The sequence below is a fragment of the Syzygium oleosum genome, unplaced genomic scaffold (genome assembly GCF_021117445.2).
Source record: "Syzygium oleosum isolate NSW1041296 unplaced genomic scaffold, Sole_v2.1 Sole_v2.30, whole genome shotgun sequence".
Lineage (NCBI taxonomy): Eukaryota > Viridiplantae > Streptophyta > Magnoliopsida > Myrtales > Myrtaceae > Syzygium > Syzygium oleosum.
The window spans coordinates 2,628,365-2,700,453 of NW_026607514.1; the positions used below are offsets into that span (position 1 = coordinate 2,628,365).

At 43.0% G+C, this 72,089-nt stretch overlaps 4 protein-coding genes across 4 annotated transcripts; 1 reads left to right on the forward strand and 3 right to left on the reverse strand.

Moving 5' to 3' along the window:
* Nucleotides 1–26,489: 26,489 nt before the first annotated feature.
* LOC115677530 (NADPH-dependent aldo-keto reductase, chloroplastic-like) lies at nucleotides 26,490–30,399 on the reverse strand. Its single transcript, XM_030600713.2, has 7 exons — nucleotides 29,937–30,399; nucleotides 29,420–29,470; nucleotides 28,327–28,403; nucleotides 28,073–28,160; nucleotides 27,670–27,945; nucleotides 26,977–27,225; nucleotides 26,490–26,793 (listed from the first exon to the last, which is right to left on the reverse strand). The coding sequence occupies exons 1-7, from the start codon at nucleotides 30,054–30,056 to the stop codon at nucleotides 26,707–26,709; spliced, it is 948 nt and encodes a 315-aa protein (XP_030456573.1). The 5' UTR covers nucleotides 30,057–30,399; the 3' UTR covers nucleotides 26,490–26,706.
* A 9,910-nt stretch (nucleotides 30,400–40,309) lies between these two features.
* On the reverse strand, nucleotides 40,310–43,994 carry LOC115677529 (NADPH-dependent aldo-keto reductase, chloroplastic-like). Its single transcript, XM_030600711.2, has 7 exons — nucleotides 43,762–43,994; nucleotides 43,248–43,298; nucleotides 42,156–42,232; nucleotides 41,894–41,981; nucleotides 41,491–41,766; nucleotides 40,821–41,069; nucleotides 40,310–40,642 (listed from the first exon to the last, which is right to left on the reverse strand). The coding sequence occupies exons 1-7, from the start codon at nucleotides 43,879–43,881 to the stop codon at nucleotides 40,556–40,558; spliced, it is 948 nt and encodes a 315-aa protein (XP_030456571.1). The 5' UTR covers nucleotides 43,882–43,994; the 3' UTR covers nucleotides 40,310–40,555.
* An 18,030-nt stretch (nucleotides 43,995–62,024) lies between these two features.
* LOC130135276 (uncharacterized) lies at nucleotides 62,025–62,705 on the reverse strand. Its single transcript, XM_056303983.1, has one exon. The coding sequence runs from the start codon at nucleotides 62,703–62,705 to the stop codon at nucleotides 62,025–62,027; it is 681 nt and encodes a 226-aa protein (XP_056159958.1).
* A 6,310-nt stretch (nucleotides 62,706–69,015) lies between these two features.
* LOC130135277 (uncharacterized) lies at nucleotides 69,016–70,275 on the forward strand. Its single transcript, XM_056303984.1, has one exon. The coding sequence runs from the start codon at nucleotides 69,016–69,018 to the stop codon at nucleotides 70,273–70,275; it is 1,260 nt and encodes a 419-aa protein (XP_056159959.1).
* Nucleotides 70,276–72,089: the final 1,814 nt, after the last annotated feature.

Consider the following 72,089-nt stretch of genomic DNA (forward strand, 5'->3'; position numbering starts at 1 on the left):
CGGCCCTCGCCCGACTCAGCGAGGTCGACCCTTGCCCGACGCCGGCGAGGGTCGACCTCGCTTGAGTCGGGCGAGGCCGCCCTCGCTCGCCCGGGCGAGGGCGAACCCCGCCCGACGCCGGCGAGGGCCGCCCTCGCTCGACGCCGGCAAGGGCCCCCCTCGCCGGATCCGGCGAGGCCGACGCCGGCGAGGCCCCCCCCTCGTCGGAAAGGAAAAAAAAGAAGAAAAAGCAGAAAAGACGAAAATGCCCATGGACTAAATACATTGGGGTAAATGTGTCACAAAAAGCAAAGTTCGGGGTTTTTGGTGTCACAAAAAAAAGTTCGGGGTAAATGTGTCACAGATGGCAAAATTTGGGGTTTTTGGTGGTTTTTTCCCAAAATAATATAAATAAAACCGAGGGAAAATTCCATATAAATACCGTCATTTTCTCAAATAAGGATATGAAATGGATATTATTTCAAAGAAGGGTTTGGAGTGCTCTCATTTTCTCAAATAAGGGCTTAAAGTGGATCTTATTTCAAATTAGGGCCTAAAGTGACAATGTAGTTTCAAAGAAGGGCATGACTTTCCAAATGGTCAAGGGCATTTTCGTAATTTGTTGAATTTTTTTACTCTTTCCTTTTTTTCTTTGTTTTTTCCTTTTTCTGGTTTTTACCGCCTGGAGAGGGCTGGGCGAGGGACAGCCCCACCTTGGGCCCAGGCCCTCTCCGGGCGATCGCCGGTGGTCACCGGCGAAGAAGAAAGTAAAATCCCGAAAAAAACCACAAAAAGGAAAAAAAGGAAAGAAAAAAAGAAAGGAAAGGAAAAAAATAACAATAATTTAAAATTAAAATTCTTTTGACGTAATTGCCCTTGATCGGCTGGAATATTTAGCTGGCTGGTGATCAACGGGGTTAAGCTCTTATTTGAAACTACCATAGTTACTTTGAACTTTTACTTGAGACTGACATGGCCACTTCAGGGCCTTATTTAAGAAAATGTCCACTTTATGTCTTTATTCGAGAAAATGGCGGCATAAAACTGATGAACCAAGGAGAATATATTTTTAGGGGAAAATTCCCAAAAAAAAAACTGATGTCATTTCCTTTAAAAAAAAAATTCAAAGTGGAACTTGTTTCAAATAAGAGTCTAAAATGATTAAGTCAGTCTCAAATGAAGAACCTCAAGTGGACAATTCAAGTCTCTCGCCGGGCGGCCAACATTGTACTGCTCTAATACCATGAAAAGGGCTACGTTCTGAACAAGAACTTAGCAAATGCAGGTATTCAATCCCATCACGGTGCCTTTCTTAAGCTATACCCTGTCGAGACCTACTTTTAGCATCAGCTAAATTCTTATATATAAGGCTAGATCGGAACAAGGTATTTTTGTCCAAAATATAATATGGATAAAAATTAAAAAGAAAAAAGTACAAGTAAAAGAGCAAAAAAATTCTCCTTACTTGTCTCCACTCCGAGCCGCCTAATCTCCTCCGATAAGGCAACGGCAAGGCTATCAACCGAGGAGCCGAGGAAGCAAAAGAGAGTGTGGGCTTGAAGTCGCCGATCGAGAGGTAGGTGTTGTCACGTCCCGACTCGGAATCACGATCAATACTTAGTGACCGAACATGACCCGAACGGACCCCGTGACTCACGGAAATATATTAGTTCGTCCTGTTTATTTTAAACAATCAAATGCGTACGCGGAAGCAAATAAACGATAAACGAGACAAACAGGAGTGAGATAAACAAACCACGCACGTTATATTTATATGATACATGCTTATTTCATCGAGCCCTTCTTTACGGGCCCTTACAAGCCACGTATATATTTTACATGCCCATTCCAAGGGCGTTTCCGACACAAGCCACTATCAAACAAACAAAACTTGGCTTGGGTTCCTAACTTCGCTATAGCTTCTCGTTCCTGTCGCTCCTCTCGCTCCTCGTCCGGCTGGCCATCTCACGCTCCACCCCCGGTTTGCCCCGGAGCCGACCCGCCCAGTCCTCCAAATGGCCCATTGAACCCGCGAAGGGGCCCAACCCATTCTCCGTTCGCTAGGCGGTACCACGCCTCGTACGGGTGAGGGACTAACTCATCACGGCCTTCGTCGACCATCACATAGGTTGTGATTTGACGGTAAGCGTGGTTCTCCCGAGTGTCGATCACGGTGAGGAGTTCAGCTCGCATTTCCACTGGGTTTCCGAACCAGATTGGAGGGGATGCCATATCACGGACCTGAAAAGAGGAAAAACAACGGGAGTGAGTCGGGGAGACTCAGTAAGTAAAAACTCTAATATCAAGCGAGGACGAGACAATCGTCGTTCACACAAGTTGACTCTTACCGTACCGGCATCGATGGCAATTCAAATAGCAAAGTCATGCTACGAAACCAACAAAAACAAACATCAAACGTGAGTATCACACGTGAACATCGTTAGTCGAGAAAGAACGAACAACCATGAAACCAAGAAAACGGGCCAAGCAACCCATGTTACAACGTATCGCAATTTTCGTTCCCGATATTAGGGAATTCACTTACACAACAACTGACAAAACTAGAGAACGAGCTAGAGACGAGTGAGCTCGGGAAATCTTCGGGCTTCTTCCTTGCTTGGCCGAGCAAAACTAGGCCTATAAAGGCCAAACCGTGGGCTCTTGGGTGGAAACGAGAAGAAACACGGGCCGGTTCGGGATTTGTTTGGACGTGAGCTTCTCGGGCCAAAAGGGTGAGAAAAACAAGAAACAAAAAGGAGAGGAAGATGATGGTGAAGTTGGCGTGAGATGTTGGCGTGAGAAGAAGGAAGGGGGGGATGTCTTGCTATTTAAAGAACTCTTGGAACTTCCTAGAAACCCTAGACTAAGCCAATAAGAGAGAGCTTCTAAGTCAAAATTCATGATGGCTTGCATTAAATGTCATAAATGACTAAGACCAAAGGAAATGATGAAGGGCCAAGCTTATCTTCACCTCATTGGTCCTCTCTCTCTCTCTCTCTCTCTCCCTCTCGGCTACTCTCTCTCTCTCTCCCCCTTGGCCGAAGGGCCTTCTTCGGCTCTTCCTTGGCTTGGCCAATTATTGGCCTTGCCTTGGGCTCTATTATTGGTGACCAATGAGTCACCAAGAGGCCTTAAATGAGCCATAATGGAGGGGGCACAGCTCAGCTTGCCTCAATAATGGAGGGGGACACCTCATGGGGGGTCCAATAATGAAGGTTTAATGGCAATAATTGAGGCCTTTGACCAAGTCAACCCTTTTTGCCTCTTTTCTTCAACCAAAATCTGAACCGTGGAAGCCTACAAACTAGTTGGTTCCACTCAAAAGCCTCTCGGGCCAATCGATTTACCCAAAATTGGCTAAACGGTGCAATAGTCGCAACCCTGCATCATATTAATTCTCATAATTTTCGAGGATTTTTTCGCGATAAATAATTCTAATAATCTTATTTAAAATGAGATTTAATGTGGAAAAGCCCTCACAAGTGACCAAACATAGCCCTACAAAAATCTAAGCCAAACTAGGTCAATTTGGGCTTCTCGGGTGGCCTGGGCGCGTGGCCGGGTCATCGGGCAAATGGCTGGGCCTGACCGGCAAATGACCGGGTACGTCGCTGGGCCACATGGGCACATGGTTGGGCGCGAGACCGGGCCGCATGGGCGCCGCGCCGGGCCGCACGGGCAACGTGCCGAGCGGCTTGCCTGGCCGCACGGGCGACGTGCCTAGTGCCTTGCCGGTCGTATGGGCAACGTGCCGAGCACCACATCGGGTCATACGAGCGAGAGGTCGGTTCATGGCTAAACACGCGCAACGGCTCATGAATGGCACGATGCACGGCTCATGGCCATATTTCTTGGGCACGGGACAAGACCGGAACCGGATCTTATGGGCACAACGCCTGGCACAAGGGTCGGGCACAATGCCCGGCACATGACCAGGCACGTAGCCGGTCCGTGGCCTGGCTGACGGGCACGATGGCCTTAGCCGGCGCGACTGGCAATTTTGCCCGGGCCGCGACCAAGGCGCTAGGCACATGGTCTGGCACATGTCTCGTCCATGGCCTACCCGACTCAACGCAACGATCCGTGGCTAATTCGTGATCGAGCCACGTTCGAGTATCAACGACCCATGGTCGGTTGTCATGTAGCCTCGTGGAATCTAGCACCCCGGAATTAATCGTGGTCATCCGAGACCAATGCATGGCTGTGCGGTATCACCCGCGACCGACACATGCCAATACCGGACTGATTCACAGTTATCTCGGACCGTTCTACTAACGGCCCTTATGGTTGAAGGGTCACTCCACGGTCATATTACTCTAATCATTTGCGTAGTCAGGGGGTCATTCCACTGTCGATCCCTAGGCCAATTCATGGACAATCTTTCGATCGAATCATGACCAACCCTCAGTACACTCGTTCCGATCATACTGTCCATTCCATTACCGACCCTCGACTCGAATTACTCGCTCATCCATTTATTACCAGCCCTCAGCTTCCTAGGCCCGAAATCGGGGATGTCACAGGTGCGCTCGAAGGAGGTCAGCCAGGGAGCGGAGAAGAAGAGGAACACGCCCTCCCTCACCGACTTTGTCTTCTCTTTATAGAATTGCTGGTAGTGGCTGAGGACTTGTTCGATTAAGGCTTCGTGCCCTTCGCCATCACTACGGTGGGTTCTACTGTTTAGAGAGAGAAGGTGCTCTAGCTCGAGTTATTAGTCCTACGAGTCTGTGGCGTGCTTTTGAACGAGTTGTGCTGCGTGATGATTAGGGGTGAGCAAAAGGAATCGCCTGGATTGAATCGAACCGGCCGGTTCTGGGTGGTTCCCGAGGGTTTCTATCGCGACCCACGGTCGTTGGGGGTTATTGTTGTTGCGACGTCCCAAGCTCGTCACCATCCCATTCCTTTTATCTTGTTAACATGCACATGTAGAAATGTATACAAACAAACTCCGAGATAAATAACAACTGGAAATCAGGGAAGAACTACAAACATAACATGCTTCTTTATATGCATCAGTTCATTTACAAGCTATTCTTTCGGCTACAACAAAAGACTGGGGTATCCCCAGCTCCGCTACGGGCTGTACTAACCAAAATTGGGATCCCCTTCACTATAAGTTGGTACTTAGGGGTTGGCCATCGCCACAGTGGGTGTCGCCCCATCGTTCTGTCCAGGTGGCCCATCGAACCCACGAAGGGGGCCGACAAGATCCCCGTCAAACCAAATGTACCAAGTTATATAACGATGTGGAACCAAGTTGTCCAGCCCTTCCTCGACCCATATCGTTGTAGTGCATCTACGGTAGGCAACATCTTCCTCTACATCGATGATATCTGTGATGGGCATTTCTATATCTACGTGAAACTAAAACGTTCAGGGGGTGGAGTAGCCATACCTACAAGTTTGAAAAATAAAGGAGTGAGTCGGGAAACTCAGTAAGTAAAACTCCTAATGCCCTACTAGGAAGACATCTCATTATCAAATCTAGTGGTATGGCGCTCGTAACATATTATCAATGGCAGATCAATAGAGATATCATCATTAGTACATTCTTACCATCGGCTTGTCAATGAACACATAAACATGCTTATGCACATACCAGAGCACATGATGGATTCATTTACCGTCATCCCGGCTCAACCAGGGCATCTCGGCTCAACCGAGGCATCCAGCTTCAAGCTAGGCATCCCGTCTCAACCAAGGCATCCGGGCTCAACCGAGGCATTCGGGCTCATCTAGGGCATCCTGACGCTAGTTTACCGAGGCATCTGGGCTTAACCCAGGCATCCTAACTCAACTAGGGCATCTCGTTTAATGAACGAGGCATCGCCGCTAACGCTATGTGACGACGGGCGCAACTTTCCTTTAGTGATCACATACAATGCTTCACACAAGCCAATTGCTTATCTTCTTCTTAGCCAATGCATTCTCAATGCCCGTGGGCGTGCTCAAATGAGTGTGTGTGTGTGTCATGACCCTCAATATATAATATGCCGGGAATAATCCTTGATTCATGGCTTGAACCAAACGCTTAGCGTCGATCCCCACACCGAGCAAGACTTGGAACGGGCATGCCTCAATGCCAACCAAGGCCTTGCAGCTTGGTTATTTTGCCTTAATGTTGAATCCAAGCCAGGTGAACCTAGGCCTTGTCCCGTGGCGTGGTCACACTCAATCATGCAAGACATGAGCAATACAAAGCAAAGACCTTCAATCACGTTCATGGCTTTCACGGGTGAACACAATACTAAATTCGACGACGTAGCCTATCACCCTAACCAGGAGTTAGGAATTCTACCTACCTAAGGATGAACTAGATAGCTTGATCAAGAGAGAGGGGGTTGGCGTGCAAGGGAGGGAAGATGGAAATGTGAGCTAAAGGGTGAAAATGAAAGAGGGGGTCCTTCTATTTATAGACTCCATCTTCATTATTGCTTGTCCAAATGGTCCAATAGGTTTTCTTGAAGTAGCAAGCCTACAAGAATGAGTTGACTAGTCTATTGGATGAGTGGTAAGCCTAACAAGAAGAGGTGGCATGCCTAATAGGATAGTGTGGCATGTCTAAGTTCTTAGGGAAATGATGAAGCCAATGTGTGCATTTCTAATTGGTATACTTGGTCATGAGTCACTAACTTCTTCTCTAAGCCAAATCTTGGGCCATCATAACCAAATCTTCCTTAGGCCACATAAGGTGATGATTCATTGATTCATCCTTTGCATTAATGGCCAAGGTTCTAGAGTCTTCTATTATGTCCATTTTCAAGAATATGGCAACCATGAGAATTAGGCCAATGAAAGCGCTAACTTGGTCGTGTATGAGTTTCTAATGTCCATCCACGATCAACCGTGCCAACCAAACCAAGGTTCGTAGCCGAATCACTATCGGATGAGGCAGGTCATGGCCAAACTTGCCTATATTGGCTAAGTCGGTAGCCCACTGCGTAGGCTCCATGGCTGGCACTGGCCATGAGCTAGACCTGGCTGACTGGGCTCATGGCCCGTGCCTGTTTTGGCTCGTGGCCTGAGAGCAGGGTCCACGGGCTGGCCAGGCACATGGCCGGTGCCTGTACTAACTTGTGGCCTTACGGCAGGGTCCAAGTCCGGGCACATGGTTGGCTCATGGCTTGGCACAAGACCTAGCTTACGACTTGGCACATGGCCTAATTGGCAAGGTCGCCAAGCCAATCCGCATCCGATCCACGATCGATTCGTGACTCATCCAAGTGGCTCATGGCCAGTTCAAAACCGGTCCATGGCCAAGCATACTTGGTCCATGGCCGACTCTCGGTTGTCATGTAGTTGTGTGGAATCGATCGTTTTGTGATCGACACACGATCGCATGAATCGATTTGTGGTTGTCCGCGGTCGGTACATGACCGTACGAAATCACTCGCAATCGGAATAGGACCGCGCAAGATCGATCCGCGGTGGTACGTGACCGTCCCACGACCAACCTTTATGGTCGAGCAGCCGGTCCATGGCCAAATAGCGCGGGTCACTTGCATGGTCATTGGATTGGTTCACTACCGATCCCTCGATCATTCCAGGGCCGATCCTTCAATCATGTCATGGCTAATCCCTTTGTTAGCCTTTCGATCGGGTTGATCGGTCCATGACCGTTCCTTGGATTGGTCCATGGCTGATTTCCCAATTTCCCCCCTCTATTGGCACACCAGCTCCATAGCTATTTCTCATGGCCAGAATCGTGGATGTTACAATTTCGGTCCGGTTCCCGATTCTATAAAATAAGGATTGGTGATTTTCGGTCCAGTTCTCGTTCTCGAGTTGGAATCACCCATCCGGACCGGATCGAATTTTTTTTTATTTCTTAAAAATATTTACAGAAACGCTAATCACACTAGGCATCTTTCTCTGTTCGGCTGTTCCTCTCTCATGCTTCCTCTTTCCCTTTGATAACTCTACAAAATAGAGTTATTTTACCTATTTTCGGAAACAAATAATACAATATTTGTAAGAAAAATATTTGGATTTCCTTCTATTAAATTTTCCTTGTTTATGTAGAATAAGATTAATACCACGAAAAACTCCAAACTGGTATACCTGTGACAAATTTACCCCAAACTAATTTTTTGACCACCAAAAATCCTAAACTGGTACATTTGTGACAAATTTACTTTCTGTTAATTTTCGTTAAATTGCATTAATACAAAAAAAAATCACAAACTGGTACACCTGTGACAAACGGAGGGTAAAACCCAAAATTGGTATATTTGTCAACTGCCATATGTGATTTAACAAAGTAATTTGACAGTAAAATTAAAAGGAAACTAACGGAGGGTAAATTTATCACATGTATACCAGTTTGAGGTTTTTAGTGGTTAAAAAATTAGTCCGGGGTAAATTTGTCACAGGTGTACCGATTTGGGGTTTTTCGTGGTATTAACCCTGCAGAATAATGATACATGGAGAAAATAAGGAAATAAATCATAAAAGAGTTATAAGGTGGGTGCCAAATCCGGAATTCTGCGATTTATTCCCTAATTTTATGTGAAAAATAAGCAATTACCTTGTGTTAGGAGTCTTGGATGTTTTCCTATAAATGGGATAACATTAAGAGCATAAGGGATAGCTAGTTTTTTTTTTTTTTATCATTTTCGTTTTCATTGTTTTGGGAGTTTTTCAAGTATTTTGAAAAGAAGACAAAAAGTGGTGACATAATTCTTCTTCTTTGATTCAAGATGTTGGATTTAATTTATATTCTCGTTTTTTCTTCTATTATGTTTTAATTTTCTTTTGTTGGGGCTACAATGTAGTCTAACCATGATGATATAAATTTCATACTTTTTATGTTTTGCAAGTGATTTCATTCATGTGAGTTGTATATTATTGTGCTTAATGCGTTCAATGACCAGCTACCATCTGAATGATCTAATGTGCATGTTTGAGAATGAGAAGTAATAATATGCAATTGTTTCTTATAATATATTGCCATGAATTAAATGTGAATAGAGGTATACCATGTTATTTGTGTGGCTTTTAGTGATAAAGGTGGTCTAAAAGATTAATTGTAAACTGGGAATATTCATAGATTTTAATGCACTTATATTTATTTAAATTCATATAGAGATATAGTGGATTGATAACTGAGTAGGTTTGCTATACCTAGAGATAGGATAATAAATAGACTAGGAAATTTCGCTATCACATGTTTGATATTGTTTTTGTATGCATAATGATATGAAATTTATATCTAGTGATTCCGGTGAAATCGGATGCTTTAACATAATTATTTGATGGATTAACTGCCTTTAGTTCCGAAATTTTCTTTCTAAGATTGTCAATTTTTATTTATTCTCAATTCTATTTTGATCTGTTAGAGAAATTTTAGAATTAGTCCATTTTTAATATTTAATTGGTTTATTAATCATCAAACTCTGTGGGACGATATTTTTCTCACTATTATATTACTTGTGCGACACATTCGTTGACACGTTCATTTGCATTTAGAATTTTACGAACACCGTCTCAGCTCTTGTCACGTCCAGACACGGAATCACGATCGATGCTTAATGACCGAACATGACCCGAACGGACCCATGACTTGCGGAAATGTATTAGTGCGTCCCATTTATTTTAAACAATTAAATGCGCACGCGGAAGCAAATAAAAATAAACGAGACAACAGGAGTGAGATAAGCAAACATCGCACGTTATATTTACATGATACGTGCTTATTTCATTAAGCCCTTCTTTACGGGCCCTTACAAGCCACACATCTATTTTACATGCCTATTTCAAGGGCAATTCCGCAAAAGCCAACTATCGAACAACAAAATCTTGGCTTGGGTTCCTAGCTTCACTACGGCTTCTCGATTTTCTCGCTCCTCTTGCTCCTCCCGCTCCTCGTTCGCCCGGCCATCTCACACCCCACCTTCGGCTTGCCCCTGAGTCGGCCCGCCTGGTCCGCTGAATGGCCCGTTGAACCCGCGAAGGGGTTACCATGCCTCGTATGGGTGAGGAACTAAATCCTCACGGCCTTCGTCAACCATCACATACGTTGTGATGCGACGGTACGCACAACCTTCTCGGGTGTCGATAACCGTAAGCACTTCGGCTCTCATTTCAATGGGGTTTTCGAATCGAGTTGGGAGAGACGCCATGCTATGGACCTGAAAAGAGGAAAAACAACGGGAGTGAGTCAAGGAGACTCAATAAGTGAAATCACTAACATCAAGCGAGGACGAGACAATCGCCGTTCACATAAGTCGGCTCTTACAGTACCGGTATCGATGGCAAATCAATAGCAAAGTTCATGCTACGAAACAACAAAACAAACAGCAAACATGATTGTCACACGTGAGCATTACTTGTCAAAGAAAGAACAAGCTATAATCGACCAAGAAACCAAGAAACGGGCCAAGCAACCCATGATACAACGTATCGCAACTTTCTTTCCGGATATTAGGGGATTCACTTACTCAACAAACCATTGTAACATGAGATACTAAAGTAAGAAAGTGGCTGATGGCTTGGCTTGAGCACGGAAAAAGCTTAAATTCGGGAAAAACGGGGCCTCGGGCGAGTCTCGGGTGTGGCCGAACAAGCAAAGAGGAAGAACAAGGTTGGCTTGTGTGTATTTGGGGGTGAAAAAGGAAGGCAAGAGGAGAAGAGAAGATGATGGCCGGTTCTTGTGGGGGCTTCTCACGTGAGGGGGCTTCTTCCTTTTTAAAGACAAGCAAGCTTGGAAAAGAAGCCAAGCTTTAATATGCATTAATGCACAAGGGCCAAAAGCAATGATGTATAGCAATTAAGGACTTTCAATGTGATCTTATCCCTTGGCCTCTCTCTCTCTCTCGGTTCTTCCTTTTTTTCCCTTGGCCGAATGGCTTTCTCGGCTCCCCACTTGGCTTGGCCGATTGTCCCTTGGTTTGTGCCCATAATTGGTGGCCATTGAGTCATCAAATGGCCTTTAATGCCCTGCACCAGCTCAGCTTGGTCAGCAATAATAGAGATGACACCTCAGGAGGGTCTAATTATGAAGGCATTAAATGGCCTTAAATGAAGCCTTTGACCAAGTCAACAAATTTGTCTTCTTTTCCTCTGCAAATTCTGAATCGTGAGAGCCTCCCAAGCTTGCTGGTTCATTTCCAACTACTTGGGCCAATCGGTTTACACAAAACCGGCTAAACGACACTACAATCATAACCCCGCATCATACTATTCTCTAATTTTCCGAGGGTTGTCCACGCTTAGTATACCCGTTCAACCCGAGGTTCAGTGCGAGAATGTCCTCAAAAATCAACTAACACGACCAAACCAAGGCCCAAGCAAAATGGAATAAGCCCAAGCTAACTGGGTTGCTAGGCGCGTGGCCGGATTTGACTGGGTGTAAGGCCTGGCCCACTACCGGGCCACACGGGCACGCAACTGGGCCATACAGGCACACGGTCGGGTCATAGCTGGGCCACACGGGCGCTGCGCCGGGCTGCACGGGCGACGTGCCGAGCACCTTGCCGGTTGCACGTGCAACGTGCAGAGCACTATGCTGGCCGCATGGGCGACGTGTCGAGCACCACGCCTGGTCACATGAGCGAGGGATCGATTCACGGCCAAACACACGCAACGGCTCATAAATGGCACGATGCACGGCTCAAGGCCATCTGTCTTGGGCACAGGACTAGATCGGAACCGAATCTTACTGGCACAATGCCTGGCACAATGACCGGCACACGACCGGGCACGTAGCCGGTCCGTGGCCTAGCTGACCGGCATGATGGCCGGTCACGTCCGGGCACACGGCCTGGCCGACACGGTTGGCACATGGCCTAGTCCGCGGCCAAGCCATTGGGCTCGTGGCCTGGCACATGGCTCGTCCATGGCCTACTCTACTTGGCGCAATGATTCGTGGTCGATTCGCGACCGGTCCACGTTCGAGTATCAACGACCCATGATCGACCCTCGGTTGTCATGAAGACTCGTGGAATCCGGTAGCCGGAATTAACTCATGGTCATCCATGACCGATGCATGGCCGTGCGGTATCACCCGTGATCGACACATGCCGACACCAGACTGATCCACAACTATCCCGGACCGTTCCACTAACGGCCCTTATGATCGAAGGATCACTCCACAATCATATTACTCTAATCATTTTGCGTAGTCAGGGAGTCATTCCACTGTCGATCCCTAGGCTAATTCATGGACAATTTTTCAATTGAACCATGACCAACCCTTAGTACACTCGTTCCGATTATATTGTCCGTTCCATTACCGATCCTCGGCTTGGACTACTTGCTTATCCATTTATCACTAGCCCTTAGCTTCCTAGACCCGAAATCAAGGATGTCACAGCTCTCATGCCTCTTTCACAATTACAAACCATAATCGCAGAATGGTAGTCCTCAACCCTAATCGTGGTGGTGTAGCGCGATGAGGAGTCGGTGCAAGCAACGCGGTGGCGCTTCGTTCGGTGATGGCTTCGTTTGGCTGGTGGGACTCGTGGATTTGTTGGATGCGGCTGGACAGTAGCTCGAGTATGCGTCGGTATGCTATGCCTACAAATCAGATAAAAAAGTCAAGTTGCTGCAGTTGAGCTTATAGGAGTAGAGTTGGAGGCATTGGTGCAAGGCTCAAGCGACAGAGACGACGTCATCGGGATTACAGATCACGGCGGTGCAGGGAATGGAGTAGCTTGTCGTCCTTGTTGGCCTTGAATGGACTCGTGGCACGGATGCTTGATCGGTGACGGTAAGGGATGGAAGTTAGTTGTGAATTCACCGGTTTTATTGGATCACTTGGAAATTGGATCGGACCGGTCGGATCTCTGGATCAGGTGAGCCGGCAGAAACTGGGAACCAGTCCTCTGTCGCGCCACTCTTTTTTGGGTCTTTCGGGATTTGCGCGCTAAGGAGGTATTTTCGTGTAAGGGTTTCTCCCAGACCATACCTCATGTGACAGCGGATGGTAATTTCCTATTTGATCTAAGTTTTTAATTTTGGAGTCGCCACTAGTCATTATTGATAGGTTGACTAGAAACCTAATCAGGGTATGGGAGAAATACCATGATTCTACGAACCAGAGATTCTGAGTACGGGGACTTGGTTACGCTAATGATCCCGAATGGAGATCCCTAACGCCCTTTCGATACCTAACAACGATACGATGTCTAACGTGTCATGCAAGTTTCCGAGGCTTACCCACTAATTCTATCCATTCTAATCGCGAGAAAATCAATCAAGAATTAAATGCGCAATCAATGTCAATCAAACCAAATAATTCTAAATTGTCTCTAAAAATAAAAATCAATCAAAACATCCAAACCCTAGTGAAGCCCTAAAGGCTTATTCATTTCATGATTTGTGTCTTTTTAGGGTTTTGGGGTTTTTTAGGGGTTATAACCTCTGAATTTGGGATTTTTCTAAAAATGCCACTTGGGCACTTTCAAAAATTCAAATTTCACTTTCGAAGGGTGGCCACAGTGTTTTTAAACTATTCTGTGAATTTTTGAAATTTTTGATTTTTTTTTCGGAAATTGAATTTCTGAGAATTTCATTAATCGAGAATTGGTTTTTATGAATTTTTGAAAAATTTTATGAATTTTCCAATTTTCCAATTTATTTAGATTTTTATGAATTTTTCACATTTTTTATTTGTATTTTCCGAATTTTTTGAATTTTTATTAATTTTTATTTGAAATTTTTTGAATTTTATGAATTTTCTAAATTTTCTATTTTTTTTGAATTTTTTCGATTTTTGTGAAATTTTTTTGTATTTTTCTGATTTTTTTAATTTTGTTAATTGATTTTTCAATTTCTAGATTTTTTTTGATTTTTTTTTATAAATTTCATGCCGAAAAAAACGAACAGGACCGGCCCGGTTCAGCTGAGCCGAACCGGGCGTCGCTGGCGCCGGTCGTCTTCTCCGGCGGGCACGGTGCTAAAAACGGCATCGTTTGGATTCGATTTCTTTGGGGCATTTCCTCGATCACCTGGTGTGCATGAATTTGGTACAAGTGTTTTCGAGGCCGCCGGTTTGGACCCGTCGCCGACGACTTTCCGGCGACTATTTTGCCGCTCCGATTAGTTCATTTGAAAGTCCACGTGTTCTATTTTTAATCTAACCTACTCAGGACACCGGCGATCGTTCGCCGGTCGGTGAAAAACCCGATCAAAAAACCTAACTTGTCACTGACCAAGATTGCATTTCCAGAATCTATGTAACTATCTTACTCACCTTAACCATCTAAATCGGTCAAAATAAATTCCAAATCATCAATCAAAGCCAAGAAACACTAACTTGGGATGGCCTGTGGCCACGGCAATGCTTCGGCGAGGATCTCGGAACTCCGGCGAAGGGTTTCAATGGTGGATTGATTCGGTTTATGCATATTTTTCAATCAAAAATGCAAACAAACAACACAAATGTGATCAGAAACTCTTTACAAGCATTAACAAACTCAGATTCGCAAAGAAATCACATGATCAGCAAAGTTTAGTTCAAAATCACTTTCTGGAATTATGGAAAAATAGTGTTGAAGACTGAACTTTACCTATTTCGGAAGTGAATCAAATGGCTCTCCCGAGCTGATTTGTGGCCGTGGGGATGTTCTACAACACCTGGACTATCGAACTGTGGTCTCCACTTCGCCGGAGAGTCCCTGGATTGATCGACCGAAGCACTGTTTCAAGCCTTCACAGTAAGCTCAGTTGCAGGTTTGCTAGTGAGGAAACTCACCGGCGAGACCTATTTGCCAGTGCTTTCCTGGTCGGAAAAGCGTCGATCGCTAGGCCTCAGGGAGTCTCAACTCACTCTCGCACTAGAAATCGTTCTTTCTCGCTTTATCTTTCCCTCCTCTCTCTCTGGCATTTCACCGAGCACGTTCTCCCCTTTTTGTTCATTGATTTTTCTTGCTTAAAGTTCTTTCTAACGACTTCCAATCGGTTGGATCGAATATCCGGTGCCAGCTAGAGATTCTCCAGCTGGCCAAGTCGATTTTCACATGCTAGATTAACCGGGGAAGATTCACGAAGTCGTGGGTTTGAGTTAGAATTTTCTGGGTTTGGCACGTTCTGGGGCGAGTTGGGTAAGGAAGAAGGGTTCCCGGGTCGGGTCGGGTCGACCCGGCTGACCCGGCATGCCCGATTTTGTTTAAAAATCCAAATTAAGCCCAATTTCAACCGAATTTTCAAAATTAAAACCCCAAATAGAATTCCTCATCATATTTTGAATCCAAATATGTGATCTTCCCCAATTTTGTCATAATCATATCCAAGATTCCCAACTTTTTATATTCGGGTTATTAGGGTTTTATTCAATTCGATGTCTTAATGACCTGATTAGGCAAAATTGATGCCAAAATTGAATTACCCACATATGATTAACCCTAGAAATGATGGTCTCATGGTTCGACAATTTCGTATTGGGCACGATTCCCAATTTGGACTCAAAATTTCTAATTTCTAATTGAATTTTGGGGTTTTCTGATTTCTTTCACAAATTGTGCAATTGGACTGACCATTATATAATTCAAGATCCCAGAATCATTTGTTGTGAAGACACTATGACTTAAAAATAACTAGAAAAGATTTAATTGCATTTTTGGTTCAATTCGAGTTTGATTTTGCCCAATTTTGGGAAAAACAAATACCCGATTGAAATTTTTCAAAATTGATGATGCATTGATGAAATTGGATTTAAAAGAAGACTAATGACTATTTTTATGGAATTTTCTGATTCCATTTGCTATTTTTCTTGATTTTCTCACTTATTTTGACTAAAAGAAATTAAAGGAAAATGCGGGAAAATGCTAAAAATTTTATTTTTGGTTTAGAAGTAGGTTTGTAGGCTTGGCCAAGATTCCTAGTCCTAATTTTGAGATTTTTGAAAATATAAAAAAATAAGCTAAAAATCAGGTGTCAACATCCTCTCGATCTGATTCTCGATTCTAGAATAGTAACCTGACCGCGTGAAAATCAATCACTCCTAGCAATGATGATCGTCCCCACAAGGTAAACATCTTTGTTTATTAGAGAGAGAGAATGATGGAGATGAAAAGGCGAAATTGAAGCAAGTGACGGACTGATGCTCGACTTTTGGGTCAAAAGAACTTTGAAAAGTGTCCTGGCGATGCAAGGTCCCATAAACTGCAGCATTGACATCTCTCTCTCTCTCTCTCTCTCCTATAGAGCACTGAGCAGGCAAAAGGAAGATGAAGTGCAGAGAGAGAGAGAGAAAGTAGGTGACACGGCGCGATTGATGGGTTCCGAGACTCTTCAGTCCGAGAAGATTTTGGGTTGATGGTGGTTGAGATGAGACTCGATTAAGATGTTGAAGAATATGGACACGTGTGAGAGAGATCTTTCACTTTTTTTTTCTTTTTAAAGTACGTTTGTTTCGTGAAAAATGAGTAATTTAAAAAATATTTTTCGAAAAATAATTGTTTATATCGTTTATAAAAATTAGTCAACAAAAAATATTTTCATCATCGATAACAATCTATGCCTAATTATTTTTGTGGGTGATAAAAAATTTTCCATTTATTTATTTTTGTAAGCGATACAAGCAATTATTTTTTAGAAAATAGTTTTCAAATCATTTATTTTCCGTGAAATGAATACACCCTTAATCTTTTATCTAGATTTTGTTTTGGAGAAAAATATCCAGTTTAGGCCACCGGAAAAATCGTGTGCTCTCCGGCCAGTGAAAATTTGGCCAGCCGGCGAACTCATATCCTTATTTGAGACTGACTTTATCACTCATGCCCTAATTTGAAACAAGATTCACTTTGAGCCCTTTCTTGATAAAATGACCTTTTGAACTAGTGCACTAGAAATCCTAAAACTTGTCACAAAAAATACAATTATGTCCTCAAATTTGTCAAATTTGTGTAATCAAATCCTTCCGTTAACTCTATCCAATTTTTACTTATTATTTGCTAGATGTACATGGCGATAACATGGCTAAAACGACATCGTTTTGGTCAAAATCTTATTTCTTAATACAAGATTTATTTAAGTTATGTTAAAAAATAATCAAAATTTAATAAGAATACAAAAAAGAAAAAAAGAAGAAGAAGGAAAAAGCAAGCGATGGCCGTTTGTTTATGTATTTTTTTAAGTTTGTTTTTTATATAATTTAAATAAAATTTTATATTAAAAAATCATATTTTGACCAAAACAACGTTATTTTAGTCTTAAGTATCATGTTTTAGCCACGTCATCGCCATGTAAGAGAGAAAAAACATGTCACCATTTTCTATTAGCCAAGTTGGACAGAGTTAATGGAAAGATTTGATTGCACAAATTTGATAAGTTTTAGAACTCAATTGCAGTTTTGTAACAAGTTTTGAGACTTCCGATGTACTTATCCATATATTTTATGTGATGGAGGTATCACATTTTAGCGTCGCGTGGTTTAGTCAATCAATCAAAAGTGAGAGTAAACTAAACAAAATTAAGTAAGATGAGATTCATAGCGCGCATATTAATTATAATTGGTCGATTACATCATATTTTCAACTTAACAAGGCATACCAAGCCCGTAAATACTTTCTTTGAACGGACATTTTATGAACCGAGTTAAAAAAATAGTGATGAGATGAGTGATTTCTAAATTTTTCATCGTTGTTCAATGTTATTTTTTTATTCAACTAATTTTCAAGCTTTTTGAAATCGACTCAGTGTAATCCTTTTACTTATTGGAGTTCCATGTCATATGTTTTCTATCGGCATGACATGCTAGTTCAGCAAAAGAATATTCGTAGCCGTGTTTGAAAAAAATAGACAAAAGTGTGAGCGCCGCAAGATTTGCAACAAAATGCAAAACGTCAAAAAGTAAGAGTCACTTCAAATAGATAAGATAGATTTTCTGTAACTTTTTCCATTTCACGATCACCAAGCGACATATTGCATTTGATTTGCTATGGCGCGACTTTATAGGAAAAGAAAAACAAGCACATACATTACAAGTAGGTGGATCACATTAAGAAAATTATACGACTACTTTTTCAAAAAAGAGTCTAGAGATAAAGACTCATAGAAAGTTACCGAGTCAATCGAGTACTGACACGTGGCTTCTACGTGTCCAAGCTTCTAAAAAAAGTACATTTTTGGTCTCTTTACTTATTGTAATGCTCAATTTACTCTTTATACTTCGTTTTTGTAACCATTTTAGTCCTCGCAACACTAACCGATGAAATTTTAAGTATGATTTTTCACATTTCCATTACAAGTAAGACTTATATTACGCTGGTTATTGTTTAATATATGATATGTATTTGCATAAGCCTTTTTAATTAATATCAATAACTTTTATTAGTAACATTTGACTAAACTTTCTTGAAATCACTTAATATTCGAGAGTTGAGATTAACACTTGATATTAATAGCTACCATATGAGCAAGTTGACAATCATTAGTATGCACACTTGTTGGTATGGCTATTATCGGAAGAATTTTCACAAACTATCTACAATATTTCGCATATGACTTAGTGAATTAAAATTGCGATTAGGATATTTAAAAGTCACGGACGTTTTCATAGACTATCTATAATATGTTCATGTAGATTCAAGGAGAAAAGTACCAAAAAAGCTCTAAACATATTGCATTTGTTCTAATTGAGTCATAAACCTTTTGACAATTGCCAATATAGTTAATCCAATCAATTTTGGCCGGAAATCGCTGATATGGACGTCGGACGTCTTACATGGCACGGACGACGATAATGTGAACAATTTTTTTAAATTTTTTTTATTACTTTTACTTTTATTTCCTTTCATTTTTTTTCCCTAACAGTGGGTTGACGAGGTCTAGGCGAAGGTCTCCTTCGCTCACCGGCCATGGGAGAGGTTTCGGCGAGGGCCTTCGCCCTCGCCAGCCATGGGCAAGGGCCTCCATGTTCACTTGGCCCTCACGTGTGTCAGCGATCAGAGTTGTAAAAAAAAAAAATAAAGAATAAAAATTTTAAATATTAAAATTTTGTTTGCGTTAACGCTATGGTTGTGATACGTAGGACAGTTGAGGTTCATGTCAGCAATTTTCGATCAAAGTTGGCCGGATGGACTACATAGACAAATTGTCAAAAGATTTATGATTCAATCGGAATAATTGCAAAGTTTAAGATTGAATTGTAAAGAAAAACCCAATTTTTAGGTTCAGTCCAAATTTTCCTCTAACTTTTCTTTGTCTAAAACAAGCCCCATTACTTTGTCGATGTAGAAGTGCCACATCAAGTTGAGACTGGAGCATGGAGGTATATTTTTGAAAATAAATTGAATTTTGGTGGTTTTTTATTACACAAAACTAAATTTGGGACAGATTTGAGACTGGATTTAAAGTCTAGGGTTTTTTTTGACAAAAAAAAAGTTTGGTACAGATTTGGGATTTGACCTAAAGTTTGAGGTTTTTTTTAGACAAAAAAAAGTTCGGGGCAGATTTAGGACTTGACTTAAAGTTGGGATTTTTTTAGGGAATTAGGCTCACAAATATAATAAGTTTAGGACCTTTTTTTGGTACTTTTCCGCATATTCAAGCTTAAAATGAGTTGCCATGTTGCGTACGATGACATTAATCGTAATGATCTATCGATATGATTGGACAAACTTACAAAAGTAGAAATCGATAACTAATATTTTTTTTTTTGGTAACTGAGGTGTCCGGGCCAGCTTGCTCGCATCTCGACTATTTCTCGGAGGAGACTAGCACAGCAACCCACCGCCATGGCCCCCTACTTAAATCACAAGTGCTCAGCTGAGGAATCGAACCTGGGACGATAACTAATAGTTGGTCTTGGTATTTTATAAGATTTCACATAGAAACATAATAAAAATAATTAGATTTTCACTGAAAAATATTATGGAGCCTAGAAAGCAAAGTACATGAACAAAAGTTGATCGTTTTTAAAAGGGGATATGTGCATCGAAAGTCATAAAACTTATCACGGAAGTGTAATTGATTCTAAATCTTGCAAAAGTGTAATCAAGTCTTACAACTTATCAAATTGGTGCAATTGAATCTTTCCATTAACCCAGTCTAACTTGATTGCCAGAAAATGCTGATGTGCATTTTTTTTTATTTCTCTTTCTTATGTGGCAATAATGTGGCTAAAACGATATCGTTTTGATCAAAATCTGATTTTTAAAACAAATTTTATTTAAAAAAAAATAAAAAAACTAGATTAAAAAAAACAAATAGAGAGAGAGAGAGAGAGAGAGAGAGAGAGAGAGAGAGAGAGAGAGAGAGAGAGAGAGAGAGAGAGAGAGAGAGAGAGAGTGACATCACGAATTTGGACTTAGATGACCGAAGGTAAATGATAATAGAATGGACGAGCAGTTCGATCCGAGGGTCGGTAATGAAATGGATAATATGGTCGGAACGAGTGTATTAAGGGTTAGCCATGGTTCGATTGAAAGATTGTCCATGGGATCGACAATGGAATGACTCTCCGATCATGCAAGTCGATTAGAGTGATATGACTGTAGATTGACCCTCCAACCATAAGGGCTGTTAGTGGGAAGGTCCGGAACGACCATGGATCAGTGCCGTGTCGGCATGTGTCAGTCACAGGTGATTCCGCACGGCCATGCTTCGGTCACGGATGACTATGGATTGATTCCGGGGTACTGGATTCCACGCAGCTATATGACAACCGAGGGTCGACCATGAGTTGTTGATACTCGAACATGGACCGGTCACGAATCGGCCATTGATCGTCGCGTTAAGTCGGGTAGGCCATGGACGAGTGATATGCCAGGCCACGAGCCTAGTGGCTTGGTCACGGACTAGGCTTTGTGCTAGCCGCGCCGGCCAAGCCTTGTGCTCGAAATCGATCATTGTGCCTATTAGCTGGGCCACAGACTGGTCCCGTGCCTGGCCGTGTGCCGGTCATTGTGTCTGACCCTTGTGCCAGACATTGTGCCTATCAGATCCGGTTCCAATCTAGTTTCGTGCCTAATGGACTTGACCATGAGCCAATGCATGTGTTTGGTCCATGAACCGGTCCCTCGCTCATGTGGCCCAGCATTGTGCCCAGCGCACCGCTCGTGTAGCCCGGCACCGTGCTCATGCACTCGGCCCTGTAACGGGCCATGTGCCCAACCCCATGCCCGTGTGCCAGGCCCTGCGCCCGGTCAGACCCGATTGCATAAGCCACGCACCTCATCAGTCCGATTGGCATGAACTTGCACAATTGGACTCGGACTTTGGCTTGGTTATATTTGGTCATATTGGGAGGTATTCCTATACCGAACCTCGATTCGAATGGATTGGTTGATCGGATTAAACCTGGGAATTCCCCATTCACTTAGTCATCTTGCTAGGTACCATTGTGAATTTTGGGGATTATCCTTAATGAAGAGGCGGATCAAAAGCCGATTGTCCTTAGTGAATTATTAAGTGTCATTTATGGACAATAACAAGCATGATTCGACCAAGCTTGAGGAGCAAGGAGTCGAAATTTACCAAGTCAACAATGAGCCAATAATTAAAGGATAATCATTAGAGAAATCTTATCCTATACGATCTTCAATAATTGAGTTACTCTTGAGTCTTCTAGAGAGTGTCACACGCCCCCTAGCTTGGAAAACAAGAATGAAGGCCAAGACAAGAACAATTAATGGAAAGACCATTATTAGAGGCATATGTGTCCTCTAGGAAATTAATGCCTTAGGTGACTCATATATCCTAAGTTAGGGTATAATGACCCTAAAAGGACACTTGATAGTCAATTAGACACTCAAATTATTAAGCCTAAGATTGGATAATATTCCCACAAGATTGCCTTTAATAATAGGTGCACTTGAATGAATATGATTGGTTCATTTGGCATAGTCATTATCGAAGTCTTGGCTATAAATAGAAGAGAACCTAAGCCATTTCATTCTTTCCCCAAAACCGAATAGTCCACTCTCTCTCCCTATCTCTCTAGGCCTCCCACTCTCTTGGTTTGCATCTCTCTCTTTCTCGGCCATTGTCTCGGCATCTCCCTCGGCCACACACTTTCACCCGCCACACCATCACCGAACACCCTTGGACACCCGTGTAGTAAGTGAATTTCCTATACTTTGGTTAGGGCGTAGTGTTGCGCGTTTGAGCTCGAGTAATGGCTAAGTTTGTAATGCTTGATGTTTGCTCATGTGCTTGTTATTTTGCTTTATGGTCGAGAATCATGGCATAACCGAGGTGCGAAACGATGCATCGTATGGTCTCGTACTCATGTTGTGGCGTCACGGGATGAGTTCAGCTTGGTGCGGGTTTATATTGAGGCGTGTAGACCCGGGCCAAGTTCGACTCCGAGCTGACGCTCGGCATGATAGATAGAGTCACGAGCCCTCGACCGTGCCCGGCATGTTAGGCAATTTGTCCTATAAAGCAAGGATCATACAAGTACCGCACGATTGCATGGGCTAATGTTAACAAGATAAGAATTGAATTGTTTGTTGCTTGTTGCATGATCCCACGAGGGACTAAGGCTGTCACCGATGAATTTCGAGACGTTGCCGCCGCCGATAGATTTTGGAGCAATGTCGTCATCGATGGATTTTGAAACGATGCCGCCATCGATGGATTTCGAGGCGATGCCCGAGGGAGGCTCGGATGCCCGGTGAAAACCGGAGGAACCAATGGATTTCGGTTGATGAATAATGAATCTCATGTGTTGATCTTTGCATTCAACATTGAAAACTATGCTTGATGTTCTCTTGTTTGTTGAACATGCCATGTTTAGTACATAGGCAAGTTAAGAAGCATTTGCTATTGATCTACCATCAACAAGCTAACGGTAACGACTATTTTTCTTGTTCAATGTGAGACTATTTCTTAGCTGAAGCATAGTGAATTTAACTTACTGAATTGTGTAACTCACTCTTTATGTTTTTGGCTTTGTAGGTATGGCTCTACCACCTCCGTTCACTTTGATCTTCCGATTGAAATGCATGTGCAAGTGATAGATGTTGTCGATGTCGAGACCGAAACCACATATCGTAAATGTAGTACAACTGTTTGGGTCCAAGAGAGTGCGGATGAGCTAGTCTTCCGCTGTTACGAAGCATGGTTTGTGTGGTTTGACGGAGACCTTTTGGGACCCCTTGCCGATTTTGGTGGGCCACCTGGGGCCGCTAGTGATGGCGCGCCCAATAGGAGTGCAAGCGGATCGTAGTTACTTGAAGAAGCTTGAGAAGAAGCTAACTTTTATTTTTTTGTGAAGGGACGGTGGTAGAAAAGCTAGGATAACTCAGCCATGCGGATAATATGTGAGCGGATAGTATGTGAAGAACCGGACGAGATCCGAATGTAAATAACTAACCAAGAAGGCCCGTAAGAAAGAAGGGCTTGTAACATAATCGTCTATCATGTAAATTACGTGTGCTTGTATGATAAGCTTCTTTGCTTATGTCGTGCTCTCGTTATTGTTGCTAGTTGCTTCCGCTTGAGCTTAATTAAGGAAAACAATAACGGGACGTCACGTTACAAATCCCCGAAACAATAAAGGCAATCACGACCGGGCCTAGGACCGAACACTACGGCCTTGGTTCGGGGCGTGACAAAGAGAGGTGAGAACCAAGTGGTGAGGGCTATCGATAGGAAAGGCGGCAAGGCTGATGGGGTCACCAGGCCTCAGCTAGTGGTCAGTGACCCTCGACAACTACAGGCAAGGTTCTGCACCAATTTGTTTTAAATATTAGATTTAGACCAAAACAACATCGTTTTAGCTTTATATTTCATGTTTTAGCCACGTCATTACCATGTAGGTGAGAGAAAATATTAAAAAAGCTAAGTCAGCATATTTGTAACCAAGTTGGACGGAGTTAACGAAAAGACTCAATTGAATCAATTTGACAAGTTTTAAGACTTGATTTCGCTTTTTGTAAATTTTAGAACGCATATGCACTTTGTGATAAATTTTAAGACTTCCGGTGCACATTCATTTTAAAAAGTATAAGGACTAAAAGAGTAATTTGTTTTAGAAGTTTGTACATGGTGTCACATGTCAATATAATTGATGCTAACTTAGCACTTTCGACGGATATTTGACGCTAAGACTTTTGTAGTAGCCGGAGATTAGTATAAGGACTTGTATTGTAAGCAAACAATGTATGATGATCAATTCCCCCAATATACAGGGTTCGAAAATGTAATTTCCCCAAAAATAATTTATTAAAACTAATTTACATTCGAAGAACACCGAGGTGGGCTCTCTTTTAGTATTTTAGAGGGATTAGTATTGTAATCAAACAAAGTATAACATTCAAAAGTGAATTTCCCCAATACTAAATGGTCAAAAATGTAATTTCCCCAAAATTAATCTACACTAAAAGAACATTGTGGTGAATCTCTTTTAGCATTTTGAATATGACCTATTTATTTATTCATCCGCTTGCATTCTACAACGGGGAGGGGCCCTAGCTTTAATCGGTGGGCTTAAATGACCCCACTTAATAATACGTTCTGTTTATTGTACATAAAAATCTTAGTTTTCATATTAAATCGGCTCCATCATATTGGGATTTGACCTTCACTAAGGTTTCATTTGTTTCGTGAAATATTTAGGTCTGCGACTTGATTCAACCTGTCGAACTATTTGAGACTTGATTACATTCAATACATGGATGATGTTTAGAACTCATGATGCAATTCTCACCAATGTCGCCAAGTCGACTCACCACTCTCATGAGATCAAAATTCCACTTGAATAGATAAGAAACATAATAGTAACAACTTCATTTCGGCCAATTTTGACCAAAACACTAACATGGCGGTCTAGTTAGCGTCATATAGGACAACCGATGCTAACGTGGATAAATTTTCAAAAATTTTTCTAAATATTTTTCTCCTTTTTTTCCTTTTTTTTTTCTTCCTTTTATCGCTTTTGCCGAGGCCGGCGGGGGTCCATAAAGAAAAGAAAATGAAAAGAGAAAAATAAATAAAAATTTTAAAAAAATTTCGGAGCTTTTGTAAAAAATAAGTAAAAATTGTTCACAACAGTGCTGATGGTGCCATGTAAAACGCCCAGCGTCCATGTTAGTAATTTCGGGCCAAAACTAGCTAAGGTTTAAGACTATATTGTTCAAATTAAAAGGTTTAAGATCGAATTGGCACAAATGTAATATATTTAAGATTTTTTTTAGTAATTTTTTCAAGCTGCAAGTCAACAGATGACCAAATGCAGAGTAGTGACCTGAACACGTAGAATAGTCAGTAAGTGCAAATTGCTTTCCTTAGCATTATTGATTGTGAAATCCATATCCTGAAGAAACAATAAGACAAAAAAACATTAATAAGCCCTTCACTTTGCTATCAATGCTTTTATGTTGGCGGTTGGTTTAGTTGAAAGACTCAGTCATCCTCCATCAAGCATAGGCAACCGTACGACTAAATAATTAGACCAATCCCCAACGATTTTCTCTTTCTCTTTTTTTTTTTTTACAATTTCATGAAAAAGATATTTCTTTTTTGGGAGAATTATTGCGGAAACATAAAGCTTGATGCACTTGAATTCTAAAACTTTCATTTCGAGAATTTCAATCCTAAAAATTGTTGTGATCATCCATGTTAGTCATTTCGAAAGATCTAATGGATTTTTCTCGATGAAAAAAAGACCCAGTTGAGTTTTTGTGTATTGATTTTCTCATCCATGTGCCTGCTAATAAGCTGACGGGCCTCGCGAAAACCTAAAGTGGTGCCAATTAACACGAAAAGACGTCATTTTATGTTTAAAGATAACTGAAAAAAGAAATAAATAATTTTATTTGTCTTGTGAAAAATGAATAATTTTGAAAAATATTTCTCTTAAAATGATCGCTCATATCACTTAAGATAATTAGTCAATGAAAAATATTTTTTTATTGATAACAATTTATATTTAAATATTTTCGTGAACGATGAAAATATTTTTTTTTTCAAGGGATACAAGCGATCACTTTTAGAAAAAAAATATTTTTTAATTATTTATTTTTCGCGAAATAAACGAAGCTTGAATGCATAAGCAAACTGAAAAGTAAAGATAAAACTGAATGGAGAGAAACAAAAAAAGGGAAATCTTGCAGGATTGAGGGGATAGAACAAGGTGGGGTGTCGCCCCCTCTGCCGCCCCTCGCCCCCTCGGGTCTTACTCTCTATAGAGCCTCACCATCCATCATCTCTCCGATGACCACAATGCACGCCATGACCCTCGGCCGCCCCGTCGCTTGCTCAACCTACGCCCAACGTCTCTCATCCCCTATGACCATAGGGGGCTGGATTCATGTGGTGGTTGAATCCCCTCGCGAATTGGAGGCCACCTGGCCTCAGGGGGACCTTCAATCCAAGTCCGCCTGAGGCCGGTGGCCTCCGTCTTGGAGGCGGCAGATGAGAAAGTAGAGTGCAACGGGGGACGGAGAAACTCACAAAGGTTAATGATACAATCATCCAATGACACATGACTTGATTATTCCATCAGTAAGATTCATCCTGAGGAAGTAACAAACACCAAGAATAGAGAAGAGGGTCGCCTTTGTTTGGTGGGTGTTGCTCGAGCAAATGTGTAAAGGAAAGATAGATAAAAGGCAAAAGGAGAACGGAACAAATAAACATGGACTATCCATACTAGCAGGTGATATGTACAAGACAAGAAAACGCAAGCAGTGACGCCTCCTAAAAAGCTAATAAGATGTTCGAATATTATGTTCAGCAGAATTCATGGGCATACTCAGCTAATACGAAAGTAAATAGTAGCTAAGTGGGTCTACAAAAACCGCAGCCATCATGCTTCAGATGCTTGCTCAAGTCTATTCAAACCTCGCCGTCCCAAAGTTCTTCAACCGTCTTGTACGCACCCAGAGTCTCGTGCACAAAGCCAGTGCCCTTGATAAGTTTCACCTGCACAAACAAAAAAAAAATTCCGTCAGTCTAAGGATTTGTAAATTCTTAGCTCTCACTCCCTTGAAAGTTCTTTAAGTAGTACTTTAGTTTCGCTATGCTTTCGCTCGTGCTTGTTGGATTGCATAGCGCATAGAAAGAGACTGCTAGTGGACGAGGAAACAGCAAACAGAAATTACTTGCCTGAGGTAATTCAGAAAACTTGCAGAACAAGTCATTGGGTATGGACCAGTCGAAGACGTCGGAATTTTCCTTGATTCTTGCTTCGTTTGTGCTCTTGGGAAGCACGCTGTGGCCCATTTGAAGTCCCCAACGAAGTGCCACCTGAGCCGGACTCTTGCCCAGTTTCTCTGCTATGGTAGCAATGACTGGATTCTTAAGGATATCACTCTTGATAGATCCCGTGCCCGGGGAACCCAAGGGCGAATAACCCTATAGTACAGAAAAATCATTTCAATTCAAATTAAATAACTGACTAGTAGTGAATAAGAAGAGAAAGCATGTGCAGAGACCCAAAGGGTATAATAATTTGTTTTAACTATCTGGTAAGGAGGCAGATACAACCGTGACGTATAAACAAAGAAGATGAAAATGGACATGAGTAATATGAGAGCAGAATGCTTCATCTCAACGTCAAGCATGTCATGTTGACACCTTTAAAATTGTCAAGAACTACTTTTGCCAAGAAACTCATAAAATAGGGAGTTTCCAAGGAAAAAGTTCTATCTAAAATTCGAAGGTCCAAGAAAAACATGCAGATTGACAAATATACTGGACGATGATAGAGGGAAAACATTTCTCTGTCTACCACTTTCAATAATCGACGCATTGAAGTCCACGTGCATCGTTATCAAGATATCTCAACAAGTCACTTACCGATAAATGGACGCCCCTGGATTTGCAAAACTCGCGCAGCTTCCCTTGCTGCCAATAAGGGTGGCATTCCACTTGGTTGACAGCAGGAGGAACTTCCACGATGTCCAGCAAATCGCCGAGCTTCTTGGAGGAGAAGTTGCTCACTCCAATAGCTCGAGCCTTGCCTGAATGGTATAGTGCCTCCATCGCTTTCCACGTACTGGGTATGTCTGGCTGGGTAAGGTTTTCAGGCTTGAGGCCGACCGAGCCCTTCCTCAAGCTCACGGGCCAGTGGATCTTCAAACAGTAAACCACACTAAGTTGTATTTTTATGTACATCCTAATGGCACACAGAAATGGACATAAAACAGGAAAAGCATTCTGTCCTTAAATAAGCCAGAAAAGTTCATCGTCGAATCTGTACCAGGTAAATATCCAGATGGTTGAGCTGCAAGTTCTCCAAGGTTCTGTCTAATGCCTTGGGAACATCTTCTGGTGCGTGATCATGACACCTGCATCAAATTGTTTAAGAAATGAGACAAAAAGGAGGGCATGAGTGATCAGGTGATGAATTACCCTGTTTTCTCGTCGCATGGTCCTAGGATTAACATTACTGATTCAAAACTCAGAAAAACTGATCAAAACATGTTTGAAGCATAGGGAAGAACCAAAGCATACCGTAGCTTGGAAGTGATCCACAAATCCTCACGCTTCACCACACCCTCACTGAATAATTTCTGGAGAGCAGAACCAACCTGTTGAAAATTGGAAGACCAAATTAGCAAAAGCAGAGCTTTTTTACCATCCTGCAAAATGACCGCATCTTGATTGTGCCCTCGTAAGAGAAATGTGCGTCAGCAGTAGAAAGGAAAAAGGAATAATTGATCTCCTAACATGAAACTACAAGAAAGCAAATGTTGACTTCTTCCTAATGGGAAAATAAAGTTCCCGATCTATTGAAAGTGACCTTTTGAAACAGGGCAATATCAACCTACTGGTAGAGATCGTTGTTCTCCTGACTTCTTTTGACTATCCCCCAACTAAAACTAAACAACATATAATGCATTTGAGCACATCCCGTGAGCAACTGAGGCACCTTTTTTGTTTTTGTGGGTTGGAATGACTAAAAGTAGATATCCTTTTTAAAGTATAAGCCTCGGGTTCAAATGAGAGCTAGATCGCAGTTTTCACAAAAGCTTTAAGTGTTTAAGAATGAGTGAAGTGCACAAGTTTCTGGAGACTATTTCAGATTAGGAATACTTGCCTTATCCCTTAAACACCAAAGTGAAAGGGAAAAAAAGAACTTTAAGACCTCAAAAAATCATAATAATATGCCTCTCCACCTTTCAATATTTAATAGCTGAAGTATTCACTGTTCAGCAATGAACAACCTATTCTTTTTTTTTTTAAATGATGAAGATACAAAAGGCGCAAAACAGGACAAGAACATATTGATTTCGCAGGGCAACTTTCAAACGTCCATACAATTCATACACGACACAAAGGCAAATGGAATGTCAAGCGTTCAATGCAAAAAAGTACACTCCATATCTCACCCACATGAACTTGTACACGACAGACAATTCAATGGCATCAAATTTAACAACTCTTTCACCGATACATGTTGCAATTATCTTGTTCTTTGGTACATTAGCAGGAGGACAAGATGAGATTATCACGAGAATGACTTTAGGGAAAAATCCACGAGCTGATCAACAACACAACCGGCTTTAGAGATGCGAGAAACTGGCAACCAGGAACAGAATACTACCTCCTTCTCATTGCCATAAGCTTGAGCACAATCAATATGCCTGTACCCAATCTGCACACACAGAGAACTATAATTAACATCCTCCCAAATTATGCCAAGACAGGCAATTTTTGCAGCTTAACACAGAACCAAATAAATCGAACCGAATGAAGAAAAACTAGGAACTGCAAAAGTTAGCCATCAAATTGCGAAAACCAGAGTCACCCACGACGCCTAATCACAGCGTAACCAACCATCAACACAAACCGGTCTCCATTCCTTGCCTCCAAGCAACGAAGGTCAACAAAATGAAAGAAAGTTCACGACTTTTCACGTTAGCGTTGCAACCCATCTTTGAATCTCGAAATCTCCGGCCTCCGATTCGACGTGAAACCACGTTGCACAACATACTTTGCACCACAAATCGACTCGTAACTGGTTCATGCACCCACTAAATCCCATCCAGCAATCTCCGGAGAAAAAAAAAAATCAAGAAAACAGAAGCATACGGAAGCAAAAGAACAGGGATCAAGAGAACCTTGATGGCGGCGGTGACGGCGGCGGATACGGCGCCGGGATCGGACTGCCAAGTGCCCAGCCCGACGGAGGGGATCTTGGCCCCGGTGTTGAGCACGAAGAAACGAACCGCCTTCGCCATTTTTCTCGAAACAACGAGCTTCGACCTCAGTGTCTAGAATCTCCCTATGGGTCTTGCGGTACGGTGCAGAAAAGCGAATGGGAATGTGAACAGGGGAATAGATTCACAGCAAACGGGCCGGCCATGAAAGGCAAAAAACCAAGGAAGTCACGGCACTGCACGGCCGAGGCCCGGATCTTTCCTTGGCCAAATCTTTCGCTGTCGTGTTCTTGGAATCAAAAGGCGACAACTTCACGGCGCAGGGACATACATCGCGCTGAAGCTACACGCTGCCCACGACCCTCGGGATCTCTAGAGATCGTTTTGCGTGGAACATATCTCCAGTAGGGAGTGCCTTTTCTTTTGCGCTCCAACCCCCCTTTATTCGAGAGCTCACATGCAGCGAACTCGCTTTGCATCCGGATCACTAAAAATCTTTTTTCGTATGGAATAAGATACAAATAGCCATTTTGGTTTAATATGTGCAACGTGACTACTGAATTTTAGCCTAATATTTAATACGATCTCTGAACTTTTAACTTATCTAATGTGTCAATGTAGTCCTTGAACTATATGAAATTGTTAATTTAGTCCTCCTGAACTATATGAAAATGTTTATCCATCCATCGGTGGCCGCGTTGGTTTGCGCTCAGTTCCTTTCACGAGAGGTCCTGGGTTCAAACTCGCCCATCGGTGATTTAAGTGGGGGGTCGTGGCGGTGGAATGCTGCGTTAGCCCCCCTCGAGGACTAGTTGGGCATCACCGCTGATTTGAGCCCTAGCTCGCCGGCCGCGCAGACACCTCGATTATAAAAACAAAAACAAAAAAAAACTATATGAAAATATTTAATGTAGTCAGTTCATAGACTAAATTGAACACGTACTAAAAGTTCAGAGTCGGCATTGAAGAAATTACAAGTTCAGGGGCGACATTAAATAAATTAAAAATTCAAGAATTATATTGCAAATTAAAAGGTCATCGAGTGAGCACCCTGCTCGATGACCTTTCAGGTCTCATTTGGTTAACGAAAACGAGATGATAGAAACGAAGTAAAAGTAGAGATAGGTTTGATAAGTAGAGATTGGTTGGACAAGTGACATGTCAAATCATAAGTGGACATTCAACAAATGAATCATATTCTACATCTAACAATAAATTGTCATAACAAATGATGTATCGGTTCAATGACTAAGTCTTTTTCTTTTTCTTTTTCTTTTTGTGATTAAGTCTTTGGGTTAATACCACTGAAAACCCCAAACTGGTACGCCTGTGACAAATTTACCCTAAACTAATTTTTAATCACCAAAAACCCCAAATTGATACATCTATCACAAATTTACTCAAAACTAATTTTTTTACCATCAAAAACCCCCAAACTTGTACATTTGTGACAAATTTACCCTCTATTAAATTGAATTAATGCAAAAAAAAAATCACAAACTAGTACACCTAAGACAAACGGAGGGTAAAACCTCAAACTGGTACATTCGTCAATTGCCATGTGTCATTTAACTAAGCAATTTGATAGTAAAAATTAATAGAAACTAACGGAAGGTAAATTTGTCACAAGTGTACCAGTTTGATATTTTTTATGATCAAAAAATTAATTTTTGGTAAATTTATCACATATGTACTTAAGCTTTTTTTGGGGGGGGGGGGGGGGGTGGGGGAAGTAATTAAGTCTTAGAATACTTAGCTTTTGTCATATAATAAAGAATTAGAAAAATAATAAGAAATCAGAATGGTAATAAATCTTCGAGTAGTCGTGTGTTTTGGTAACTTCTCGGAATAAAATGCAATCTACTTATGATTTGAATATCATCATCGTAAATCATTAATATAGACAAAATCAATAGAGTCATAATAAGGCACCTACCATATGAAGTTTCCTTCTTATAAAAGTTTTCAAATTCAGATATTAGTAACGGTCCAATTCAAAATCACCCTTTAAATTGTTTAATTCCCGTTTACTTCCTCTCATTCACACCTCTTCCCATGTTAATAAAAAAAATAGGAGGAAAGCACTTTTAATTTATGTTGGGTTGTCTTACCCTTTCCAAGTGCTACTCGGCTTTTAAGTGTTTTCTCGAGGAGTGTGGTGCATGTATTAAAATGCATAGGGATCATTGAATATGTCCGACTTGCAATATGGTAGATTTCAATAGGACTGATAGTACATATACTAATTTTATAGATCAATTTTAATAAACCCATTGTTTCCTTTGCAAAATGTCTAATCGTCTTTAAGGATGTAATGGACTGGACCGGTTAGTTTTACTAAGAAATCCATTTGGACTAAGATTGAATCTTATAAACACTCAATAAACCACGGCCTTCTTATTTTACGCCGTAAAAGGAGGAGGAAATATGAAAAATAAAGCCAAAATAACAGGAAATTTAATGTGACATGCCTTTAGGATTGATTGTATCCACAAATTAAATTATATATTTTTAAAAATAATAAAATGACCTTGATTTGATGTCCAAGGCTATCGTTTCATGTGCGGAATAGATTAAAGGTTTTTCTTGTCAAATAGATAAATGGTTCCAAAGCCAGTTTTTTTTTTTTTAATTTCAAGATCAGTCATATAAAAGTAATTTGCCAGAGTCGTAATGGAATGACAACCAAAGAAAAAATATAAAATAAAAAAAGAGAACGACCGGCTAGATTTCAACTATAAAAAGATATTTAAATTTTTTGCTTTAGTAAAAATGCTCTTAAATTTGCACATGTAATTTTTAAAAATTCAAGGAATTTAATCCTAAATAATACGCATCATATTCTAAAAGGAAAAAGAAAAAGTTTTAAAGATATGTACTCAAGTTTACTTAGTCTAATGGTTAAGAAAGGGGAAAATGACACAAATAGTGCTTGAATTTTAACTTAATGTGCAATATGATCTCTGAACTTTTAAATTGTTCAATCTGATCCTTGAACTTTTGATACATGTTCAATTTAGTCTCTGAACTATATGATAATGTTCAATATTGTCCTTAAACTATAATTAATGGAAGGACAACATTGAACATTTTCGTATAGTTCAGGGATTAAATTAAATATGTACCAAAAGTTCAAGAATCACAATAAACAAATTAAAAGTTCAGGGGGGACCACATTACACATTGGGGTAAAATTCAAGGACAATATTAGGACCACATTGAATATTGGGTCAAAGTTTATGAACTATTTATGTTATTATCTCTTAAGAAAATGAGAGCAGCCCTCACGCCAACCGTTATTTTCGGTCCATAATGTATATGGCGATGATACAGAATCTTGCCGTTTCTGTCCTCTTTGTTTTAAGAGGAAATGGAAAAAATTACAGAAATATTTTTAAGCCCATTCTTGCTTACTAGATCTATTTTTTTTTCTGGTCGGTTTTCTATTTCTTAGTAATTATACGCGCATATATAAGGCGCTAGTTTTGTTTCTCGAGCTTCGCACACGCTTGATTCCTTTTATAGAATAAACTCTGAAATACGCTAGAAATAGAAAAATTTCTTGAAGAGTGATTTTTTTAGTTATCTCCTTTTTACTATAGAGTTTTTATGGAGGCTCCTCTTAAAAATAGCTAATTTCTTTTAACTCAAGGGTTTAATTGACTAAGTAATTTTCTCAGTTAACACGGATAATAAAGCGGTTACATCACAATTTTTTTTATTGATATAATAAATAGTGGAAGTAGTCAACATCTGGAGCAAGCACATTTAACAGCAGAACTCGAGTTTAATATGCATCGTGTGGGGTTGCTCAAATCATAAGTGTGTTTGCTTTTTAACTGAAGACCTTAATCAAAACTTTCCACTAATGCATTCTCTGGGGATCATCTCTCGAAACACGGATTTGTATGCTTAAAAAACTACTCAATATGCTCAGGATGAGGACTGCCATGGCCTCCAAACTAAGAGTGATCGGTTTTAAAGTGAGTGGGTCAGTTCCATCTTTTTAACTTTAACGTTATATTTTCTTTCTAAAAAATTCTTATATATTGGAAGTTACTTTAGTGTAGGATAAAATTACTAATCACAAGAAAGTTATTAGTAAAAGAAAAGATTACCTCTGCAAATAATATATCCTTTTTGCCCTTACTAAATAAAAAAATAATATTCTCTGAGCCATTCCCATAGGAACTAGTCGGAACCAGCTAGTTTGGTCCGATCCAATTTGGTTCCTAGGTTGGACCAGAACTGATACACATCCCTACTCCAAACATCAAACTATTAGCTAGATGTACAATGATGATGATGTTGGTCTAAATGTGATCATGACCCTTTTTTTTATTCAGTCTCGTTCTAACTTTCATCTCATTCTTAAACTTTTGCTCTACTTTTTTGCAGAGCGTGGGAGTCAAACCCCATAATTGAAACTAAACATGCCAACCCCCAACCCCCTGAGAAGGTAGGGAATCAAATTCTCTATATCCCTTTTCCCAAGTGGGAAGAGTGGCCACTGGGCCAACCCCAGTGGTTTATCACAACCATATTATTACAAAATTATATCCAATGGAAATTGTGTGGTTTACTTCATCAATTAGGGAAAGTTTATTAAAGGGTCATGATATAAGGGGAAAATTTGAATTAATTGAGAAATTAATAATTTAGTGCGTTGTTAAAGCTCTTCCTTTCTATGATTATCCTAAGCAGCCAATGGAGGAAATTGAACCAAATCATTCTATGTTGTGGAGACAACAGGCTATTGGGCTGAAATTGGGAGTGGGTTCAGCCCAATGTGGCTGCTTATTGACGAGCCTAGAGATTCTGTTCGGGCCTAAAAAGTTCACATGTCAACTCATTGAAATGCATTGCCCCAAAATAGATAGTTACAATGTTTTTGTCCCAAATAAAATATTGTTTGAATTTGGGCTTTAAATGGTGCTTGGAATGTTTTATGAGTTTTGATTTGGGCTTAAGAGTTCTTCTACATAGAACAACTATGGCAGCCCAATCAAACTATCAATGACAGTTTGAAGGAGCACGCCACAAGTTAAAAATGTCTTGGTGTAACTCTTTTGAGAGAGAATTACTCAATCATTCTTAGATCTATTGTGCGGATATCAATTCAGTCTTAAATTTTTCAATTTTGCCAATTTAGTCATAAACCTTTGCCCGAAATTATAATATATTTTATTTCGATGAATTTTCGCTGGAAATTGTTGAGGTGGTGGTTCAGTTATCACTGGCCGTCCTACGTGGCATACCGTCACATCAGCGAATTTCTTGCAAAAAATCGCCGGAATAACTATATTGGAATTTTACACAAAGGTTTAGGACCAAATTGACAAAATGGAAAGGTTTAGGACTGAATTGACATTCGTTCAATAAGTTAGGACTGATCGGCTAATTTTCTCAACTTTTGCGCATACGAATAATACTACACTAACCCCAAGAGAGAGGAAATCATCGCATGTCTTGATTCATCTTGACTTGATGGTAAAACCAATCAAAAATTCTAAATTCATCAATTTGTTGAAAACTAAGGTTAAAGTTTTCCGTCTACAGACGTGATTTGTTATACAAATAGTTAAGTCCAAAGAAAATTTCACGTTAATGTATTTCTATTATAAGATTCTAATATCAAAATAACATTAATAATTACGGGCAGATTATTGCATAATAAAATAGTTAACGTGATCTTTTCACCAATTATATTACATTAGTTCATTTCTATGTCTCAAGTCGACATGAGTTATGTATACTAAGGTAGAAAACTTCTTTAATAGAGAGGATGAGAAAGAAGTAATTAAGAGAGAGGGGACGGAGAGGGAATGTCGCAAAATGGCTAGAAAGTGCAAGAAAAGTACCTTTTGCAAGGAGAAAATCAATCTCTTGCTAATTAGAGTCCTACATATCAACATTAAATTTTGCTATAGTACATTTATATCGATATAGAATTATAGATACGAAGTTCGATGCATTAAATGAAAACATTGAAACTCGACAATTTCAAATGCCAATCATTAACCCCAAAGGCCCAAGTACAGTAATTAACTTTCTGCAGTTGCTTTATTTAGCCTCTAGTAAATTGATATTTGATATGAATCAACTCACAACCTCACCGTGGCATGAAGCTTATAGGGGTCAACATTTTAGGTTAGTAAACAAAAACGGAGAGAGCTAACACAAAAGCTGCATTTTTACTTACTTTTCTTGTTAAAATCTAAAATATTACTAAAATTTTAAAAAGAGAAAATACCACCAAAAATCCCAAACTATGCCATTTGTGACAAATTTACCCTGAACTTTTTTTTGTGACACGAAAACCCCCAAACTATACCACTCGTGACACATCTACCCCACAATACTTTGGTCCATGGACATTTTCATCTTTTTCCTTTTTCTATTTTTTTTTCTTTTCTTCTCCGGCGAGGGTAGCCCTTGCCTGAGTCGGGCGAAGTTGCTCGATGTCGGATCTGGTGAGGGCGACTTCGCCCGACTCAGGCGAGGGCTGCCCTTGTCGAATCTGGCGAGGGCAACCCTTGTCGGCGTCGGGCGAGGCTGCCTTCGCCTGCCCAGGCGAGGATGACCCTCGCCTGCCCAGGCGAGGATGACCCTCGCCCAACGCCGGCGAGGGCAGCCCTCGCCTGAGTCGGGCGAAGTCGCCCTCGCCAGATCCGGCGTTGGGCGACTTCGCCCGACTCAGGCAAGGGCTGCCCTCGCCGAAGAAGAAAAGAAAAAAAAAGGAAAAAAATAGAAAAAGGAAAAAGACGAAAATACCCAAGGGCCAAAGTATTGTGGGGTAAATGTGTCATAAGTGGCATAGTTTGAGATTTTTCGTGTCACAAAAAAAAGTTCAGGATAAATTTGTCACAAGTGGTATAGTTTAGGATTTTTCGTGTCACAAAAAAAAGTTCAGGGTAAATTTGTCACAAGTGGCATAGTTTGGGGTTTTTGGTAGTATTTTCCCTTTTAAAAAATTAGTTTGGAATGCTCCTCTTTCACCATCCTGCCTCATGCCAGCTTAAACTTCCGCCTAGTGGACCCGATCTCCGGTCCCAGAACATCGGTGTAATGGAAGCGTCCGCACTTACTCATGCCGTCACGAAAACGACACCCCAAAATCTCCATAGCTAAAATCTAGAACATAATAATTGAGAAAATTGTTAATGCCAAGAAAAACCCCAAACCGGTACAGTGACAAATTTATCCCAAACTAATTTTTTGATCACCAAAAACTCCAAATTGGTACACACGTGACAATTGTATCCCAAACTATGTTTTTGACCACTAAAAATCCCAAACTGATACATTTGTGGCAAATTTACCCTCCGTTAAATTGGATTAATAACACAAAAATATAAAACTGATACATCTATGACAAACAAAGTATAAAACCCTAAATTGGTACACCCGTCAACTGCCGCATGTCATCCAACTTAGAAATTTGATGATAAAATTTAACGGAAACTAATAGAGGGCAAAATTGTCACAAGTTTACCAGTTTACGATTTTTGGGGGTCAAAAAATTAGTCTTGAGTAAATTTATTATAGGTGTATCAATTTACAATTTTTCATGGTATTAACCCTTGTCATTTTCTTGAGTTGTACCTTTCTAAGACATTACTAAATTCTGAACCCCCCCCCAAAGAAAAAGACATTACTAATTATTTTAATAAGTTATTCAAATTTGAAGTTTGCACCTTTATGAGTGCAGAAGAGCCATGAATCCTACTCAGCTCTCAACGACACCAAAAATAATAGTCATGAAGTCAATGACAAAAAAGCTCTTAGTATTTTGTCCTTGCATATTTAGTATCTTTTGGGCTTATTTTCTTTTTATTTTAATTGCCCGTGTTATCGTTTACGGATATAACCATGAAAACTTACTTGATCAAGCCATTGATAAGATTTTATCTTTTTTCTTTCTTTCTTCAACGTCCACTTGAAGAGAAACATTTATTTTTTCCTCAAAAATAGTAAAAACAAAATTTAATGGCGTCGATTCGCCCAAAAAATAAAAAGAAACTAAGCCAATGAGCCTTGCTAGAACCCCAAGTGGCGTTGATTCACCCAAAATGACGTCATTTTTTGTTAAAAATAAACTGAAAAGTCTTACAAATAAATAAATAAATCGAAAAGTAAAGAAAAAATTGATTTAAAAAAAACAAATCTGGAAATCTAATAAGTTGAATATGAGAAAAAGGGATCGCCCAGGCATGACGGATGAAACATGGGGCGGCGTCTCATCCTCTTTTGCCATTTTTTCTACTTCTTTTTTCTTAAATTTCAGTTTTTATAGTTTTTTCTCTGATTTAGCGCCTAAGTAGTGTCGTATCGACACCACATGTGCGAAAAATAAAAAGAAAATAAAGAAACGCCATTTAGATTTTTCCGTCCAAGTCAAGCTAATGGAGTTGACGGAAGGACTAAGGTGGACGATGGGGACGGAATTGGAATTTAAACGCACGAAATGAAAGCTTTAGGATGTTTTATAACGACAGGTTTTAGAATTCTTCCTGTATTTGTCTCCATTTCCCCCAAAATTCTTTCACTTTTTAATGGACATCGGATGAAAGCATTAGAGATTGGGTTAATATCACGAAAAACTCAAAACTGGTATACCTATGATAAATTTATCCAGAACTAATTTTTTTACCACGAAATATCCAAAACTGGTACACTTATGATAAATTTACTCAAAACTAATTTTTTGACCACCAAAAACTCCAAACTAGTACACTTGTGACAAATTTACCCCACGTTAAATTGGATTAATACTACGAAAAATCATAAATTGATAAACATGTGACAAACGGAGGAGTAAAACCCTAAATTGGTACATTTGTCAACTGTCACATGTTATCCAACTCAATAATTTGACAGGAAAATTTAACGAAAGTTAATGGAGGGTAAATTTATCACTGGTGTATCAGTTTGGAGTTTTTCGTGATATCAACCCTTAGAGATTTCCAGCTAGAGATTAGGAAAAACCTAATAGATCGATAATATGATTAAATATTGATGTCAGGTTATAGGGTCGACGATTACACGATTTTATTTAGATTCGAAAGAAAGGGGCCATAAAATGCAAGCATTAATGCTAATGCAAGTTGTCATTAGCGTATATTATATGTAATTTACACTTAAAATGAATATTCATACGAAGAATAAAGATCCTTTATATTTAGGGGTAACTTTACCCGGTAAAGTCTTTCGAACCAAAACTTAATTCACCCCAAACACCAAATTTAATGGAAGGGAAAATGACACAAATGGTCAATAAATTTTGATTCAATGTGTAATGTGGTCCATGAACTTTTAATTTGTTCAATATGGTCCCTAAATTTTAGCCCAATGTACAATGTCGTTCCTGAACTTTCAATTGGTTTGATGTGGTTCTTGAACTTTTGATACAAGCTCAATCTAGTCCTTGGACTATATGAAATTATTTGATGTTGTCCCTAAGCTTGAATTAGGGAAATGATAACATTGAATATTTTCATATAATTCAAGGACTAACTTGAACATGTATTAAAAATCTGGAGACCACATTGAATAAATTAAATGTTCAAGGACCACATCGCACATTGGGCCAAAGTTCAGATATCACATTGAACAAATTAAAAGTTCAAAGAATCACATTACACATTAGGTCGAAATTCATGGACTATTTGTATCATTATCCCTTAATTCAACACACATTTCTCTCTACTCTCCAATCCCTCTGCCTCCACTGCCGTCACTGTGGCACCGAGCCTCACCATTGGACCACACAACCGTCACCGCTTGCTCCTCACTATTGTCACACACCGTCTCCATCACCGTCTCTCCGTCCTCTCTCCCACTCGCAGCCCCCTTTCTCGATTTTCTTGATTCACTCTATCGAGCATCACCATTCATCGTCTCTTTTTCCTCTCTTCGGTAGCTGCAATGCACACCGCACCCCTCAGCTGCCCCGTCGCTTGCCCGACCTGCGCCCACCGTCTCTCCATCCCCTCGAAGAATGGGCAACACACACACACACACACACACTCTCTCTCTCTCTCTCTCTCCCTTTATGACTGTAGGGGCTGGGTTCACACGATGGTCGAATACCTCGCGAATCTGAGTTCACTTAGCCTATGGTGACCTTTGATCCAGTTTGCCGAAGGCCGGCGGCCTCCGTCCCGGAGAGGGTAGATAGAGAAGCACAGCAGACACGGGGAAACCTAGGAGGGAAAGATAGAGATTGAAAACATGGGGAGTTTTACGTATTCGTAAGCTCATGGTTTCATGCGCATAGTCCTCCAATTTGAACCTACTAGACTCAAGTTAATCTCATACCATTAAACCACCTCTTGAATACGACTCCATAACAGTAGGTCATATATATCAGACAAGAATACGCAAACAGTCGCGCCTTTCAAGCATCTTCAATCACAGTTACCCTGATTGATGAGCTAAAAGGCTAATAAGATGTTCGAATGTATTGTTCCGCATTAAACATTGGCAAAAGCAGCTAATATGAAAGTAACATAGAAGCTAAGCTAAGTTATTGATGACAAACGCAGCTCTCATGCTTCAGATTGGTTGCTCAAGTCTATTCAAACCTCGCCATCCCAAAGTTCTTCGACCGTCTTGTACGCACCCAGGGTCTCGTGCACAAAGCCAGTGCCCTTGATTAGTTTCACCTGCACAAACAAAAAAAAATTCCGTCAGTCCAACGATTTGTAAATTCTTAGCTCTCACTCTCTAGAAAGTTCTTTTAAGTGGTACTTTAGTTTCGCTATACTTTCGCTCGTGCTTGTTGGATTGCATAGCGCATATGAAGAGACTGGTAGTAGACGAGGAAACAGTGAAATTACTTGCCTGAGGTATATCAGAAAACTTGCAGAACAAGTCATCAGGTATGGACCAGTCGAAGACGTCGAAGTTTTCCTTGATTCTTGCTTCGTTTGTGCTCTTGGGAAGCACGCTGTGGCCCAGTTGGAGTCCCCAACGAAGTGCCACCTGAGCCGGAGTCTTGCCCAGTTTCTCTGCTATGGTAGTGATAACTGGATTCTTAAGGATATCGCTCTTGAGAGATCCCGTGCCAGGGGAACCTAAGGGCGAATAACCCTATAGGACAGAAAAATAATTTCGATTCAAACTAAATAACTGACTAGTAGTAAATAAGAAGCGAAAGCATGTGCATAGATCCAAAGGGTTTAATTATTTGTTTTAACTAACTGGTAAGGAGGCAGCAGATACAACTGTGACCCATAAGGAAAGAAGATGAAAATGGACATGAGAAGGATGAGAGCAGAATGCTTCATATCAACGTCAAGCATGTCGTGTTGGCACCTTTAAAATTGTTAAGAACTACTTTTGCCAAGAAACTCATATAATAGGGAGTTTCCAAGGAAAAAGTTCAAGCTAAAATTTGAAGAATATACTGCATGATGATAGAGGAAAAACATTTTCCTGTCTTGCACTTTCAATAATCGACGCATTAAAGTCCACGTGCATCGTTATCAAGATATCTTAGCAAGTCACTTACTGATAAATGTACGCCCTTGGATTTGCAAAACTCGCGCAGCTTCCCTTGCTGCCAATAAGGGTGGCATTCCACTTGGTTGACAGCAGGAGGAACTTCCGCGATGTCCAGCAAATCGCCGAGCTTCTTGGAGGAGAAGTTGCTCACTCCAATAGCTCGAGCCTTGCCCGAATGGTATAGTGCCCCCATCGCTTTCCACGTACTGGGTATGTCTGGCTGGGTTAGGTTTTCAGGCTTGAAGCCAACCGAGCCCTTCCTCATGCTCACGGGCCAGTGGATCTTCAAACAGTAAACCACACTAAGTCGTATTTTTATGTACATCCTAATGGCACACAGAAATGGACATAAAACAGGAAAAGCATTCTGTCCTTAAATAAGCCAGAAAAGTTCATCGTCGAATCTGTACCAGGTAAAGATCCAGATAGTCGAGCTGCAAGTTCTCCAAGGTTCTGTCTAATGCCTTGGGAACATCTTCTGGTGCGTGATCATTACACCTGCATCAAATTGTTTAAGAAATGAGACAAAACGGAGGGCATGAGTGATCAGGTGATCAGGTGATGAATTACCCTGTTTTCTCGTCGCATGGTCCTAGGATTAACATTACTGATTCAAAACTCAAAAAAACTTATCAAAACATGTTCGAAGCATAGGGAAGAACCAAAGCATACTTTAGCTTGGAAGTGATCCACAAATCCTCACGCTTCACCACACCCTCGCTGAATAATTTCTGGAGAGCAGTACCAACCTGTTGAAAATTGGAAGACCAAATTAGCAAAAGCAGAGCTTTTTTACCATCCTGCAAAATGACCGCATCTTGATTGTGCCCTCGTAAGAGAAATGTGCGTTAGCAATAGAAAGGAAAAAGGAATAATTGATCTCCTACCATGAAACTACAAGAAAGCAAATGTTGACTTCTTCCTAATGGGAAAATAAAGTTCCGGATCTATTGAAAGTGACCTTTTGAAACAGGGCAATATCAACCTACTGGTAGAGATCGTTGTTCTCCTGACTTCTTTTGACTATCCCCCAACTAAAACTAAACAGCATATAATGCATTTGAGCACATCCCGTGAGCAACTAAGGCACCTTTTTTGTTTTTGTGGGTTGGAATGACTAAAAGTAGATCTCCTTTTTAAAGTATAAGCCTCAGGTTCAAATGAGAGCTAGATCGCAGTTTTCACAAAAGCTTTTAGTGTTTAAGAATTAGTGAAGTGCACAAGTTACTGGAGACCATTTCAAATTAGGAATACTTGCCTTATCCCTTAAACACCAAAGTGAAAGGGAAAAAAAGAACTTTAAGACCTCAAAAAATCATAATAATATGCCTCTCTACCTTTCAATATTTAATAGCTGAAGTATTCACTGTTCATCAATGAAACAACCTATTCTTTTTTTTTTTTAAATGATGAAGATACAAAAGGCACAAAACAGGGCAAGAACATATTGATTTCCCAGGGTAACTTTCAAACGTCCATACAATTCATACACGACACAAAGGCAAATGGAATGTCAAGCGTGCAATGCAAAAATGTACACTCCATATCTCACGCACACGAACTTGTACACGACAGACAATTCAATGGCATCAAATTTAACAACTCTTTCACCAATACATGTTGCAATTATCTTGTTCTTTGGCACATTAGCAGGACAAGATGAGATTATCACGAGAATGACTTGAGGGAAAAATTCACGAGCTGATTGACAACACAACCGGTTTTAGAGATGCGAGAAACTGGCAACTAGAAACAGAATATTACCTCCTTCTCATTGCCATAAGCTTGAGCACAGTCAATATGCCTGTACCCAATCTGCACACGCAGAGAACTACAATTAACATCCTCCCAAATTATGCCAAGACAGGCAATTTTTGCAGCTTAACACAGAACCAAATAGATTAAACTAAATGAAGAGAAACTAAGAACTGCAAAAAGTAGCAGTCAAATTGCGAAAACCAGAGTCACCCACGACGCCTAATCACAGCGGAACAAACCCTCAGCACAAACCGGGCTCCATTTCCTTGTCTCCAAGCAAAGAAGGTTAACAAAATGAAAGAAAGTTCACGACTTTTCACGTTAGTGTTGCAACCCATCTTTAAATCTCGAAATCTCCGGCCCCCGATTCGACGTCAAACCACATTGCACGACACATTTTGCACCACAAATCGACTCTTAACTGGTTCATGCACCCACCAAATTCACCCAGCAATTTCGGGAGAGCAAAAATCAAGAAAACAGAAGCAAACGGAAGCAAAAGAACAGGAAAAATGAGAACCTTGATGGCGGCGGCGACGGCGGCAGCGACGACGCCGGGATCGGACTGCCAAGTGCCCAGCCCGACGGAGGGCATCTTGGCCCCGGTGTTGAGCTCGAAGAAACGAATTGCCCGCGCCATTTTTCTCGAAACAACGAGCTTCGACCTCAGTTTCTAGAGTCCCACTCTGGGTCCTGCGGGGGGAAACGGAGTGCTAGCGACTGATGACGGGAGACGGTGCAAATGGGAGTGTGAACCAGGGGAATAGATTTATAGCAAACGGGCCGGCCATAAAAGGCAACAAAAACCAAGGAAGTCACGACACTGCACGGGCGAGAGCCGCATCTTTCTTTGACCAAATCTTTCGTTGTCGTGTTCTTGGAATCAAAAGGCGACAGATTCATGGCGCATGGACATACGTCACGCTGAAGCTTACGCTGCCCGGGACCATGTCGGGATCTCTAGAGATCGTTTCGCGTGGACCGCTTCTCCATTAGGGAGTGCCTTTTTCTTTTGCGTTTTGCGCCCCGCACGTGTCCCTCCCCCCGGCGCGTCATTCGAGGGCTCACATGTAGCAAACTCGCGTGCATCCGAATCACTAAAAATCTTTTTAAATTTTGGCTTAATATGTAACGTGATCCCCGAATTTTTTATTTATTCAATATGGTCTATGAACTTTTATTATATATTCAATGTAGTCCCTAAATTATTTTTTTTATTAATTCGAGTTCACGGACTATATTGAATATAAAGACTCTATTAAACATTTTCATATAGTTTGGATATTACATTAAACATATCAAAAGTTTAGGGACCACATTGAACAAGTTAAAAGTTTAGGGAACACATTGAACATTAGGCTAAAATTTAGGGATTACATTGAATAAATTAAAAGTTTAGGAATCACATTTGACCAAAATTTAGGGACCATTTGTGTCATTTTCCCTTTTCGTGTTGGAGGTGTTACATGCCAAGTAAGTGCTCCGCTCCACGACCTTTTGGTCTCGTTTGGTTAATGATAACGAGATGATAGAGACGAAGTAAAAGTAGAGATTGGTTTGATAAGTGATATGACGAACCGAAAGTGGACGTTCAACAAATGAATCATAATCGATGTCGACCAATATAGTTTGCCAAATCAATTGATGTATCGATTCGGTGATTAAGTCTTAGACTACTTAGCTTTCGTCATATAATAACAAGAATCAGCATAAACAATAAGGAATCAAAATGGTAATTAATCTTCGAGCACTCGCATGTTTTGGTAAGTTCTCCAAATAAAATGCAATCTATGATTTGAATATCATCATCATAAATCATTAATATGGACAAAATCAATAGACTTAAAATAAGGCACCTATCTTATGAAGTTTCTTTCTTATAAAAGTTTTCAAATTTAGATATAAAGTGCATCAGAAGTCCTAAAACTTATAATGCAAGTGCAATTGACTCCTAAAACTTTCAAAAAATGCAATCAAATCTAAAAATTTATCAAATTGATCCAATCAAGCCTTCCGTTTACTGCACTTTTTGAAAGTTTTGGGACTTGATTGAACTTTCGTGACAAGTTTTAGGACTTGATTTTACTTTTTGAAAGTTTTAGGATTCAATTGCACTTTTGTGACAAGTTTTAGGACTTCTAGTACACTTATCCTTAATTTTTTGTTTGGTCGGAGAAATTCAGACATTAATTTGCAACCCCTAAAAAAATGGCATTACCCTTTAAATTTAAAATTGGTTAATTCAGACATAATCTCCGTTTGGAAGACGATGAATGTCACTTCTTGTTGTCCACCAACCCGGTTGGTGACAGAGAAATTCATGTTAGATGTATCAAGATTGTGATGTACAAAATGAATATATTCAATATCGAACCGACTTTTGTTGAATTTTAAATATACCTTGTTTGTTCAATTATTCACTCGTAGTATAATAAATTAATAATTATGTATTTCTTAGTAATTATACGTGCACATATAAGGCACTAGTTTTATTTCTCGAGCTTCGCACATGCTTAAATCCTTTTATAGAATAAACTCCGATAAAATGTTAGAAAAAAAAAATTCTTGAAGAGTAATATTTTTAGTAATCTCCTTTTTACTATATAGAGTTTTTATGGAGGCTCCTCTTTAAAATAACTAATTTTTTAAGTCTAGGGTTTAATTGACAAAGTAATTTTCTCAGTTAACATGGATAATGAATCGGTAACATCAAATTTTTTTATTAATATAACAAATAGTGGAACTAGTCAGCATCATGAGCAAGCACATTCAATGGCAGAACTCGAGTTTCATATGCATCGTGTGGGGTTACTCAAATCACAACCGTGTTTGTCTTTTTAACTGAAGAACTTGATCAAAATTTTGCGCTGATGCATTCTCTGGAGATCATCTCTTGAAGCACGGATTTGTATGCTTCAATAATTACTCAGTACGCCTTGGACAAAAAATTGCCTCAGGCTCCAAACTAGGGGTGATTGGTTATAAAGTGGTGGGTCGGTTCCCACCTTGAAATCAAGAACCGGACTGAATAGGGTTGGTTATCAGTCTATGGAATCGGGAACCGACCTTGTCCACCCTGGAACTGGATCCGATCGGGAGTGGCCGATCCTCGTCTTGTGACATCCCCGATTTCGGACCTAGGAAACCGAGGGCTAGTAATAAATGGATGAGCGGGTAATTTGAGCCGATGGTCGGTAATGGAACGGACAATATGATTGGAACGAGTGTACTGAGGGTTGGTCATGGTCCGATCGAAAGATTGCCCATAAATTGGCATAGGGATCGACAGTGGAATGACTCCATGACTACGCAAATGATAAATCTTTGAAATCTTTGAAATCTGACATCAAGTCGAGATTCCAACGTTCTCATATAGAAATTGATAAATCTTTGAAATCTGACAAAACCGGACTGCTTTGCACTGTTCACGAAATCGGACTTGAAAATATAGTAAATGGACTCCAAAAATTCTCAAATTTGAATATGTCATAAACAAGGCCTTAACAAACATTTCTCATGAATAACACAAAATCGGAATCTTTCTGTAAACACCATTTCTAGTAGCTCAAAGACAGACTAAAAACAGTTCACTGGAACAGAATTCTTGTTTCTCAAATAAGCTCTGTCCAGAATCCAAATAATCTCGAAAAATTCCCAAATTTATATACGTTATAGAAAAGGAAGTTCTCAACAACATTTGTGAATGAAACTTTTCCAAAATCGGCCTAGAAAAGCTTGTAGAAAATAAAGAAAGGGTGAACATCACCAAAATACCCTTTCTGGGCAATTTTACACGGTCCGGAAATGAGGCTGTCGTACTACTCATATCAAGTCCAAAAATTCTGAAATTAAAATATGTAAAACTTCAAGATGTTTGGAGAAACTTTCAAGAAGAAAGTGTTTGGAAATTCGGATCACAAAAGTCTCCACAAAAATAACAAAACGAAGGGATACAAAGGATCCGAAACTGGGTTTTCCAGAACAAGAGTAAAAATTGGTTCAAATTGAAAAACTACCAAACTTAAATCATAGTCATTTCCTAGGGACTGAAATTGAGGATGTTACAATTCTCCCCCTCTAAAAAAATTTCGTTCCCGAAATTTAAAACGTACATGGGATTTAACTTACTTTTCCTTTCCGAAGTGTGACACACCCCTCATTAGTGACACCTTCCGAAAGATATGGTCGCCTACATGAAACTTAAGCGGTTTCTGGCACTTGTCAGCCTAACTCTTTTACCGACTTGTGCCGTCCTAAGTCTTTCTCTACTTCTCTGGACATCATCTATGGTGAGTTGGACTAGCTCTAGACCCGTGACTTTCTTGTCCCGACCTCGTTCCAACAGACTGGAGTTCTGCAAGCTTGACCGTATAATGCCTCGAATGGTGCCATCTTAATGCTTTGCTGATAACCGTTATTACAGTTGGATTCTACCTTCCTTGCTGCAGGTAGCCCTGCTTAGCTTTTTCGAAAAACGCCGAAAAATTTCTTTATGGAAAAGTCTTCTAACTGTGACTTCCTCACGCTTCCGCTGTGCTACTCTGATTTATCTTTTACCAACCTTAAATATTTCTTATGCTTGCTTGGATCTTTCAGTACATTGAAATGTCGTACATAAATACTATGATAAAACAGTACAAGTACAGTTCGAGTCACTCGATTTATCAAGCCTCCGTAATAACATTCTTGGGGTTTTCCGCTTCTTCTTGAGTAATGGCATAAATCCTTCCTCGAGCTGGAGGACGATTATCATGCGGTGGAACTTCGTTTTGTTGCATCACCTATGGTTGTTGTGACTGCTTCACTTGCTGTCGTTGCGGGCAGTCCTTTATGCGGTGGCCTTGTTGACCACAGCCAAAACAATCTCTCGTTTTTTTTGGACACGGAGCATTTCCATGAAACCTTCCGCAAGTATGGCATGCATCGCCTGTAGTGGCAATTGTCTTCTGATTTTTTATCTTCTTGTTGGGAGTGGAGAAACACTTTTCTCCCGACATCGGTCTCTTGTCATGATGCTGGTTGGATTGAAAACCCGGATGATAGGGCTTTCCTTGGTTAGTCGCAATGGCAGCTCGTTCCAAGGACTCTTTCTCCACCAGCTGGACTCGTTCATACAGCTCGTGTCACGCCCCGAACCCTAACGGGCTCGCGACACCCCTCGATGGTTGATCATTGAATGCGACGTCCCAGGCACGTCGCCTGTAACATCCTGAATTTTGACCTGTTACCGGGACCAATGAAGTATATGTTAATGCTCGTTTGATTTTAGTAAGTCGCGCTCTAAATCCAATTTAGGACTTCGGGTATTGACGGGCGATTTTGGGCGAAATCTGTATAAAATTAGGTGCGGAATTGTATGATTTGGTAGTGGAAATTTTATGGCTGGCCTTGGGATTTAATTCGGGCATTAATTATTGGAAATTAGAAAATAACAGTGGCTGTGATCTATTGTTCATGGGGCCGTGATGGGCCGATCGGGACGCAAGTTGGGTTTTTAGAACCGGTATTTTATGGCGAGAAAGTTCCGTGAAGGATCGGAATTAATCCAACGCCGTTTGGTGGGAGAAAAATGAGAATTTACGGTTTTGCCCCTTCAAACTTTTGGATTGATTTTCGAGGGCTTAAAGGATGATTTTTAAGGATCCGACACCGTATTATGCTGGCCATGCATATATAGGACCGGTATGGACAAAAATTGGCATTTCGGTTCGGGATCGAAAAATTACGAAAATGCCCCTAAGGCCATTTTCTTTAATTCCGAAAATTGATCAAAATTTTGGGGACTAACCAAGGTTAAATGGGACTAAACTAGGTCTGGTCAGCCATGGTTAAGGTCAAATGACCATTGAGCCCTTACATTATTGGATTAGATCATTTGGTGGCCCTTGGATCAAGGGCAAAGTTGTCCAATTGGCTTGGATTTTGGCACATGGATTCCACTAAATCCATCTTGGACCAGCTTTGACCTGAATTCTCTCTCTCTTCCTCCCATTTTCTGTTCAGCCGAAGCCCATTCTCCTCCTCCCCTTCACCGTCTCTTCCTCCTTCGTTTCTGTTGGACCGGTGCTGTTCACACCGGAGCTGCTGTTCACGCCGGGAGTTGCTGGCCGCCGGAGCTGCTGGCTGCCGGTCCTTGTCGCCCAAACCGACCACCACCCTCACCCCTCACTCTATCTCTCCCGTCCCTCTCTTTCTTTCCCTGTGTTGTCGCCGGTGGTGCCAAGACTCTGGCCATCACCGCCGACCACCGGGAAGCCTCGCCGGATGCCGTTGTGCCGGACCACGAGCACCACCACTCCCAGCCATCATTTTCTCCCCTGAACCGCCGCCCACAGCAGCCATTCCAGCCCCAAACCGAGAAGACCAGCAGCAAATCGCCATCGCCGGTGCCGCCGTGACCGCCGGCTTGCCCCCGGAACGCCGCCGTCGATTCTCACCGCGTGTCGGTAATCGACTGCCCGTTCCCGTCGTCTCGAGTCAATATTAGGCGAGTATAAACCCCTAAACCCTTAATTAGTCTAATTGTGCATTTTAGAGGGTAATTTAGAGGGTTAACTAGGCTTAATCATGGCCTAATCGTGTCTAATGTTGTGTGGGGTGATTAGGGGACCTAATTAGTGCTTAATGATGTGGTTTAGAGGTGGATTAGGGCCTAAATAGCCTGCTGCCCTGGTACTATTCACCAGTACCGAAAATGCTTAAATTGCCTAAGTGTTGCACCAATTGGATTCATGGATTAAAGGTTTGAAATTAGGCAATTTAGGGGCTTAATTGGGCTTAGTTAAGGCTTAATTAAATGTATTTGCTGGTTGGATGGTTAGGGTAGGTGATTAGGCCCGAATGAGATTGTTTAAGTGTGGTTTAGTGTCTAAATAGTACCCTGTTCTGGTACTGTTCACACAGAACCGAGATTGTGCAATTTGCCTAAGTTGGGACTTATTTAGTCCATTGATTAATGACTTGAATTTAGGTAATTGGGTGGCTATTTAGAGCTTGTATAAACCCTATTGGGCGACCCCGTGATGGTGAGAATGTCTACTGAGATCGAGTTGCCCAAGGCGGGCCTTAGGCGCATTAAATTTACTTTGGAATAAATGCGCGGAACGATTGTCGGTTTGATTGGACTAGAATGGAAATAATTGGGAGTATCGATAATGCGTTGGATTCATCTAAATTGAGAATGATTGCGTTTAGCATATTGGCGTTGAAGGTTGGCATTGGGTGTCCTGGCTTGTAATTCATATATCATGTTGTTGATTGACTGGAATTGGGCGCATTAGTATGCGTGTTTGAAGTGATTCAAACTGTTTGCCTTCGGGTCGGGCCTACGGGTCGATTTATCAGACTGATTTATCAAACTGTTGGCCTTCGGGTCGGGCCTACGGGTCGATTTATCAGACTGTTGGCCTTTGGGTCGGGCCTACGGGTCGATTTATCAGACTGTTGGCCTTCGGGTCGGGCCTACGGGTCGATTTATCATACTGTTGGCCTTCGGATCGGGCCTACGGGTCGATTTATCAGACTGTTGGCCTTCGGGTCGGGCCTACGGGTCAATTTATCAAAGTGTTGGCCTTCGGGTCGGGCTTACGGGTCGATTTATCAGACTGTTGGCCTTCGGGTCGGGCCTACGGGTCGATTTATCAAACTGTTGGCCTTCGGGTCGGGCCTACGGGTCGTTTTATTAAATTGTGGGCCTTCAGGTTGGGCCTACGGGTCGCTATATTCAATTGTGGGCCTTCGGGTCGTTATAATTGTGCATGATTCACATTGAATTCAAATGCCTAACTTGCAGGGCTGAGATAATGAATTGGGCTGTGATCCCGGGCAAATTTATAATGATTTACTGGTTCATGAGTCCATTGTGTTGATTTACCTATCTGGAAGTGCACGTTAGCCTAGTTTAGGATTAGTGGTTTATACTTGCTGAGTTTTCTCACGGTTGTTGGAAAACCGATATTTCAGACCCCCGGCAGTAAAGATGGCGGAGCCGCTCGTGCAGTTTGGGATTCCCCACTTCATTGAGAAGACTTTTTCTGTACATCCAGTAGGGGAGGGGAATGCGTATATTAGATACTATACTTTAGTATGGGCTATATCTTTTTGATTGAAGCCCATCTTAGCTCAGTTTAGTACCCCGGCCACTGATCCTTTTTGTTCGTCTTGGCCGCGACTCGTTTTTGGTTTTGGCTCTTTGTAAATGGATTTTGTATAAGCTTCTATATGTTTATAAAAGAGTATAGTTGTTTATATTTGCTGATCACTCGTGTGTGGCTATCCTTGGCTCGTGTTTATTTTGTCTGGGTGATATATATTTATTTATATATCATGCTTTCGCTTGTGGCTTGATCTCTGTGTTGGGTTTTGGGTCGGCGACGTGTCCTGGGAGCATCGCACTACTATTTCGACCTATAAGCGGGATGCTCATGCTTCGTGGGATACGGGACGTGACATCGCCGACCCAACCCAAACATCAGAGATTAGGCACGAGCGGGAACAAATAGAAACAACCCAGACAAATAATAAGAACAAGGGGTAGCAGTAGCACGAAACAATAACTGTAATTCCTACTCTTGGCAGATACATACGACGCTCACAAAAAGACTTTCCCAAGCTAGGCCACAACAATAGAACCACATTCCTCAAAAGAGACAATAGTTCACAAACTTAACTCCTCTACAAAAAGGGGAACTCAAAATACCGGGTACTTAACCAGTCCTCGATCTCCGAGATACCCTTGCAGCGTCTCCAATCACTCATGGTCGCGGATCTGAAATGATTATATAGTAACCGTGAGAACGAGTCTCAATAAGCAACCCCCTATACCCCACATAGACCAATGCGTACCCAGACAAGTCGTACATGCAATTTACCCCATAACATGTAAAATTTGCATCAATGTACTTACCTCGTCATCAAGCCCATACCAACTCTACACGTTAGTCACAACGTGATAATACAATAATAGTAATTCGATAGCATATCACAATCGCTCAAACACCAATCACACTTGCACTGAATTAACCCAATTAACTCAACCACACATCCAACCAGCCAATTCAATCACACACTCAACCAGTCAATTCAATCACACTCAAATCGCATGCATGGCCGAACATCTTTCTCACGACCCGCGCCACTGCGCCTCAGGTCCATTCTCACTGCCCGCGCCACTGCGCCTCAAGCCCATTTGGCACACCGGCCGTTCATGCTTTCACACGGACCGCCGTCAACACGTCCCAAGTCCGTAGCCCTCCGATCAATCCGGGCTTAATTCTAATGACCGACGTAAACACGTCTCGGTCCAACACACCTTTAACGGGCCACCGTCAACACATCTCGAGCCCGCATCCATTTGGCACACCGGCCATTCATGCCTTCACACGGACCGCCGTCAACACGTCCCAAATCCGTAGCCCTCCGATCAATCCGGGCTTATAATCGACAGGCATACATACGCCATTCAATTCAATTAATTTCACGCCAATTGCACCCAACGATCCACATTCATAACTCAATTCAATTCACAGCACGCCACACCAACCCACAAACTAGACATTCAATCGGCCACATACGAATATCCAAATCATGCATATAATTTCATCCAATCCAACTAACACAATTATATAGCAATATAATTAAATTAAACCGTGCCCTAACCGTTCTAAACCCTAAACAAGTCCATAAAGTACCCAAAGTACTAGATAGGGTTTAGGAAGTCACTTACTTGGTTTTGGCCCAGAGAAAATCGGCTCGGGCCTAAAATGGCCCGGGTGAACAGTGCTGGACTAGGCACGGGCGCTGGCCGGCCAACACGGGCAAAGTGGCCGGACGGCGTGCCTGGCGCACGGGCGCGGTGGTCGAACGGCGTGCCCGAGGCGCACGGTCGAGCGGAATGGGCGACGGGCCCGGGCGACGGGCCGGCTGAACGGGCAACACGCCTAGGCGACGGGCAAGGCGCCGAGCAGCAGGCGAGCGACTTGGTCGCGTGGGCAACGGGCCGGCCACGGCTTGGGCAAGCCCGGGCATGATTGGGCTGGCTGGCTGGCTGGCCGGGGCGGCGACGGCGACGGCACAACGCGGTGACTGCAGCGGTTAGCTGCGACGGCGACGCAGCGACGACGAGCGGACGGAGAGGTGAAGGTCGGCCGGGTAGCGAGGGTGAGGAAGAGAGGGGCTGGGGCTGAGGGAGGCGACGGCGACGAGCTTGCCGGGCGACGGCGGCGGCGACGGCCAGCGCGGGCCGGAAAGACTGGCGCGACGGGCACGGCGGCGAGCGGTGGCGAACGGTGGCGGTGAAGCCGGCTTGCCAAACAGGGAGGGCGTCGGGAAGAGAGAAACAGGGGGAGGGGAGGTCGCGCGGTGGCCGGCGGCGGCACGGCGGCGTCGCGGGTGACGGAGGACGGGCTGACGAGCGGCTGGGCAACGCCGGACCGCGACGGGCGTGGCGGCGACTTGTTGCTGCACGCGACAGGAAGAAGAAGAACAGCCAAGCCGGAGGAGGGGAAAACGGCCGAACGGGCGGCGCGATGCGGCGGTCGGGTTGGCTGGCGACGGCGGCGACGAGCGGCGCTGGGCAGCGACAAGCAGTCGTCGAGCAGCAGAAGAAGAAGCAGAAGCCATAGTGTCGGGGAAGAGAAGGAAGAGAAGAAGAAGAAGAAGAAGGAAAAGAGAAAAGGAAGAGAGAGAGAGAGAGGGGGGCAAGGTCTGAGCATGCAGGGGGGAGTGGACGGGCGCAGAGGAGAGAGAGAGAGAGAGAGAGAGAGAGAGAGAGAGAGAGAGAGAGAGAGAGAGAGAGAGAGGGGCGCCAAAAGTCAAACGTCATCATCGCAATCCAACGGCCTACGATTCGAACCCACAAACGATCCAACGGTCCAAAATTAATCCTAAAATATAATAAGGGACAAAGGCCAAATTAATTAAATCACACTACCCCGAGGGAGGTCTACTAGTCCAAATCCGCACCCGGTCAAAAATCCACATTTCACATATTCCGGGCAATATCGAGGCTGGCCACAATAATATCGACACCGTCCAATTAAATTCGTCCCGAAACTCTAAGAAATTCAACACCAAAGTTTGGGCTCTAAATAACGGCCAAATTCGATCAAGTGCGATTCTAGCGAAATCTCAATTTTAAAATAATAACCGGGAGTGATCAGTTTCCGGGCGAGATTTTTACTATAAGCACACTGACGAATTACACGTTTTATAAATCCCAACTATGGGCCGAAATTCGGGATGTCACAACTCTTCCCCCCTTACAAAAATTTCAACCTCGAAATTTACAATCCAACCCAACTATCCAAATAAATGGGGGTACTGGTGTCGCATCAACTCTTTGCTTTCCCACGTCGCACCCTCGGCTCCATGGTGCTCCCAAATCACCTTGACCATCGGAATTTTCTTGTTCCGCAACACTCTTTCCATTCTGTCCTCGATCCGAACTGGCTTTTCCACGTACGGCACTCTGTCGTCCACGTCTATTTCTTCGTAATTCAGCACGTGGGTCGGGTCCGGTTCATACTTCCTTAACATTGACACGTGAAATACATTATGCACTTGAGACAAATTTGGCGGTAGCGCGAGGCGATAAGCCAAGGTACCAATTCTCTCTAAGACTTCGAACGGAACCACGTACCTCGGGCTCAACTTTCCTTTCTTACCAAACCGAGATAATCCTCTCATCGGCGACACTTTGAGGAAAACGTGGTCCCCTACTTAAAACTCCAAAGGCCTACGTCTCCGGTTCGCATAACTCTTCTGACGGCTCTGAGCTGTCTTTAGTCTTTCCCGGATAATCTTTACCATTTCCATCGACTGCTGAACCAACTCGGGACCCGTGATGCTCCTCTCACCAACTTCGTCCCAACAAATCGGTGTTCTGCAAACTCTGCCATATAACGCTTCCAACGGTGCCATTTTGATACTTTGCTGATAACTATTGTTATAGGCAAACTCAACCAAAGGTAACTGTTCTTCCCAACTGCCCCTAAAATCCAAAACATATGCTCGCAGCATATCTTCTAAAGTCCGAATCGTCCTCTCAGACTGGTCATCCGTCTGTGGATGGTAGGCCGTGCTAACTGTAACTTCGTCCCTAATGCCGTCTGAAGACTTTTCCACAAAGCGGCGGTAAACTTAGGATCACGGTCCGAAGTGATCGTCACTAGTACTCCGTGTAGACGAACTATCTGTTGCACGTACAGCTCTGCGTACCTCTCTAACGCGAAGTCCTTTCGCACTGCCAGAAAATGTGCCGATTTTGTCAACCGATCCACTATCACCCAAATAGAATCATGGCCCTTCTGGCTCCTCGGTAATCCCATGACGAAGTCCATCGTGATGTGTTCCCATTTTCACTAGGGGATTTCCAATGGCTGCAGCATTCCACCCGGCTTGCAATGTTGCACCTTCACTTATTGGCATGTTAAACACTTAGCCACATGCTTAGCCACGTCCACTTTCATGCCGTTCCACCAATAATGCTGTCGTAAGTTCTGATACATCTTCGTACTACCCGGGTGAATACTGTAATTACTACGGTGGGCTTATGATAAAATCTCCTCCTTAAGCTCTGCATCATCAGGCACACACAACCTTCCACGGAACTTCAGAATCCCACCCTCGGATACCTGAAAGTCCAGTTTTTTTTTTTTTGTGATGTCCAATTCCAGAATCTTCTGGATCTTTGGGTCCGTCAACTGTAAAGCCTTAATCTTAGTTTGGATCTCCGGTTCAATCCTCAATGCGGCAAGTAAACTTGAAACATGGCTCACTTCAAACTTAAACTCTGAATCCCGGACTCCCTCCAACAGGGTCCATTCTTTGACCATCATATGCGCGATGCTCGATTTCCAACTCAGTGCATCCGCTACCTTATTAGCCTTTCCGGGATGATATAAAATATCGCAGTCGTAGTCATTAAGGGGTTCCATCCAATGACGCTGTCTCATGTTAAGTTCTTTTTGGGAAAACATATACCTTCAACTTTGGTGGTCCATATAAACCTGAAACTTCTCCCCCCTCACAAGTAATGCCTCCAAATCTTAAAGGCGAAAATGATCGCGGCCAATTCTAAATCATGCGTCGGGTAATTCATTTCATGCGATCTCAACTGTCGCGATGCGTATGCTACCACCCTTCCATGCTGCATTAGCACGCGTCGTAGTCCCTTTAGCGACGCGTCACAGTAGATTTCATATCCTTCTAGACCTGACAGGACCGTCAACACTGGCGTGGTCGCCAAACTCTGTTTTAATTCCTGAAAACTCCTTTTGCACTCATCCGTCTATTCAAATTCCGTTTCCTTCTTTAGCAAACGCGTCCACGGTGTCGCTAACGTTAAAAACCTTTCCACGAAACGTCTGTAATAACCTACCAGACCCAAGAAATTTTGAACCTCGATTACCATTGTCGGTCTTGGCCAATTCATGATGGCCTCAATCTTCATCGGGTCCACTGCAATTCCTTCCCCGGGTATCTCATGTCCTAAGAACGCCACTCGATGAAGCCAAAATTCGCACTTATTAAAGTTAGCGTAGAGTGCGTGTTCCCTTGAGGTCCGTAGAACCTTTTTCCAATGTAACTCACACTCGGCGGAACTCTTTGAGTATACCAAGATATCGTCTATGAATACGATTACAAACTGATCCAAAAATTCCTTAAATACCCGATTCATTAAATCCATAAACGCAGCAGGGGCATTAGTCAATCCAAATAGCATCACCGTAAACTCATAGTATTTATATTTCATCCTAAATGCCGACTTCGGTACGTCCTCCTTCTTAATCCTCAATTGGTGATAGCCAGTCCTCAAATCGATATTAGAAAACACTGACGCCCCTTGTAACTGGTCAAACAGGTCATCAATCCTTGGTAGTGAGTACTTATTCTTAATGGTCACCTGATTTAGTTGTCTATAGTCAATGCACAACCTCAATGATCCATCCTTTTTCCTCACGATCAACACTGGCGCTCCCCATGGAGACACACTCGGTGAATAAAACCTTTATCCAATAACTCCTGCGTTTGGACCTTCAATTCCTTCAATTCCGACAGTGACATCCTATAGGGCACTTTCAAGATCGGTTCTATCCCTGGGGCTAATTCAACCACAAACTCCACTTCTCTATCAGGTGGCAATCCCGGCAATTCTTGAGGAAAAACATCAGGAAGATTACACACCTCGGCTATGTCCTCTAGCCTTGACTCCTTAACCAACGAGTTAATCACAAGATAGTTATCTTTCCACACCTCAAAGACGAGGCTTAATCCATCCAATTTCAATCTAACAGTCTCCCAAATTAAATCACCCCGGTTCTTTACAAAATCCAAATTTCCAAGCAACACTCATCCTTCCAAACCCGTCCAAGAATATCATCAGTAATCCATAAATCCTTAAATCGATCGCACCTATTCACCATAAAATTGATTATAAGTCTTACATGACCACTCAAGCGATAACTTCAAAATCATCTCCTATTGTACCCAATACCATCTCATAACGCATCTAGACTTTCAAGGCACATCATTCACTTCCTTCTCAGCCACAACATACACTTTTCCTTACGTCCTTAGCAGATTCTGATTAATTTGCGGGGCAGCTCTCGCTTAATGTCCTACCTACGGTCGCTGCGATTGCATTAGTGACCTAACCTGTCGGTTCAACAATTTCTCACTTGGTGACCTTACTGTCCACATCCACAACATGCTCCACTTCTACCTTGGCAATGGCCATTCCTATGCCTCTTTCCATGAGACCGACATGCGACGTTGGAATAGTAATTCGGCTTCCCAAAGTTCTTTCTTACTAAAGGGACAAATCTCCAATTCTCTGTCATAGACTTCTTCCCAAGTTCCAATTGTCCCTAATCGGCGCATACCACGATCCAGAAACGGCAACCTTTTCACTCATATCCATTTCACCCATCGAGCCCTCTCATACGGCTTATTGTAATCCCTTAAGACTCAAGAGTACTAACTGACTGCGGAGTTCCGATTTCAATCCATCCCAGAACCTCCTTGTCCTATCCACATGGTCCTTGACCATCCTTGGTGCGTACTTTGACAACCTTACAAACTTGACCTCGTACTGATCGACTGACATCCGATTTTAGCGAAGTCGAAGAAACTCTGTCTTTTTCTGTTCTCGCACACTCTCCGAAAAGTACTTCCCATTGAAAGCCTCGACCAAAGCACTCCAATACTTCAAAGCCTTTTTCCAACTCTTATATTCAAAGTGATGTAGCCTCAGGGTCACTTTTCCCATCGAACCTTGCAGGTTTAAATTTCAAAAATTTTCTAACCAGCTGACGCATCTATCTGACTGCATTAATTTGCCATTGACCTTGATTCCCGACATTTCCATTATGCCCATGATTCCCGTCATTTCCATTAGCGACGGCAACAGCGGCCTCAACATCAGTAGCAACAGTCGCATTTCGCTCCTCAGTCTACCTTCCCATTAAAATTCCAACTTCCTCGAGTACCCTCAAAATTCCATTCACTCTGGGATCCTCTACAACTCCAACTTGCGGACCTACACGACCTCGACCTCGACCTCTTCCTCGACTACTCATACTCACAGGGTTCACACCACCCACTTACCTACTATAATTCCCCTCGAGAATTAAAGACCTAGGCCAACTATACCAGTCCCAAGCCCTAGGCAGTGAATTACAACAATTCACTAAGCAGGCAGTCAATTACAACATCATTCGATCACAATGAACAGGGATCGTGCACTAACCTCAAGTCCTGACGCACCTGCATTTCACGTATTAGTGCATAATATCACTCAGCAATCACAACCAAGCGATCTGGGTAACGCATGGCCCACAAGTCTCCCTAACTGGCTACCCCAAAGTCATCGCTCCTTATCACTCCAGACTTCGACCATCTTGGTTCGAGCTGACCTTGCTCTGATACCAAATCAACCGGGATGTCACGCCCCGAACCCTAACGGGCTCGCGACACCCCTCGATGGTCGATCATTGAATGCGACGTCCCAGGCACGTCGCCGACCCAACCCAAACATCAAAGATTACGCACGCGCGGAAACAAATAGAAACAACCCAGACAAATAATAAGGACAAGGGTTAGCAGTAGCACGAAACAATAACTGTAATTCCTACTCTTGGCAGATACATACGACGCTCACAAAAAGACAATCCCAAGCTAGGTCACAACAACAGAACCACATTCCTCAAAAGAGACAATAGTTCACAAACTTAACTCCTCTACAAAAAGGGGAACTCAAAATACCGGGTACTTAACTAGTCCTCGATCTCCGAGATACCCTTGCAGCGTCTCCAATCACTCATGGTCGCGGATCTGAAATGGTTATATAATAACCGTGAGAACGAGTCTCAATAAGCAATCCCCTATACCCCATATAGGCCAATGCGTACCTAAACAAGTCGTACATGCAATTTACCCATAACATGTAAAATTTGTATCAATGTACTTACCTCGTCATCAAGCCCATACCAACTCTACACGTTAGTCACAACGTGATAATACAATATTAGTAATTCGATAGCATATCACAATCGCTCAAACACCAATCACACTTGCACTGAATTAACCCAATTAACTCAACCGCACATCCAACCAGCCAATTCAATCACACACTCAATCAGTCAATTCAATCACACTCAAATCGCATGCATGGCCGAACATCTTTCTCACGACCCGCGCCACTGCGCCTCAGGTCCATTCTCACTGCCCGAGCCACTGCGCCTCAGGCCCATTTGGCACACCGGCCATTCATGCTTTCACACGGACCACCGTCAACACGTCCCAAGTCCGTAGCCCTCCGATCAATCCGGGCTTAATTCTAATGACCGACGTAAACACGTCCCGGTCCAACACACTTTTAACGGGCCACCGTCAACACGTCTCAAGTCCGCATCCATTTGGCACACCGGCCATTCATGCCTTCACACGGACCGCCGTCAACACGTCCCAAGTCCGTAGCCCTCCGATCAATCCGGGCTTATAATCGACAGGCATACACACGCCATTCAATTCAATTAATTTCACGCCAATTGCACCCAACGATCCACATTCACAACTCAATTCAATTCACGGCACGCCACACCAACCCACAAACTCGACATTCAATCGGCCACATACGAACATCCAAATCATGCATATAATCTCATCCAATCCAACTAACACAATTATATAGCAATATAATTAAATTAAACCGTGCCCTACCCGTTCTAAACCCTAAACAAGTCCATAAAGTACCCAAAGTACTAGATAGGGTTTAGGAAGTCACTTACTTGGTTTTGGCCCGGAGAAAATCGGCTCGGGCCTAAAATGGCCCGGGTGAACAGTGCTGGACTAGGCACGGGCGCGGGCCAACGGGCGCGCTGGCCTGGACGGCGTGCTCGGGCGCACGGGCGCGGTGGCCGAACGGCGTGCCCGAGGCGCACGGCCGAGCGGAATGGGTGACGGCCCGGGCGACGGGCCGGCTGACAGGCAACGCGCCCGGGCGACGGGCAAGGCGCCGAGCCCGATGAGCAAGGCGCCGAGCAAGAAGGCGAGCGACTTGGTCGCGTGGGCAAAGGGCCGGCCACGGCTTGGGCAAGCCCGGGCACGGCTGGGCCGGGCTGGCCGGGGGGCTGGTTGGCCGAGGCGGCGACCGGCGGCGACGGCGACGGCAATGTCACCAAGGACATGACAGCTGCGGGCGACGAGCGGACGGAGAGGTGAAGGTCGGCCGGGCAGCGAGGTGAGGAAGAGAGGGGCTGGGGCTGAGGGAGGTGACGGCGACGAGCTTGCAATCGGCGCAGCGGCACGGCGTAGCACTGGGACGACGGCGGCGACGGCCGGCTGCCCGGGACAAAGACCGGGCGCAGACGGGCGGCCGGCAGCCGAGCGGTGGCGGGCGGCGGCGGTGAAGCTAGTTGCTTGAAACGAGGGAGGGCATCGGGAAAAGAGAAACAGGGGAGGAGGTCGCGCGGTGGCGGCGGCGGCGGACAAAGCCCGCGGGCGGCCGGGCGACGGAGGACGGGCCGACGAGCGGCTGGGCAACGCCGGACCGCGGCGGGCACGGCGGCGACTTGTTGCTGCGCGCGACAGGAAGAAGAAGAACAGCCAAGCCGAAGGAGACGGCGGCGACGCGCGGCGCTGGGCAGCGACCAGCAGTGGTCGAGCGGCAGAAGAAGAAGAAGCAGAAGCCATGGCGTCGGGGAAGAGAAGGAAGAGAAGAAGAAGAAGAAGGACAAGAGAAAAGGAAGAGAGAGAGAGGGGGGGCAAGGTCTGAGCATGCAGGGGGGAGTGGACGGGCGCAGAGGAGAGAGAGAGAGAGAGAGAGAGAGAGAGAGAGAGAGGGGCGCCAAAAGTCAAACGTCATCATCGCAATCCAACGGCCCACGATTCGAACCCACAAATGATCCAACGGTCCAAAATTAATCCTAAAATATAATAAGGGACAAAGGCCAAATTAATTAAATCACACTACCCCGAGGGAGGTCTACTAGTCCAAATCCGCACCCGGTCAAAAATCTACTTTTCACATATTCCGAGCAATATCGAGGCTGGCCACAATAATATCGACACCGTCGAATTAAATTCGTCCCAAAACTCCAAGAAATTCGACACCAAAGTTTGGGCTCTAAATAACGGCAAAATTCGATCGAGTGCGATTCTAGCGAAATCTCAATTTTAAAATAATAATAGGGAGTGATCAGTTCCCGGGCGAGATTTTTACTATAAGCACACTGACGAATTACACGTTTTATAAATCCCAACTATGGGCCGAAATTCGGGATGTCACAGCTCGTTGTAATCCTTGAGGTTCAGCTGCACCAACTGACTCCGGATGTCTGGGTTCAAACCATCTCGGAATCTTTTTGCCCTTTCCACTGGATCTTCAATAAATTTAAGGGCATACCTCGACAATTGAGCGAACCTTGCTTCGTACTGGTCCACCGTCATGTTGTTCTGCTGAAGTTGCAGGAATTCCTTCATCTTTCGGTCACGAGCACATTCGGAAAAATACTTTCCGTTGAATGCTTCAACGAAAGCATTCCAGTTGACAGCAGCATTTTCTGGGAACACGATTTCCTTGGTCGCTTTCCACCAATAGTTGGCATTACCTTGTAGTTGATAGGCTGCTAAGGTAACTTTCTCTTCCTCAGAACATCTCAAAAGCTCAAATGCCTTCTGGAGTTCATCGATCCAGGATTTCGCTTCTTCGGGATCTCCAGTTCCGATAAACTTCGGAGGTCGGAGCCTCAGGAATTGCTCAACCAATCCGTGCATCGTACAGCCACCATTTCCATTTCCATTTCCATTTGCTGCCACATTCTCAGCATTAGGCATTCGTTGTTGGGCCTGCTGTCCCAACAGTTCTCCCACGGTCGCTAGAGCCTGCAGAATTTCGTCTATTCGGGGCTCTTGATTTGACTTCCCCTTCGAGGTCGAGGTCGCAGCCGGGTCCCGAGCACTCATATTGGTATTCTAAGGGATCTTTCTACAACACCAGAATAGGTCAGTGGTCACAAACAAATATTAGCACACAACCTATTCAACCACAATCAATCATTCACATGCGCAAGGGTGTTTCCTAGCTAACTACCCCAACTTCAGCGCACCTTATCACTCCAGGTCTTTATTTTCGCTTGGATTTCAGAATCGTTCTTCCCCATTCAGTGCATAGTTCGGTTTGTTCCTCTCTTACCCATCATCCTAGAAGCCTGCCAGGAGCCGCACTTTGTTCAGGTCTTCAACCCCGGCAACCACTCTTGCTAGAAGCCGCACCTTGATCGGGTCGCATGCCTCGGCGTCCACTTCATAGCCAAGAGCCGCTCCTTGATCAGGTTCTACCTTGGCAACCACTTCCCACCCTCATCGGATTGGGTCCTTTCAGGATTCTACAGCCTCTTCTTGGCTCAACACCGAACTTACACTTACTGGAGGGGAACCTACTCTGATACCAAATTAGACTGTAACGCCCCCACCTCGGGGTCATTGACGTGACGTCCCGTTCATTGTTATCTTTCTTTACACACAAGCGGAAGCATAATTTCGGGACAATCACATTCAGAACAACAGCGGAAATTTAGACAAGTAGCATCATGAACAAACCTTATGTTTACAGTGCATGCAAACATATTTTAACAAGCCCTTCGGGCCATGGCAAACAACACATATTTCACACGCACTATGAATAGCAAAACTCGGCTTGGGTGATCATATCCCTTTTACTTCATCTTCTTGCTTCTAACTCCATCCACATCTCCTCCCCGCTTCCCGTCCGCATGGCCGATCTACACCCCACCCGTGGCATGCCCCAGAGCTGGCCTGCCTACACTGCCAAAAGGTCCATTGAACCCACATAGGGGTCCAACCCATGCTCCGTCAGTGTAGCCATGCCATGCTATATACGGGTGAGGCACCAAGTCCGTTAGGCCCTCATCGATCGTCACGTACGACGTGATTCGGCGGTAGGCTCGCCTTTCTCGGGCATTTATCACGGTGAGCACTTCGGCTCTCATTTCCACGGGGTTGCCGAACCGGGTCGGGGGAGACGTCATTCTTCGGACCTGAAAATGAAACAACGGGGGATGAGTTGGGGAGACTCAGCAAGTAAACCTACTAATATCAAGCGAGGATGAGGGGATCGCCGTTAGCACAAGTCGGCCCTTACCGCACCCGCATCGATGGCAGATCAATAGCAAAGTTCATACAAGAAAACATCAAGCATGGCTATAGCATGTGCACCTTGCCATTCAAGTCTTGGTTCTATCTCCAAAACAAACGTCAAACACGAAACGTGATTAAGTCGAGAAATGAACCAACTACAACCAACCAAACGACCGAGAAACGGTCCAAGCAAACCGTGTCACAACTTCCTTTCCCGATATTAGGAAGTTTACTTACACAACGACTAACAAAACTAGAGAACGAGTTAGAGACGGGTGAGCTCGGGTGATCTTCGGGCTTTCTCCTTGCTTGGCTGACTAATACGAGGCACACAAAGGCCAAACCGTGGGCTCTTGGGTAGAAACGAGGAGAAACACGGGCTGGTTCGGGACTTCTAGGGCATGAGGCTTCTCGGGCCAAAACGTGACAAAATCAAGAAACAAAAGGGAGAGGAAGATGGTGGATGGTGTTGGCGTGAGAATGGCGTGAGAATGAAGAGAGAGAGATGGCCATGTGTGTGAAAAAGGGGGGGAGGGGCTTCTCCTATTTATAAGGCTCCAAACTTGCTCCTCACTCAAGACCATTAATATTAGTCATGATGATGGTGCCTCAAAGTCCAAGCTAATTAATGATATTCATGATGATGGGGGCCTCAAAGTCCAATTTGCATTAAGGCTTGTCATGATGAGAGTGACCTAGAAAAATCTAACCACAATTGGCTTCTAGATCTCTCTCTCTCTCTCTCTCTCTCTCTCTCTCTCTCTCTCTCTCTCTCTCTCTCTCTCTCGGTTAATCGCTTGAGTGGGCTCTCTCTCTCGGCTACCATTTTCCTTGGCCGACTCTCCTCTTGGTTCTAGCAATAACTGGTGTCCGAGGCATTAAATGCAAGGGACAACTCAGCTTATCTTCATTAATGGCATGTCATCATGATAGGGCCTCCAAAGTCTAAAGTCATTAATGCATGTCATGATGAAAGGGGTCCCTAAAGTCTTATGACCAATAATGGAGGCTTCTTGAGGAAGATTTGACTAGGTCAAAGCTTATCTTCTAGTTTCTTCCCACTTAAACAAACGTAGAGCCTATTTTGGCCTTCTAGAAATGTCGGTTCGGCTCACAATAACTCAGCACCATTGGGTTACACAATAACAACTAATCGACATTTAAGTCGCAAACCCGCATCATAATCAATTCCATGATTTCCTAGGGTTTTCCACGACAAAACGTGTATAATAATCTCGTTCAACCCGAGGTTCGGTGTGGGAATGTCCTCAAATATCACCAAAAGCCATCAAGTCGAGATTCCAACGTTCTCATATAGAAATTGATAAATCTTTGAAATCTGACAAAACCGGATAGCTTTGCACTGTTTATGAAATCGGACTTGAAAATATAGTAAATGGACTCCAAAAATTCTCAAATTTGAATATGTCATAAACAAGGCCTTAAAAAATATTTCTCATGAAGAACACAAAATCGGAATCTTTCTGTAAACACCATTTTTAGTAGCTCAAAGACAGACTAAAAACAGTTCACTGGAACAGAATTCTTGTTTCTCAAAGTAAGCTCTGTCCAGAATCCAAATCATCTCAAAAAATTCCCAAATTTATATAAATCATAGAAAAGGAAGTTCTCAACAACTTTTGTGAAGGAAACTTTTCCAAAATCGGCCTAGAAAAGCTTGTAGAAAATAAATAAAGGGTGAACATCACCAAAATACCCTTTCTGGGCAGTTTTACACGGTCCGGAAATGAGGCTGTTGTACTACTCATATCAAGTCCAAAAATTCTGAAATTAAATTATGTAAAACTTCAAGATGTTTGCAGAAACTTTCAAGAAGAAAGTGTTTGGAAATTCGGATCACAAAAGTCTCCACAAAAATAACAAAACGAAGGGGTACAAAGGATCCGAAACTGGGTTTTCCAGAACAAGAGTAAAAATTGGTTCCAATTGAAAAACTACCAAACTTAAACCATAGCCATTTCCTAGGGACTGAAATTGAGGATGTTACAATACATGAGCCGTTGCGCGTGTTTGGCTATAGACCGATCCCTCGCTCGTGTGACCAGGCGTGATGCTCGGCACGTCGCCCGTGCGGCCGGCATGGTGCTCGGCACGTTGCACGTGCAGCTGGCAAGGCGCTTGGCATGTCACCCGTACAGCTCGACACAGCGCCTGTGCGGCCCGGCCATGTGTCCGTGTGGCTCGATAGTGCGCCTGGCCACGCGCCCAGTCAGGCTTGGCCATGCGCCCAGCAACCCAGTTTGCTTGGGCCTTGGTTTGGTTGTGTTAGATGGTTTTTGAGGATCTTCTCGCACCGAACCTCGGGTTGAATGGGTCTATCAAGCATGACAACCCTCAGAAATTTGGAGAATAGTATGATGCGAGGTTGCGATTATAGTGTTGTTTAGCCAGTTTCGTGTAAACCGATTGGCCCGGGAAGTTTTTGTGTGAATCCAGCAACTTAAGAGGCTCCCACGGTTCAGATTTGCTGAGTAAAAGAAGACAAAAAAAATTATTGACTTGGTCAAAGGTTCATTCAAGGCCATTTAATGCCATTTATAGTCTTCATTATTGGACCCTCATGAGGTGTCCCCTTCTATTATTGCTGCCAAGCTGAGGTGTGCCATGCATTTAAGGCTCTTTGATGATTCAATGATCACCAATAATGGAGCACAAGGCAAGGCCATTCGGCCAAGCCAAAGGGGAGCCGAGAGAGAGAGAGAGAGAGAGAGAGAGAGAGAGAAGCCAAGAATAAGATCAACTTTAATGCCCTTAATGACCATGCATCATGATCTTTGTCTCTTGTGCATGAATGCACATTAATGTTTGGCTTCTTTGCCAAGCTTGTGCCTTTATAAGAAGCAAGAAGCCTTCTCACGTGAGCCTTCCCAAAAAGCCAGCCATCATCTTCTATTTTGCCTTCTTGTCTACCTCATCCACGCCCAAAGAAGCCCAAGCCAACCTTGTTCTACCTCTTTGCTTGATCGGCCAACGAGAAAATCACACCCGAGACTCGCCCGAGGCCCCGTTTTTCCCGAAATCGAGCTTGTTCCGTGCTCAAGCCAAGCCACCAGCCACTTCTTCTTCTAGTCTTTCGTGTTCTAGTGGTTTGTTGAGTAAATGAATTTCCTAATATCGGGAAAGGAAGTTGCGATACGTTATAACATGGGTTGCTTGGTCTGTTTCTGGGTTTTGTGGTCGATTATAGCTTGTTCTTTCTTGACAAGTGATGCTCACGTGTGACGCTCATGTTTGATGTTTGTTTTGTTGGTTTCGTAGCATGAACTCGATACCGGTACGGTAAGAGTTAATTTATGTGAATGGTGATTGTCTCGTCCTTGGTTGATATTAGAGTTTTTACTTATTGGGTCTCCCCGACTCACTCTCGTTGTTTTTTTTTCCTCTTTTCTAGTCTGTGATATGGCATCTCCTCCAACCCGGTTCGAAAACCCTGTGGAAATGCGAGCCGAACTCCTCACTGTAATCGACGCCCGGGAGGGTCGTAAGTACCGTCTTATCACAACATATGTGATGGTCGACGAAGGCCGTGAAGAGTTAGTCCCTCACCCGTATGAGGCGTGGTACCGCCTAGCACACGGAGAATGGGTTGGACCCCTTCGTGGGTTCAACTAGCCATCGGCGGACCGGGCGGGGTGGCTCCGGGGCAAACCGGGGGTGGAGCGTGAGATGGCCAGGCGGACGAGAAGCGGGAGGGGCGAGATGAACGAGAAGTCGTAGTGAAGCTAGGAACCCAAGCCAAGATTTTGTTTGTCAATATTTGGCTTTTGCGGCATCGCCCTCGAAATGGGCATGTAAAATATAAGTGTGGCTTGTAAGGGCCCGAGAGAGAAGGGCTCGATGAAATAAGCACGTATCATGTAAATACAACGTGTGATATTTGCTTATCACTCGTGTCATCTCGTTTATGTTTAATTGCTTCTGCATGCGCATTTGATTATTTAAAATGAACGGGACGCACTAATACATTTTCGCGAGTCAGGGGTCCGTTCGGGTCATGTTCGGTCATTAAGCATCGATCATGATTTCGAGTCGGGACGTGACAATGTGGGGTATCTTTGTTTTGGTATCAGAGCAGGTTTTGCCTCCAGTAGGTGCAATTCGTGGCAACTTGCGATTGGACGATCCGACGAGGGCGGGGAATGGCGCCGAGGCCATACGACCTGAACATTGAGCGGCCTCTTAGGAGGTGGCGCCAGGGTCATGAATGCTTGAACATTGTGCGACCTCTACGGAGGTGGCGCCGGGGCAATAATACTTGATCATTGTGTGGCTTCTAACCGAGGTGGCGCCGGGGCAGGTAGCCTGATCATTGTGCGGCCTCTGGGAAGAAGTGGCACGGGGTATATATATACCACCTGATCATTGAGCGGCTTCTGAAAAGAAGTGGCGCCGGAGTAAAGGGCCTGATCATTGAGCGGCTCCTTGCAGGCTTCTAGGACAGCTAAAGAACGAGAATTATCGAACTGTGCACCGAATTGTGGAAACCGGTTCTGAAAACCAAGCGAAAATGAAGGCCTGGAGTGATAAGGTGCGCTGAAGTTGGGGTAGTTAGCCAGGAAACGGCCCGCGCATGTGATTGTGTGTCTGTGTACCAGATTGGTTGGTAAGTAGGCTTTTGGTTGCTAAGCTTTTGATCGCTGACATATTCTTGCGTTGTGGAAAGCCTTAGTAGACTACCAACTGCAGTATGAGTGCTCAGGACCCGGCCACGACCTCGAAAGGAAAGTCGAAGCAAGATCCTCGAATAGACTGAATCCTGTAGGCTCTTGCAACCATAGGAGATTTGCTGGGACAACAAGTGCAGCAACAAGTTCAGCAACGGCTGCCTAATGCTGAGAATGCAGTGGCAAATGGAAATGGGAATGGTGACCGAACAATGCATGGATTGGTCAAGTAAATCCTGAAGCTGTGACCCCCGAAATTTGCTGGAACGGGAGATCCCGAAGAGGCGGAATCCTAGATAGATGAGTTAAAGACAGCGTTTGAACTTTTGAGATGTTCCGAGGAAGAGAAAGTGACCTTGGCGACATACCAATTATAGGGTAATGCCAATCACTGGTGGAAAGCAACCAAGGAAATCGTGTTCCCAGGAAATATGGCTATCAACTGGAATGCCTTCGTCGAGGCATTTAACGGAAAGTATTTTTCCGAGTGTGCTTGTGATAGAAAGGTCAAGGAATTCTTGCAACTCCAGCAGAACAACTTGACGGTGGACCAGTATGAGGTAAAGTTCGCTCAATTGTCAAGGTACGCCCCTAGACTTATTGAAAATCCAGTCGACAGGGCAAAGCGATTCCGTGATGGTCTTAAACCTGATATCTGGAGTCAGCTGGTACCGTTGAACCTGAAAGATTATAATGAATTATATGAACGAGCTCAACTGATCGAGAAGGATTTGCTGGAAAGGGTGGCTCTGGCAAAGCCCCCTTATTTTGCTCCTCGGGTAAACCAGCGCTCGGGCAAGAGATCTTTCGTAAAAGGAAAGCGTCCCTTCGTCCCCAACAAAAAGCAAAGTTTCCCAAAGATGACTACTGTTTCTGGTAACACCTGTTCTATTTGCGAAAGACAACATGGAGATACTCCGTGCCTAATGCGCAAGGGAGCATGCTTTGGGTGTGGCCAACAAGGTCATATGGTCAGGGACTGTCCGCAACGGCGACAAGGAATGCCTTCACAACAAAGGCAGGCAACGGCATCAACTGGAGCTCAGCTTCATGCTAATAATGGCGATCGTCCTCCGGCACAAGGACGAATATATGCACTTACTCAAGAGGATGCGGAGAATTCCGACGCAGTGATTACATGTACGGTTTTCCTCAATAACCGTGTTGCATATGCGTTATTTGACACTGGAGCTACACATTCATTCGTATCTAGACAATTTGTACGTCTGGCCAAAATTGAAATGAAACCATTAGAAAATGCACTTAGTGTTTCCACTCCGATGAAAAATGATGTGCAGACTACCCTAGGATGTCAAGGGTGTACGATAATTATAGGTGGACTGGCAGATATTATAAATCTAGCGGTATTGACCATGTATGATTTTGATGTTATCATTGATATGGATTGGCTTAGTAAACAGCGAGCCAATATATACTGTTATAACAAGGTGATTCAGTTTCATCCACCTGATCGTCCCTGCTATACATTTGTGGGAAATGGAGGAGGACCTTCTACTCCTCTGATTTCTGCTTTAGAAGCAACTCGACTGTTGCAGAAAGATTGTCAAGGATTTCTAGCAACAATAGAAAATATAGCGAAGGAAGACGAACCAAAGTTGGAAGATATCCTTGTGGTACAAGAATTTCCGGATGTTTTTCCAAAAGAATTACCAGGTCTACCTCCGGAATAGGAAGTAGAATTTGCTATTAAAGTAGTTCCTGGAACGAAGCCTATTTCCAAAGCTCCCTACAGGATGGCTTTGACCGAGTTGAAAGAACTCAAAGTGCAATTGCAAGAGTTACTTGATAAGGGTTTCATCCGTCCAAGTGCATCTCCCTAGGGTGCACCCATATTGTTTGTGAAGAAGAAAGACGGATCGTTGCGACTCTATATTGACTATCGACAGTTAAATAGGGTTACTATAAAAAATAAGTACCCACTGTCGAGAATCAATGATTTATTTGATCAACTCCAAGGAGCATCCGTGTTTTCCAAGATCGACTTAAGGTCGGGATATCATCAGCTGAGGATAAAGAAAGAAGATATTCCGAAGACGGCATTCCGAACCCGCTATGGCCATTGTGAATTCATCATTATGCTATTCGACTTGACGAATGCTCCAGCTGCTTTTATGGACCTGATGAATTGAGTGTTCAACCCATACTTGGATCGTTTCGTCATAGTCTTTATTGACGACATTCTAGTATACTCGAAGAATTCGACTGAACATGAATGGAATCTGAGATTCGTGCTTCAGACTCTCAGGGAACACGCACTTTATGCAAAATTCAGCAAGTGCAAGTTCTGGCTATCTCGCGTGGTATTTCTCGGCCACGTGATCTCGGAGGATGGCATATCAGTGGATCCATCCAAAATAGAAGCGGTAATTAACTGGCCAAGACCAACGACCGTCACAGAAGTTCGAAGTTTCTTGGGTTTGGCAGGATACTACAGAAGGTTTGTGGAACGATTCTCTAGCATCGCTATCCCTTTAACGCGATTGCTAAAGAAATAAACGAAGTTCAATTAGACTGATACGTGTGAGCGAAGCTTTCAAGAATTGAAACGAAGACTGACGACTGCTCCTATTCTAACTATACCTAAAGGACCAGGAGGATTTGAAATATACAGCGATGCCTCGCATAAAGGGCTAGCCTATGTATTGATGCAAGATGGCAAAGTAGTGGCTTATGCCTCGAGACAATTAAGGCCATACGAATTGAATTATCCAACTCATGGTTTAGAGCTTGCTGCAATCGTGTTTGCCTTAAAAATATGGCGACACTACTTATATGGGGAGCAATTTGTCATCTATACGGATCATCAAAGTTTGAAATATCTATTTTCCTAGAAGGAGTTGAATATGAGGCAAAGACGCTAGATGGAACTTCTCAAAGACTACGACTGCGAGATATTGTACCATCCTGGCAAAGCAAACAAAGTTGCCGATGTGCTTAGTTGAAAATCTGCGATTGCAGATCTAATGGTCAAGGAATGGATCCTACTTGAGGAAGCGCGAGACTTGGACTTCAAACTTGAAGTTGGACATCATCAGAACTTACTGGCTGCTCTCCGAATTGAGCCGGACATCATATTGAAAGTCAAGGCATTACAACAAACAGACCCGGAGATTCAGAAAATCCGAAAAGAGTTAGCAGAAAAGAAGAAATCCAATTTTCATGTAACTGACGATGGAATCTTGAAGTTTAATGGATGTCTATGCGTGCCAAAGGATGAACAACTCAAGGAAGAAATCTTGACAGAAGCTCACAAGAGCAATTATAGTATTCATCCAGGCAGTACCAAAATGTACCAGAATTTGCGACAACATTTCTTGTGGAATGGCATGAAGATGGACATAACCAAACATGTGGCTAAATGCTTGACGTGTCAACAAATCAAGACTCAACATTGCAAGCCTGGCGGATTGTTGCAACCGTTGGAAATTTCTAAATGGAAGTGGGAACACATCACGGTGGACTTCATCATGGGATTGCCGAGAAG

Coding starts and splice junctions, on each gene's coding strand:
- LOC115677530 (XM_030600713.2), bottom strand. CDS start 30,056: ATGGCGAAGGCGGTTCGTTTCTTCGTGCTCAACACCGGGGCCAAGATC. Junction 29,471..29,936: donor CCGTCACCGCCGCCATCAAG/GTTCTCTTGATC, acceptor CTGTGTGTGCAG/ATTGGGTACAGGCATATTGA. Junction 27,226..27,669: donor CCAGGGGCGTCCATTTATCG/GTAAGTGACTTG, acceptor TCTGTACTATAG/GGTTATTCGCCCTTGGGTTC.
- LOC115677529 (XM_030600711.2), bottom strand. CDS start 43,881: ATGGCGCGGGCAATTCGTTTCTTCGAGCTCAACACCGGGGCCAAGATG. Junction 42,233..43,247: donor CTTATGGCAATGAGAAGGAG/GTAATATTCTGT, acceptor AATTTTCAACAG/GTTGGTACTGCTCTCCAGAA. Junction 41,070..41,490: donor CCAAGGGCGTACATTTATCA/GTAAGTGACTTG, acceptor TCTGTCCTATAG/GGTTATTCGCCCTTAGGTTC.
- LOC130135276 (XM_056303983.1), bottom strand. CDS start 62,705: ATGAGTGCTCGGGACCCGGCTGCGACCTCGACCTCGAAGGGGAAGTCA.
- LOC130135277 (XM_056303984.1), top strand. CDS start 69,016: ATGGCTATCAACTGGAATGCCTTCGTCGAGGCATTTAACGGAAAGTAT.